Source organism: Triticum urartu, chromosome 6A (assembly GCF_056163025.1).
Source record: "Triticum urartu cultivar PI428250 chromosome 6A, HENAU_Tu73, whole genome shotgun sequence".
NCBI classification, from domain to species: Eukaryota; Viridiplantae; Streptophyta; class Magnoliopsida; order Poales; family Poaceae; genus Triticum; species Triticum urartu.
Genome location: NC_141878.1, coordinates 469,387,262 through 469,459,350, shown reverse-complemented (window position 1 = coordinate 469,459,350; position 72,089 = coordinate 469,387,262).

Here is a 72,089-nt window from a genome sequence, read left to right as displayed (position 1 = left end):
GGCCTCGTCGGGGACGACGCTACGGTGCGCGCGGGGGCAAAATAAATGGGTAGGCGTTGTCTACGCGGTGCGACGAGGCCAATGAGCAGCATCGCGTGTCCAAATGGTCGCCGGAACGACGCCGGCGACGTGCTATGCGACGGCGAGCTCGGGCAAGTCGAGGATGGCGGCTAGAGGGAGTAAACGGCAACGGAAGAGGGAGAGGAGGGAGAAGAGGCTCACATTGAGCATGCAGATGTGCGAGAGTGAGCTTGGGGGAGGCTCGAGACATCGCGGCCATGCGGGGAAGACGAGCTCGGGAAGGTCGTGGCAGTGGCTCCAAGCTTCAACGGAGAGGCGGAGGTGATGTAGTCAAGGGCGGCGACGGCGTACGACACGACATAGTGGTGATTGGGGAACGGTGGCCGCGGGATCGAGCGGAGGGCAGCGGTGAGCTCTCGGGCAAGGTGGGGAGAAGAGAGAGGCGAGGCGCGTGGGGCAAGTGGGGGTAGCTAGGGTTCGGGGAAGGGGAAGAGCGGCTCGGGGGGAGGACTTTGTAGGTAGGGGCAGGGGACGGATGGCCGCCACATGGCCATCGCCGGCGGATGTCCGCTGATACGTCCCCAACGTATCTATAATTTTTAATTGTTCCATGCTATTATATTATCAACCTTGGATGTTTTATATGCTTTTATATGATTTTTGGGACTAACCTATTAACCTAGCGCCCAGTGCCAGTTTCTATTTTTTTGTTGATTTTGAGTATCGCAGAAAAGGAAAACCAAACGGAGTCCAATTGACCTGAAACTTCACGGAGATAATTTTTGGACCAGAAGAAGCCCATGGAGTACCGGAGCTGGGCCAAAAGAGTCCCGAGGCCACCACGAGGGTGGGGGGCGCGCCCCCTACCTCGTGGGCCCCTCTTGGCTCCCCTGACCGACTTCTTTCGCCTATATATATATCCATATACCCTAGAAACATCGAGGAGCATAATAGATCAGGAGTTACGCCGCCAGAAGCCCCCGTAGCCACCGAAAACCAATCTAGACCTGTTCCGGCACCCTGCCGGAGGGGGGGAATCCCTCTCCGGTGGCCATCTTCATCATCCCGGTGCTCTCCATGACGAGGATAGAGTAGTTCTCCCTCGGGGTTGAGGGTATGTACCAGTAGCTATGTGTTTGATCTCTCTCTCTCTCTCTCTCTCGTGTTCTTGAGGTGGTATGATCTTGATGTATCGCGAGCTTTGCTATTATAGTTGGATCTTATGATGTTTCTCCCCCTGTAATCTCTTGTAATGGATTGAGTTTCCCCTTTGAAGTTATCTTATCGGATTGAGTCTTTAAGGATCTGAGAACACTTGATGTATGTCTTGCATGTGCTTATCTGTGGTGACAATGGGATATCACGTGATCCACTTGATGTATGTTTTGGTGATCAACTTGCGAGTTCCGTGACCTCGTGAACTTATGCATAGGGGTTGGCACACGTTTTCGTCTTGACTCCCCAGTAGAAACTTTGGGGCACTCTTTGAAGTTCTTTGTGTTGGTTGAATAGATGAATCTGAGATTGTGTGATGCATATCGTATAATCATACCCACGGATACTTGAGGTGACATTAGGGTTTTGGTTGATTTGTGTCTTAAGGTGTTATTCTAGTACGAACTCTATGATAGATCGAATGTAAAGAATAGCTTCATGTTATTTTACTACGGACTCTTGAATAGATCGATCAAAAAGGATAACTTTGAGGTGGTTTCGTACCCTACCATAATCTCTTCGTTTGTTCTATACTATTAGTGACTTTGGAGTGACTCTTTGTTGCATGTTGAGGGATAGTTATATGATCCAATTATGTTATTATTGTTGAGAGAACTTGCACTAGTGAAAGTATGAACCCTAGGCCTTGTTTCAACGCACTGCAATACCGTTTTAGCTCACTTTTACCACTTGCTACCTTGCTGTTTTTATATTTTCAGATTACAAAAACCATTATATACTATCCATATTGCACTTGTATCACCATCTCTTCGCCAAACTAGTGCACATATACACTTTACCATTGTATTGGGTGTGTTGGGGACACAAGAGACTCTTTGTTATTTGGTTGCAGGGTTGTTTCAGAGAGACCATCTTCATCCTACGCCTCCCACGGATTGATAAACCTTAGGTCATCCACTTGAGGGAAATTTGCTACTGTCCTACAAACCTCTGCACTTGGAGGCCCAAAAACGTCTACAAGAAGAAGGTTGTGTAGTAGACATCAGCCGCCACGCCCCCTGTCCCCTGTAGCGAGAGGAACAGGACCAGCGGGGGTGGGCTGGGCCTTTTTGTAGCTAGCTGGGCCAAAGTGCCCAGTAGAACCTCTCTCCCTTTTCTGTTTCTATTTTTGTTTATTATTCTTTTACTGTCTTTATTTTATTTCCCAATTTATTTTTTTTGTAAAATATATTGCTAACACCCAAATGTGCATTACTAAAAACACCTCTGCCACAATAACTTTGGCACCTAAATAAAACTGTTTCGTAATTATTTATTATTTAAAGGTATTTAAATAATAGTTTTTTCTATTGTTTTATTATCATTTGAATAATTAAACATTCTAGTAAAGTGTGGTTTCTCCACCATAATTACCTATGCATTATTTGGCTCACTCCGAACATTTTAGTTTTAATATTTGAAAACTTTTATTGTTTGCTTGATTTTGAATTTGAATTTGAATCGTTTTCGAACTAATGCGAGATTAGCAATAGTAATCGAGGTGACGTGGCATCATTAGTAGAGGGTTACTGTAGCTTAATTATCCGGGCGTGACAGGCACTTTGAGAAGTATGTGATAAGCAAGAGCTCCCCCTAAATTTGTGCATTATTTAAGATTTGCTTTTGAATGCAAATGCACAATTGATTAGGATCATGGGTCACTCTTCCATGTCACATACATCTTGGTGGAGCGCTCAAAATTATAGGAATTAAAACATGCACTCATCACCAAGCAAAGTGAATGATCATGTAGGGATATAAAAGATAATATCATCGATGAAAACATTAAAGTATAATATGATCAAACACATGATCATATAAGTATCTCACACACAGACATAAAAAGTATCAACCGAGCACACACAGAAGTTCAATCGAATAGCAAGAGAGACAAAGAAGGAAAACACACTCTCTCGAAGCCTATGATCTATACATTTCTCCCCCTTTGGCAACAAGTTACCAAAAAGTTTGAAAATGCATAGTGCTATGCGTCTCTCAGGCTTGATCTTCGGGAGGTGGTGTAGAGAGAACTCCAAGGATGAAGGCATCAGTGTCTGATGTTGGAGCTGGTGGAGTGGTTGCTGGAGGTAGCACTGAAGCTGTGGCTGCTGGTGCAGATGAAGTAGCTCTCGTATCTGGCACTAGCACTGCAGCCGACCTCTGACTTCTTCGCACTCGCTGAAAAGCATCCGTAGTTGCCTTCCCTCTCTTCTCCTCTGCTTCCTCCTGGAGCTTCTCGACTACAGTCTGTATCTCAGTCACTTTCAAATCAAGATCATAAAACTTGGTCTCAATGATCCTCTCCGAGCTCTCCTAATTTCGAGTCAGGGTGGCCAAGCCCTTCTCAATCCTCAAAGTTGACTGAATCAGATAAGCTAGCTAATCTTGCTTGCTCTGTAAGAACACATGAGATGCTTCCTCAACACTTGGCATCCTTGCAGCCTTTTCTACCTTTGCCTTTGCTCTCTTCTCTTGTGCTTGCACTGATGAAGGATCATTCTCATTCATCACAACTATGTTATCCTGAAATTCTGGGTGCAAAGGTAAATGCTCCTTGTCCAACAAGTAAGTGCATGTGACCATCTTGGAGTTGATGAGCACCTGAATGTGTGTAGCATACCCACAAGATCTTTTCTGATCAGTGGCAGTCCTCTTGATTGTCTCAACAATCAGACTCATGACCTTAAATTTTTGAGGAACATCAAATATCTGCAGCAAGTTGATTGAATGGCCTCTGATCATCTTGTGATCTCCAGATTTGGGTAACAGAGTATGGCTCAAGATTGTGTTGATTGTAGGCAGACCAGACAACAAATAATGCTCAGATCCAAGCTTGTGTGTGTCTCCAAAGCTTTGTCTGGGATCTCCTTGTACATGTTTGCCATGGAATTGTGGCCTTTCTTCTTCTTGGCATACACATCCAAATCATCCTCATGCTCTTCTGGGGCATTTAACAACTTGGCCCACTCATCAACAGTTAACTGGTATGTTCTACCCTCAGACATCCATATAATTTTACCATCTGGATAAAAATGAGTTGTAGAATAGAACTACATAATGAGTTCATCATTCCATTTGGTAAGCTTCTGTCCCACAAATTTGTCAATGCCACATGATTTGAAGCTCTCATGTACATCGGGAAAATAGTCTTCATTCTCATCAATGAATTCCTAATCAACCCATTTCATATCACAAACTATAGGCTTCTTGTCCAGCAGAATGGTCTCATAGAAATCATGGTGTTCCTTGGTGTGGAACCTATAGTCCACTGCAGTCTTCCTCCTCACAACATATGGATTAGACTGTCTCCAAAGTCTCAGTTCCGCATCCTTCCTGATGTTCATATCCTCAGCAATTGGATGAGTGTCATTGTGTTCTGGAATCTTTGGTTTCAGTTTCCTCATCACTTGGGCTTCTTCATCTTCTTATTCAACTTCAGGCACTAGGGCCTTGTTCTTCTCTTCACCTGGGATGATCTTGGTGCTTCTCTTGGGCTTAGAAGGCTTCTGAGCTTGGGCAGCAACCTTGGGGGCAGTCTTGGGCTTTGAAGTGGCAGCCCCTGACTTAATGGCATCCCCCATAAGATTCTGGGACTTGGGTGCTGGTGCAGCATCCTCTTCCTCTTCATCTTCTTCTAGATCTCTCATTATGGAGGATCTACCAATGACTCTAGTAGTGGTCTTCTTGACCCTCTCTTTCCTTTTCTTTCCCTCTCCAACAGCCTCTACAGTTGGCTTAGAGGTTTCAGCAGTTGAGGCCCTGGCCGTTAAGGTTGGCACCCTCTTGACAGGAGTCTTCTTATGCAGTTCATGATTTTTTGTTGCAGCAACACCATATTCTTTCTTCAGCACTTTCTTTTTGGAGCTAACTTCCTACTCTGTAGCCACATAGTCCTCATCCTTAGAATATGAGTTTTTCTTCTTCCTTGATCTGGTTGCTGCCTTGGGCAAATTTCTAGGAGTGCTCCCGCTGCCTTCATCATAGCTGCTTGAGGGACTAGTGCCCTCACTCATTTGCACTTGCTCTTCTGACTTGTTCTGACTATCACTCTGGTCAGACATTCTGGCAAGCAAACTAACAGCAAACCCTGTGAATAGATATAGATGAGGTAGAGTAGATGAGCATCACACAGTGCAGAGTTTTTGCAAAACAAATGAGTCAAAAACTTAATTTTAGTTCTCCACAGAAATCATTTCGGAGCTACCGATTTGTTAAAATCGGTGATACCGAAGCAACTGTTGGAGCCTAAACTAGTGAACTCAGTTAGACCGAGTCACAGTTCGGTGGCTCCGAGATTGCTAGGGTCTCACAGAGAGTCGAATTCGGTCGCACCGATTTGCAATTTTTGGTCAGACCGAAAAGCGCATGTGCAATGGCCTAAGCCAAATCGATGGGACCGATTTCTACAACTTGGTTTGTCGGATTTTGGGTTCCGGCAAAACCCTTGAGGTTCGAACACTAGGGTGCGCACAAAGATCTCTCCCCCTCTCTAGCTTGCTCACTCCGTATGATTTCGCGGCCTAGCTTGACGAACCCAAAGAACACGAGACACAAGATTTATACTGGTTCGGGCCACCGTTGTGGTGTAATACCCTACTCCAGTGTGGTGCAGTGGATTGCCTCTTGGTTTGAGGATGAACAGTTACAAGGGAAGAACAGCCTCCTGAGGAGAGGCGTTCTTGTGCTTGGTGAACTTGTGTGGTTCGGGATGATCCGGGTCCGATCCCATCCCTCTCTCCGCGCTATGGTGGTGGCTAGTCCTATTTATAGAGGCCCTGGTCCTCTTCCCAAATATTGAGCGAGAAGGGATCCCACAATGGCCAAATTCAAAGGGAGACAACTAGTACAAGTTATCCTGACAAAAGTAGTCTTCGCCTGCCAAAGGCTCTGGTGGTGACGCCGTCTTGGACTCCATGGTCACCTCCCTCCTACTGTCCTGCTGGTCTTGGTCTTCTTGCATCGATATGGAAACCTTTGCCTGATGCCTCGGGACTCCTTGCCTATGCTTGCCTCTTTAGCACCAAAGAGGAAACGAGGACACTGTGCACGCTGGCGCCCGCCTGGCTCCAGTCGTCATGGCTTGCATCACGCAAACCTCGCGAGGTGTCCCTTGCATTGATCTCTCCACCCCTCGTGAGCCAGCCTGGTGAGGCCGCCCCTGAGGAGGTCTTGCGGCGTCCGCCTCGCGAGGCTTGGACCATCGCGAGGGTCTTGAGTGTTTGCCGGTGAAGATGGGCCGTACAGGACCGCTGGTGGATCCTCGCCGTGGGCCGCAGGCAGGCAAGTCTGGGGAGCCCCATTCCTAGAACACCGACAGTAGCCCCCGGGCCCACGGCGCGCTCTGGATTGGCTTCGAGGCGAAGCCAAAGGGCAAGTGCGGCGCGCCGCGGGCCCCAATAGCCCGCGGCCATGGTTGGCGCATGGCGACTGATTGGACGTGGGTGTCTCCGCTTCCTCACGCTACCTCGGCAACTGCCCGACTTGACGAGTCCCTGCTGCATGCAGAAAAGATCATTATTACCTTATATCGTGGAAGCTGGCAGTTGGCCTCCCCTTGGCTATAAATGGGTAGTGGGGGGCGGAGGCCCCATAATCCATCCCCACCTTTGCTTCTCCCTCTCCTTCTTCTTCCTCGTTGCATTGCTTGCTGCACCGACCATGGCACCGATACGGAGGTTCTCGGCCGCGGAGAAGGGCAAGACTCACCTTAACGAGCCCGTGCCACTTCCGCCGAAGAAGAAGCTGTTCCATCGCCGTGACATCATCATGAGGCCAGAAGTGTCGTGGCCATGGTACGAGCGGCCACCTCCGGGGTATCCGTTCCCCTTGTACGCTCAAGCCGAGGGCTCCGGAGGGAGGAGCAACGAGCGCCGCCGCCCATGCCAGGGCTGTGGTCACCGCACCACGGTGACGCACGTCGTCGCCCCAGGGGTCCATGCCGCGGACTCCTCGCGCGAGTTCATGCTGTGGGCGGCGATGCCTCCACGCACTTGGATCCGCTTCCCGCAGTTCTTCTCCACCGAGATGCCACCGAGAGGTCCCCTTGAGTTTTGGCTACAGCACGCCGACTGCGACGCGCCGGCGACTGGAGCGGAGGTTCAAGCCATCTACTCCGGGAGGATCTTCATGACTCGTGACTGGGGCGAGGCCGCCTGAGTCTGTCGTGCGGATGGCGCCCTCGCCATCCACTTCAGGTTCGACGACGCCTCCATGCTGTTCTTCAAGGTCTTCGACGAGGTAGGCCGCCGCTTGGAGTGCAGCCCTGAAGGGGGTTGCCAGGACGACGCAGCGGCTGGCGCCGGGCCAACCGCTGGCCTCGCCCGCAGCTCCTCCAGCGACAGTGGTGACTCCTGGTGGTCCAGCGACTCTCCCGAGCTCGTCGAGTCTCCCGAGACTAGTGACGACAGCTACGTGCCCCCGAGCTCTCGCCGGGCCCGGAGCAAGGATGCAGCGTCCGGCCACTGCCGTCGCTGATCTGGATGGGGTTGGCGCCGGCCTCCGGAGGCCCACTATTGATGATGGCGTCGGCGATGTTCAACGCGTGTAGATAGGGCCCCTAGGGCTCCCTTCTTTTTGTTCCCTGCGAGGAATCAAGACAGATCCCGTGGGGGCGTGTAAAGGATCTGTAATGTCTTTTGTTGATATTATCCTTTTCATGATAATTTGCGAATGCATGTCCTGCTAAGGCTTGGTCTCCCCTTTCCAATCCCGCGGCAGTTTTGCTCTACGCTGACAGGTCCCGGTCCCCAGGTAGGTTGCAGCCGTCGTTGGTATGCCAGGTCACGATGCCGTGGTCAAGGCCAGGAGGTGAGCGGCCCGAGGTCCAGTAAGAGATCCTGAGGCGCGATGCTCAAGAGGTCCCCTTTAGTGTGCAAGCAGCTACCTGAGGATGAGAAAGGGAGGTGATGTTGCCACATCAGGGCAGCGAAGGGCGAGGGCCTTATGCCATAGTGCTGGGTTGATCTAGGCGCGAGACTTATCTTGGCACTCCGGAGCTGGTTCCCCGTGTTGCGCCAGACTTGCGTGTCGGCCGCTGTTGGGTAGCTAGGTTAGGCCCGTGCGAGCCTCCTCCTCTTCTCCATGCCCTTCTGGGTGCTCTACGTCCTTAGGTCCTAGCCCTCGAGCGAGCTCAGCTGCCGCTGGTATGCCTGGTTGCGATGCCATGGTCAAGGCCAGGGGGTGAGGGCTGGAGAGCCAGTAAGAGCTCCTGAGTCACGATGCTCAGGAGCCCCCTTTTAACGTGCAAGCGAATTGCATGGGAGAAGAGAGAGAGTTCATGGTACCACCCGTTGTAGTCCTCAGGAAGTTCCTGGAAGTTAGCGCGAGGAAGGGCACAATTCGCCAGGGTGATTGCTGGTCCGTCACTGGTACGTGGGAGGGGACTCCCTACTGCGTAGAGCCCCCGGGGTGTGTACACCCCCGCCCTGACGTGTGGCCTACATGGTAGGGCTTGACGAGGTGTCTATGGGCACTTGTGAGCCAGCGTCGGACTCACGAGGCCCTACCTCAAGGTGGGTTGCGCCTGGTCCTAGTTCTTGATGGTTGTGGCGTTCCTGCGAGATGGTTAGACAACCTGCGCCGAACGAATTTCCTCAGGTTCTCGCATGAGAAGGCCAAGCACCAATGACCCTAGGAGGTGACGTGAACGGGGCCGGCCTGCCAGACAGAGCTCAGCCGTTGGATTTATCGATGCTGCAGGGACGGGCCCGACCACAGACGCCGTGCCTAGCCTTCTTATGTGAAGGATCCTGAAGAAAGATAATCAGCGCACGGCTCCCATGGTGGGTGACAATCAAGCAGGTGATAATCATAGATAGATTATAATTGAGAAGCAAACTGGCTTTGGTAAATGCATGAAAGATACATGCCACCGGGTCGGACCCGAGCAGCTTGGGGATGATGCAGCCTGAGGGGCACCCCAGCAAGGTGAACTAAAGATGCAAGCGGATACATGCCACAGGGACTGACCCATGCGGCCTGGGAATGATGCAGCCCTGGGGGCGCTCCCAGCTGAATGAACTTGGAAAAATGTCACCTGGTTTGGTTGTCGAAGGAGTGTTGGGGTAGCTGAAGACGTGCGCTAAAGAAGTCACTCCTCACGAGACGTTGAGGCCCTGAGCCTCGGGAGGCTCGGGTGTCCTCCTGAGGACCGACTCCATCTCCGCCAGGACTGCATGATGCCTGGCCTCCTAACCTGCCAGGATGCTCCACAGATTGCGCTGGAAGGCGGCAACCATGCTTGGCAGGCCAAACGGCATGCGAACGTAGCTGTGAGGCGGACGCTCACACCGGCCAGCATGAGAAGGCCAGAAGCGCTCCTGAGATGCAGCCCTCTTGAGCCCTGGGATGTAGATGCAGACGCGCAGCTCACCACCCTCGCCTGGGAGGGGAGCAGTGCCAGGTGAGCGGCGGTCGCTGCGTATTGCTCTTGCTTCCTGAAGCTCCTGAGTGGTCTTGGTGATGAATTCCTGAGCGCCGGGCGCTCCTCGCCCAGTGTCCTCCTAAGGGAAACGTGCCGCGAAGCACGCCTCCACGTGGTGCCCGAGGGCCTCCCTCGTGATGTTGGCCAGCTCCGAGGCCCTCCAGAAGAGAGCCCCCGAGCCCTGCCCGAGGACAGCACCGGGTGCGCCTCCCTATGCGAGGGAGGGAGGCGCCCCAGGTGCGGGCGCAGGTCCTGAGGTGGCACCGCTGGAGGTGCCGCTCCCTTGAGGCCCAGTGCGGAGCAGGTGCTTCTTCTTCTTGAGGTTGGCCTCAAGAGGGTACTGCACATATCCGCTATCAGGGTCTTCGATTGATGCAGCTTGGAAGGCACGCTCGACGGAGCACACCGCGTCTCTTTCTTTGCAGGGGACTGTGATGATTCCGCCGCTTCCCGACATCTTGAGGACGTTGTAGCAAGGGTGGGTGACTGCAATGAATTTGGCTAGCGCCGGGTACCCGAGGATGGCATTGTACGACCGGCGGATGTGGGCGACGTCGAAGTCGACGAGCTCGGTGTGGTAGGTGTCGCGCTGACCGAAGGTGACAAGGAGACAAACCTGCCCTATCGCGGTGGTGGAGCTTTCAGTCACTCCTGAGAAAGGCCTGGTGGGCTGGAGCTGATCATATGGCACTTGAAGGCTGTCGAATGTCTCAACGGATAGGACACTAAGCCCTGCGCCGCCGTTGATGAGGGTCTTGGTGACTTGGACATTGCTGATGATGGATGAACAGAGCATCGGGAGGACGCCAGCGGTTGCCGCACACTTGAGCTGGTCTACCGAGCTAAAGGTGATGGCGTACTTGAACCATCTGAGCGGGCACGTGGCCTCGAGCTTGGGGAGGGCTGCATTCACATCGCGAGAGAACTGCTTGAAGATGCGCTGGGAGGCTGGGGCCTGAGCGCCACCCAAGATGCAGGCGATGGCGCGCGGCTCCTGGAAGCCCCCAGCCCCTTCGTCCTGTTGATGGTCGTCGTTCCTTCTTGGCGGCGGCAGCAGAGGGAGACCAGGGTTGCCCTGAGGACGGTCCTCGCGAGGCTGGTCCCTCTAGGTGCCCTCACGAGCCTGGTCGCACCACTCCCGGCGAGGGCCGCGGTCGTCCGAACGTCCTCCACCTCGTCCACCTCCTCGGCCGTAGCCCCAATCGTTGCGCTCGGGGAGTCGACCGAAGCATCCATCCTGAATGGACCTGAGCTCTTGACAATCATTGGTGTTGTGGGTGTGCACGTTGTGGAAGGCGCAGAACGTACGGTTGCCTTTGGACGACTCGGGAAGATCTCGGCCGCGCTTGGTGTCCGGTTCTACTGCGAGTACGGCCACCCCTTTGCGCTTCATGTCCTTGACCTTGGCCTTCTTCTCCTCTGGATCCGTAGCGGGGAGCTCGAGGAGGGAGAGACGCCCCTCCTCAGCTCTTACACACTTGGTTGCTATGTTGAACAGCTGCAAAGTCGTGCACAGCTCCTCATTGATGGCGAGCTCCTCCTTCATCTTGATGTCGCGGATGCTGTCAGAAAACACTAAGATGATGGCCTCTTCCATCACCTTGGGGATCTTGATACACGTGCTGTTGAAGCGCTGGATGTACTTCTACAGGGTTTCCCCCGGTTGTTGCTTGATGCGGCGTAAGTCACCCGCAACCGGGGGCGGTCGCGAGTGCCCTGCAAGTTGGCGATGAAGTGGTCGCACATCTCATCCCAGGAGGAGATCGAGCCTGGAGGCAGGTTCAGGAGCCATGAGCGAGCGTCATCCTTGAGAGCCATGGGAAACCAGTTCGCCATGACCTTTTCGTCGCCGTTGGCCGCATCGATGCTCAGATCGTAGAGCTACAAGAACTCCGCATGATCGGGGGTGCCATCGTAGCGAGGAGGCAGATCTGGCTTGAACTTGCCCGGCCAGGCGATGGTACACAGCTCGAGAGCGAAGGCGTGGCAGCCCGCCGTGGCCACCGGGGCCCGTCATGGAGGCGGAGCTTGACCTTGGTGTCCCTGCGCCGCCACGGCAAGTGGTGCATGGCCCTGCCGCAGCAAGCGATCCTGATGTGGTGGTGCTGGGAGTGGTGGTGCGCCTTCTTGCGTACAGGGGATCTCTTGGCAACTTCTCTCTTCGTGCGCGAGCACACGGCGCGGTGGATCACGCCGCTGGGTCACGCATCTTGGAGCGAGGACTACGTCTTGACGTAGAGGAGGCGGGGGCGCTCCATGAGCCACGCGTCTCGGCGCGAGGGTGCCATCTTGTTGCAGAGGAGGGGGAGGCGCTCCGTGAGCCACATCGTCTGCAGCCAGGGGTGGGCGAGGCAGCGAGAGGGATGGTGCAGGAGAGCCCCCCGCGGCGTGATACATCCATTTTGCATCATGCTTTTATATCGATATTTATTGCATTTTGGGCTGTTATTACACATTATGTCACAATACTTATGCCTATTCTCTCTTATTTTACAAGGTTTACATGAAGAGGGGGAATGCCGGCAGCTGGAATTCTGGGCTGGAAAAGGAGCAAATATTAGAGACCTATTCTGCACATCTCCAAAAGTCCTGAAACTCCATGGGAATTATTTTTAGAATATATAAAAAATATTGGGCGAAAGAAGTACCAGAGGGGGCCACCCACCGTCCACGAGGGTGGGGGGCGCGCCCCCTGCCTCGTGGACCCCTGGTGGCCCTCCGATGCCCATCTTTGGCTATATGGAGTCTTTCGTCGAGGAAAAAATCATAAGCAAGCTCACGAGAATAACTCCGCCGCCACGAGGCGGAACCTTGGCGGAACCAATCTAGGGCTCCGGCGGAGCTGTTCTGCCGGGGAAACTTCCCTCCGGGAGGGGGAATCATCACCATCGTCATGACCAACGATCCTCTCATCGGGAGGGGGTCAATCTCCATCAACATTGTAACGCCCCGAGACCGTTGCCCAGGTGTCTTCCAGTTATTCACTGTTGTTGCCTTGTCATTTGTTTGCATGTCATGCATTTCATATCATGTCATCATGTGCATCGCATTCGCATACGTGTTCGTCTCATGCATCCGAGCACTTTCCCCCTTGTCCGTTTTGCATTCAGGCACTCCTATGTCCTCCAGCGCCCTCCTTTTGCCTCTTTTTGTGTGCGGGTGTTAAACTTTCTCGGAATGGACTGAGATTTGCCAAGCGGCCTTGGTACACTACCGTTAGACCGCCTGTCAAGTTTCGTGCCATTTGGAGTCTGTTTGATACTCCAACGGTTAACCGGGGAACCGTATAGGCCTCGTGTGTGTTGCATCCCAACACCCCTTCCAATTGGCCCAAAACCCATCCAAACCCCCTCCATCCTCTTGGCCGTTCGATCACGATCACGTGGCCGAAAACCGCACCTCATTTGGACTCTCCTAGCTCCCTCTACCTATATAAACACCTTCCCCTCCATTTTTCGCGGATCAAACCCTAAAATTTCCCCGCTGCGTCGTGCCGGACATGTCCGTCCCTGCCGGACACGTCCGCGCCGCTCACTGCAGCGAATCCCGTGCTGACATGTGTCCACCCCCGCCGTTCCCGTGGCTCGGAGAGCCCGGATCGGGCCCTCCCGGCCTATCTCCCCGCGCCGCCGCCCGGATCCAGACCCGCCGCCAGTCTCCGCCGCCGTCCCTCGGACTTCGCCAGCCGGCGTCGCTGCCTCGGCGTCCGCGCCCGTGCACGGTGCTGCCGTGTGCCCCGTGCCCGCAGCCGGCCCTGCCGCGCTCGCCGTGCCCCGCGGAGCTACCTCCGTCGCCGCCGCGCCCGGATTCGGCGTCAGCCGGCCGGATCTAGACAGCCGCCGTCGCCCCTCGCTGGGATCGCCATCGGGCGTCGCCGCCCAGCCTCCCGGTCCTGATCGGGATCGAGGGAGACACCGCAGCACTCCGCTTGCCCGCTTGGGCCTCCCCCTGCGCTGGCCCACAAGGCTCAGCCCGCCTCTCCTTCCCCTCCGGCCCAGCGGCCCGCTGGTGAGCCTCCCCGCCTAAGCCTCGCCTAGGCGTGATTGAGTAAACTCGCACGCGTCTTTTTTTGTCTCTTCAAATCTGCTAAGTCCCGAAATAGTTACATTCTGGTGCTACCTCTGACCTGCTGTAACTTCATGTGTACTGCTCCGTTTTGCATGCATGCTATATCAAAATGTTCATCATGATGTGCTCTTCATTTTGTTCCATTGTGCCATGCTTGTTTGAGTCCATCTTGATGCCCAAATATTTGATGCAAGAGTGCTATAAAATGTTAGTTCCTGTTTCTTAACAGATCTTGAGCATTTGTCATTTTTGCCATGATTATTGTGTGCTGCATATGGGCATGAGCTCTACATATGTTTTGGTCTATGCCATGCCATCTTTACAGGGGTGTATCCATGTATTTTTGTGATCAATGTGCTGACTAGCACAAGCATGCAAAGTAGCTCTCGTGATATTGATGTTTTCAGGGACTTAGAATTTCACTAAGTCATTTCCCTGCTGATATTTTTATGCCATGTATTCATGTTGCTACAAAGAGATCGATGCTTCTTTTGAGTATGTTCAGTAAGGATGATTTTGACATATGGTTGTGCTCTATCCATCCATGCCCCTGTTTGCATTTATGGAGTGCCCTAGCATGACTCAATTTTGCTCTACTTTTGCTATAAAATGTTCGTGGTAGATTGTTTACATGTTAATCAATTTTGCCAAGGTTGTTGTAGTTGATCCATGCATGATATGAGATTGTTCTTGCCATGGTTAGCTTCTTGACCATGTCTTCTTGCTGGTAGTATGCTTAGTTTGTCATGCCATGCCTTGTGTTGAGTGCATCGAGCTCGCAAACGTGCCTTCATAACTCTGTTTCTGCCATGTCTAGTTTTCTGCTAAGTCTGAATCTGTTAACGAAAGTTGCTATGTTTACATGGGTGCCATCATATCTTATGATCCTTTTTGGCTTATGGTCAGTAAGGGACTTTTGTTATATGCTTTGAGTAGATTCATGCCATGCCTTTGTTTGCTATGATCTGATCCTGTAGGATGTTGTTATCTTGCTCTAAACATTGCTTCCTGATGTTAATTTCCGGCATGATAGTATTTTCACTAAGTCTGTGATGCTGATATCTTTTGCCCTTTTGCCATGCTTGTTTGATCGTGTTATAGTGTGATTTAGTCCGTAGCTCAGTGTTCATCTTTTGTCAAGCATCTTGAGTAGATCAGTGCCATATGCTTCGTTTCTATGTTTGAGTGGAGTAGCTTAGTTTCTTGTTGCATTCTAGATGGCATCGTGTTGTTAATCGCAGAATTGAGCCATTATTGTTTTGCTTGCCATTTGCAAACCGTGCATCTGATTCCGGTGATCTTTATATCGATTTTGACCGAAATCAACTCATCTTTCCAGCGGAACTCTTGGATTGCCAAGTTGAGGCATGATTCAATCTTTCCCTTCCGAAGCACGCATATGCATTGCATATCACATCCCGCATATCATGCCATGTTTTGCATCATGTTGCTTGCGCATTGCACCGTGGTTGATTGTTGTTTCCTTTGCTTGTGTTCTTGCCTTGGGTAGAACCGGGAGACGAGTTCGTGATCGAGGAACCCATTGAGTATGCTTACGACGATCAAGCTTTCGTCAACTCAGAGAACTTTGCAGGCAAGATGACCATACCCTCGAAATCACTTCTATCTTTGCTTGCTAGTTGCTCACTCTATTGCTATGCCGCGATACCTACCACTTGCTATATCATGCCTCCCATATTGCCATGCCAAGCCTCTAACCCACTTTTCCCTAGCAAACCGTTGTTTGGCTATGTTACCGCTTTGTTCAGCCCCTCTTATAGAGTTGCTAGTTGCAGGTGAAGATGGAATTTGTTCCATGTTGGAACATGATTTATTGTTGGGATATCACAATATATCTTATTTTAATCAATGCATCTATATACTTAGTAAAGGGTGGAAGGCTTGGCCTTATGCCTGGTGTGTTGTTCCACTCTTGCCGCCCTAATTTCCGTCATACCGGTGTTATGTTCCTTGATTTTGCGTTCCTTACACGGTTGGGTGTTATGGGAACCCATTGACAGTTTGCTTTGAATAAAACTCCTCCAGCAAGGCCCAACCTTGGTTTTACATTTGCACTAACAACCTACCACCTTCCCTTGGTTTCTGCTGACTCAAGGGTCATCTTTATTTTAACCCCCCGGGCCAGTGCTTCTCTAAGTGTTGGTCTGACCTGAGCGATGTCCGGCGCCCCCTGGGCAACCAGGGTCTATGCCAACCCGACATCTAGCTCATCCGGTGTGCCCTGAGAACGAGATATGTGCAGCGCCCATCAGGATTTGTCGGCACATACGGACGGCTTTGCTGGTCTTGTTTTACCATTGTCAAAATGTCTTGTAATCGGGATTCCAAGTCTGATCGGGTCGTCCTGGGAGAAGGAATATCCTTCGTTGACCGTGAGAGCTTGTGATGGGCTAAGTTGGGACACCCCTGCAGGGTTTTGAACTTTCGAAAGTCGTGCTCGCGGTTATGGGTATATGGGAATTTGTTAATATCCGGTTGTGGAGAACCTGACACTTAACTTAATTAAAATGCATCAACCACGTGTGTAGCCGTGATGGTCTCTTTTCGGCGGAGTCCGGGAATTGAACACGGTTTTGGTGTTATGCTTGAACGTAAGTAGCTTCAGGATCACTTCTTGATCACTTCTACTTCACGACCGTGCTTTGCTTCTCTTCTCACTCTCATTTGCGTAAGTTAGCCACCGTATATGCTAGTGCTTGCTGCAGCTCCACCTCGCTACCTTTTCCTACCCATAAGCTTAAATAGTCTTGATCGCGAGGGTGTGAGATTGCTGTGTCCCCGTGACTCACAGATTACTTCAAACCAGTTGCAAGTGCCGATGATACCGTGCAGGTGACGCAACCGAGCTCAAGGAGGAGCTCGATGAAGATCGTGTTCGTTGTGTTGTTTCGTTTCTAGTTGATCAGTAGTGGAGCCCAGTTGGGGCGATCGGGGATCTAGCATTAGGGGTTGTCTTTCTTTATTTGGTTCCGTAGTCGGACCTTGATTGTATTCTGGATGGTGAAATGCTATATTTATGTATTGTGTGAAGTGGCGATTGTAAGCCAACTCTTTATCCCTTTCTTATTCAGTACATGGGATGTGTATAGATTACCCCTCTTGTGACATGCCTACTATGCGGTTATGCCTCTAAGTCGTGCTCCGACACGTGGGAGATATAGCCGCATCATGGGTGTTTCAAGTTGGTAATCAGAGCCTTCCCCGACTTAGGAGCCCCCTGCTTGATCGAATCGCTAGCGTTGTTGAGCCCAGAAAAATGTTTTGAGTCTTATAGGATTATATATATCGGAGAGTAGGATTCTTTTTACTCCCCAGTCCCTTCGTCGCCCTGGTGAGGCCTCCTGACATAGAGTTTTGACTCTTCTCTCCTCAAATTTCACTAAAAAAATTTAGGATCACGCAAGTATCTTGGAATCGTTACGATGGTTTTGTGACAAGAACATTATTCTTGGTGCCTCCCGACATTTAGGGGTTGTGGCGGTGTCCCGGGGAGTTGAGCTCCGAGGTGTTGTCGTCACAATTTTATCGTAGCAGTTCTGGAATACCTGAGTTCACCGACATCAAAAATATCTTTTATGCAGTTGTTGGTGAGATAACCTCGACGCCACCCAGTACGGGGGGGGGCGGGTGTTCGGGAGTATTGCCATAACTCGTATAACGGATGCTTTTCGAAGGTTGAGGTAAATGATTTCCGAAGGTTTCTTGGTTATGTGTTGAAGGATGGATACAGCTGGATGTAGGATTTGCTAGTTTTGGGTGAGATATTATGCTTCCCCTGTATCCCCAACACCCGATTGCATAACCAGAATGTTTCGGGAGTTTATAAGTGGGAATTCAAGTAGCTCCTAGAATATCTTTACAACAGACACATGATACGATATGGGATCTGTCATGGAAACGTCACGGCAGATGTCCTAGTGTGAGGACTTAGTCGTAGGGCCAACGCATCTATGCGGTAGCTTGAAGGGGTTGATCGGAATCGAGAGACACAACACGCAAGACGAAGATTTATGCAGCTTCGGGCCCTGGGAAACATCATCCGGTAACAACCCTACATGCAGGTTTTGGCTAGGTCTCATTATCATCATGAGGGAGTCGCCGTAACTCCGGCTCTCCTAGTTATGTCTAGACTTAATGATTATTCAACTTGTCCCTCTCGGGGTGCCCTGCCCCTCCTTATATATGTTGAAGGGGCGGGTTACATGTAGAGTCCAACTCAGACTTAAGACATAACTATTCTGTTTTCCCTCCATGGGCTTTCTTTAACCTTTTGGTCTTCTTAACTGTTAACCTACAATCTGGCTTACCATCTGGCTAAACTGTCTGGCTTAACTGTCTGGCTTAACTGTCCAGCTTAACTGTCTGGCTTAACTGTCCGGCTTAACTGTCTGGCTTGACTGTCTGCTTAACCTTCTAGCTCATATGATTGTGTCTGCCTGGTTACATGACTGTGTCTGCTGGGTTACATGACTGTGTCTGCCGGGTTACATGACTGTGTCTGCCAGCTTATATATATCAGAGAGTAGGATTCTTTTTACTCCCCAGTCCCTTCGTCGCCCTGGTGAGGCCTCCTGACATAGAGTTTTGACTCTTCTCTCCTCAAATTTCACTAAAAAAATTTAGGATCACGCAAGTATCTTGGAATCGTTACGATGGTTTTGTGACGAGAACATTATTCTTGGTGCCTCCCGACATTTAGGGGTTGTGGCGGTGTCCCGGGGAGTTGAGCTCCGAGGTGTTGTCGTCACAATTTTATCGTAGCAGTTCTGGAATACCTGAGTTCACCGACATCAAAAATATCTTTTATGCAGTTGTTGGTGAGATAACCTCGACGCCACCCAGTACGGGGGGGCGGGTGTTCGGGAGTATTGCCATAACTCGTATAACGGATGCTTTTCGAAGGTTGAGGTAAATGATTTCCGAAGGTTTCTTGGTTATGTGTTGAAGGATGGATACAGCTGGATGTAGGATTTGCTAGTTTTGGGTGAGATATTATGCTTCCCCTGTATCCCCAACACCCGATTGCATAACCAGAAAGTTTCGGGAGTTTATAAGTGGGAATTCAAGTAGCTCCTAGAATATCTTTACAACAGACACATGATACGATATGGGATCTGTCATGGAAACGTCACGGCAGATGTCCTAGTGTGAGGACTTAGTCGTAGGGCCAACGCATCTATGCGGTAGCTTGAAGGGGTTGATCGGAATCGAGAGACGCAACATGCAAGACGAAGATTTAGGCAGCTTCGGGCCCTGGGAAACATCATCCGGTAACAACCCTACATGCAGTTTTTGGCTAGGTCTCATTATCATCATGAGGGAGTCGCCGTAACTCCGGCTCTCCTAGTTATGTCTAGACTTAATGATTATTCAACTTGTCCCTCTCGGGGTGCCCTGCCCCTCCTTATATATGTTGAAGGGGCGGGTTACATGTAGAGTCCAACTCAGACTTAAGACTTAACTATTCTGTTTTCCCTCCATGGGCTTTCTTTAACCTTTTGGTCTTCTTAACTGTTAACCTACAATCTGGCTTACCATCTGGCTTAACTGTCTGGCTTAACTGTCTGGCTTAACTGTCCAGCTTAACTGTCTGGCTTAACTGTCCGGCTTAACTGTCTGGCTTGACTGTCTGCTTAACCTTCTGGCTCATATGATTGTGTCTGCCTGGTTACATGACTGTGTCTGTTGGGTTACATGACTGTGTCTGCCGGGTTACATGACTGTGTCTGCCGGCTTATATATATCAGAGAGTAGGATTCTTTTTACTCCCCAGTCCCTTCGTCGCCCTGGTGAGGCCTCCTGACATAGAGTTTTGACTCTTCTCTCCTCAAATTTCACTAAAAAAATTTAGGATCACGCAAGTATCTTGGAATCGTTACGTTGGTTTTGTGACGAGAACATTATTCTTGGTTCCTCCCGACATTTAGGGGTTGTGGCAGTGTCCCGGGGAGTTGATCTCCGAGGTGTTGTCGTCACAATTTTATCGTAGCAGTTCTGGAATACCTGAGTTCACCGACATCGAAAATATCTTTTATGCAGTTGTTGGTGAGATAACCTCGACGCCACCCAGTACGGGGGGGGGGGGGTGTTCGGGAGTATTGCCATAACTCGTAGAATGGATGCTTTTCGAAGGTTGAGGTAAATGATTTCCGAAGGTTTCTTGGTTATGTGTTGAAGGATGGATACAGCTGGATGTAGGATTTGCTAGTTTTGGGTGAGATATCATGCTTCCCCTGTATCCCCAACACCCGATTGCATAACCAGAAAGTTTCGGGAGTTTATAAGTGGGAATTCAAGTAGCTCCTAGAATATCTTTACAACAGACACATGATACGATATGGGATCTGTCATGGAAACGTCACGGCAGATGTCCTAGTGTGAGGACTTAGTCGTAGGGCCAACGCATCTATGCGGTAGCTTGAAGGGGTTGATCGGAATCGAGAGACGCAACACGCAAGACGAAGATTTAGGCAGCTTCGGGCCCTGGGAAACATCATCCGGTAACAACCCTACATGCAATTTTTGGCTAGGTCTCATTATCATCATGAGGGAGTCGCCGTAACTCCGGCTCTCCTAGTTATGTCTAGACTTAATGATTATTCAACTTGTCCCTCTCGGGGTGCCCTGCCCCTCCTTATATATGTTGAAGGGGCGGGTTACATGTAGAGTCCAACTCAGACTTAAGACTTAACTATTCTGTTTTCCCTCCATGGGCTTTCTTTAACCTTTCGGGCTTCTTAACTGTTAACCTACAATCTGGCTTACCATCTGGCTTAACTGTCCGGCTTAACTGTCTGGCTTAACTGTCCAGCTTAACTGTCTGGCTTAACTGCCCGGCTTAACTGTCTGGCTTGACTGTCTGCTTAACCTTCTGGCTCATATGATTGTGTCTGCCTGGTTACATGACTGTGTCTGCCGGGTTACATGACTATGTCTGCCGGCTTACATGACTATGATCGCCGACTTACATGACTGTGTCCACCGGCTTAATCTGCTTAACTGTTCACGTTGGCTTAACCTCTGGTTTAAACAATCCGCCGGCTTACCAATGAAATACCAAGTCCTAGCCGGGTCATACCGCGGGGTATATCCCTGACATTAGCCCCCAATTTAATTTGGATTCATCCAGGTTAAACTGATCCTGTAAACAAAACATAATAACAATCCTAAGAGGTTATGCTCCGGGTTAAATATTCTTTTAAGCCGTCACATGAACATCCTTAAGTCCTTGTCATTTCCTATCTTCCAAAGAATCCGGGTCAATAAGCCAACTTCATAATCAATTTGCTAACATTGGTTTCTCACAAAGAGACTGAAAAATAATTCATTTGACTCAGGTCCCAATGCTTAAAAATATTGGTCTTTGAAATACTCATGTGACCTTCAACCATCTTAAAGATGAAAAACTTGCCGGGTTATAAATAGATTATGTCGAATTATAATCGTTGCAGACACCCAGTCATTCTGGTTTACTCAAAACTGAGAAATTTGAAGATTTTTTCTCCCTTGTATCCATATTACCTGTAGCCCCCAAGTCCTAAGAGGAGAACATAGTGATAGCTTAAGACTTATTTCAATACAAATGTTGCAACCTTGAAGAAATCCAGATTGTCCGTCTCAGCCACTAGTCAAAACTGAATATTCCACATATGTAGCCCCCAAGTGTCGGGTTGTCATGCTTGCAGCAACCTAGGACTTGTAATTGCCTTATGCTCGTAAAAACTTCAACCAGTGTAACCCCTGAGGGCCGGCTCAGTAAGATAATACTGAGCTGGGACTTTGAATATAATTCATTGATAATAACATCATATGATGTAATCTCCACCATGGGGCTTGAGCCCACGTCCATAAAGTTAATAGCTTTGTACTCTACCAACTGAATAGTAGATCTTTCAGTATAATGGATTAAGACTTATGTACCTTGAATTGTTGACAGGAGCAATTGGTAGCCCCAAGGGCCGGCTCATTACAATGGCATGAGTCAGGTCTTCAATAAGTTGATCAAAAATGACTTTACATTACCCCCAAGTGTCATGGTGCATGCTTGCAGCGACATGAGACTTGCATATTTTGATGTAATCTCAACTTGAATAATGTAGCCCCCAAGTGCCGGGTCGTAAGCCTGCAGTGACTCGAGACTATTCCTTCCATTGTAGAATAAATTATATCCATTGATAAAATAATATCCATTGCGCTGAAGCGACTTTTGAAAACCTCAATCATAATATTGGTTATTGATAACCATAATAAAATCCAGCCATGTTTGGCTATTAAAGATTTGAATAATATAATCCGGTTTGGAAAAACGGTTCCTGTGATATTGAATCGTACTGCCGGTTTAGGATACTTGTGCAGTAGGGTGATAACCCAATCCTTAGAAGCCACTCACTTCCAAATGTATGATGTTTTTCATATGTTGGCGACTTATCGTCCAAAACCAAGCCGGGTTAAATTTAAACCACACTTATACTTAGATCTGAACAAAAAAAATCTCAAGACAAAATCAAAGATTGTTTTCAAAAAACTTAAGCCAAATAGAAAGAAAAATTGAAGCTTCTGATTCAAATACGATCAGTAAGCCGTTCCAAAGGGGTTAAGCTAGGACTCGAATACGATCTTGTAGCCCCCAGTGGCTTTGGCGTTGCGCCGATCAAGAGGGTACCGATAGCTATGTTCTCTTTGGTTCGAATACGACCTAAGTTTGAACAGGAAGCCCCCAAATGACCTTGAGAGGTTTTTAACGACCCTGATTCGAATACGATCCAAGTCGGACCCAAAAGGGGTTAAGCTATGATTCGAATACGATCAAGAAGCCCCCTAGTGAGTTTGGCAGTGTGCCAATCAAGAGGGTACCGACAGCTATGTTCTCTTTGGTTCGAATATGACCTATGTTTGAACAGGAAGCCCCCAAGTGACCATATAAATTTTGGCATCACGCCGATAAAGAGGGTACCGACAGCTATGCTCAATAAGCAGGAAGCCCCCAAGTGATATATTTCTGAGATGTGCTCGCCGGGTGCCTATGTTTGAGTTGTGTTGTGCAACAAACTCTCTTTAGTTCCTGTAATTTTTCCTGAAAACTCGAACTTGCGAGAGATGAATTATTTTTAAGCAGGAATTTCAAACCAGATATTGAGAGCTTCAAAGCTTTGTGGGAGACAGGTTTACCTTGAGCCGGATTTTAAACCAGATATTGAGCTTCAATGCTTTGTGAGAGACAGATTTCTCTTGAACCAGATTTTAAATCGGATTTTTTCTTTATTTTGGGCTGGAAATTTTCTGACAGCCTTTAAACTAGCAATGTTTACTGAGCCATGTCATCATAGCCCCCGGGTCTCAAGGCGACTTGAGGAGTTGGCTTGAGATTCTTCATAATTAACCGTGATATAAACCGGTTCAAATCCTGCATGGAACAACTTGCAAAATCGAAGTAATTGTTCTTTTAAAGAAAGTAATATATAATATAAAAATATGCTGGATGGATTTCACCTGATGCGTCAGGTCAGTAATTATCACCGCGGAGTTGATGATCACCATGATGAAGCTGAAATCAAGCACGGCCGACTCGGCCGCGGGAGCAGACAGATGAGCCGGCCATAGCGTTGTAAGCCAGTGCGGACGGGCGAATCCATCGCAGGTGCGGTAAGCCGCGCGGATGGGCGAGTCAGTCGCGTCATATTGATGTAAATTGGGCCGTAAAAACGGCGGTTTGCACATATATTCGTCGAGCATCATGGCACGGTCAGATGCTAGCGCATGATAATAATGACGCGAGCTATACATCCATGACACGACCATCACTCTTGCAGTGAACATTTGTCCTGCATCAAAAAATATCACAAACCAGAGTACTCGATCTTTTGATGAAAAACAATATGTATTGAAAAAAACTTAAACTTAGATGGATATCACCTAGTGTTTTTCGTCCGATGACCGTGGATACTGCAGATCAAAACCATATCCAATGTCTGACGTGTCCCTAGCGTGTCACATCCTTGCCAAATCACCGTCGCTGGTCGTAGCTTTATTTCGTAGGTCAAAAATGTCTCCGTTCACTTGTACCCGTGAGTGACTGTTGCTTCAGGATTTGTCCTTTAGTAACACAATCACGTGAAGAGCTGATGAAAAGCATTGTTGTTCCTTTGTTTACTAGGCTCCCAGAACTAATCACGTTGGAGGTGGAGGCTTTTTGGCGGCTCATAGCGAACCCACGGCAGCAACTTTGGTGGCAACAAAAACATCTTGCCAACGCAGACAAGGCCGCGGCAATGGCAGGTCAGGGCGCAACATGGCGGGTTAAAAGGGCGGCGCAACAGGCGGTTTCAGGGCCAGTCCAGCCCGCAAGAGGCGAAGCGGCATCTTGGCGCGGAGGTGGTCGGCGACGCGCAGTCGACTCGGCGTGTGGCAGCTGAGGTAGCCGGGGCAGCAAGACCCGGCGGGGGCACCGCAACATGATGAAGCCAGCGGGCGGCTCAGCGTAAGAGCAATGTGAGGCTATGGCGGCTCAACAACAGCGGCCAAGGAGGCCGTCGGCAAAGCAGCTCCGCGGCAGAGGCTGCGGCAAGGGGAGCCACGACAGGGACCGACGGCTCAGGACGTGCACGAGGGGCGCTGGCGGCCCGAGTTACGACGATAGCAGGCCACTTGACGCGGGGCGGAGACGGCGCCGTGGCGCAGGAAGATCTTCGACCCGGCACTGCTACAGGAGAAAACGCAGCTGCACGGGACCAACAGCCGCAGCAGGCGAAGGCAAGGCAGGCCGGGTCGCGTGCGGCGACTCACCACAGAGATGAGAGAGCAGCAGAGGCGGGAAAATGCCGGGCATCACAGGCGCGTGGAGGCGGCACGCAGAGGTGTGAACACCGCCGGAGGCCGGCCGCGGGACAAGACCGTAGCTCAGGTAGTGGCAAGGTGGTTCATTGGTGACACAGAAGAGGCCGGACCGCTCAAGCAGATGGCTCAAGACGGCGGGTTGAAGCAGCGGTAACCGTGGCGGCTCGGACAAGAGGTGTGGCGGCGCGGTCCAAAGTGAGGCTAAGGCGGGGCCGGTTTGAGATGCGGCGGCGCAGGCGGTCGGCTGTGGAGGCGCGGGCTACGATGGCGGCTCAGAGCGAGGCCGAGCCGTCGTCACTCGAAACGGCGCAAGGCGAGCCATGGCGCAGAGGCATGGCAATTCCAGCGAGGCCCGAGTCCGAGCCCACGTCCTCCTCCGGGTCATTGTTTTTTCTTTTTGAATGGATGGCAAATATCAAGGTGTAACATCCCAAATTTTCAATTTGGAATGTTATACATTAGATCATCACTGCATATCATATTTTATTTGCTTTTGGCCTGATTCAGAAATTCTACGCAACTCAAAGACCCACGGAGAGAGTTGGGGGTTTCGTTATTTTCATATTTGAGTTTTCTCAAATTTTGAAGATAGGATCATTTGATTTTATTTATTTTATCTTCAATTATTTCCATTAATAGAAATATGAGCGAGGGAATAAAATGACTTTCCCAAAATAAAAAAATATTGAGGATTTAATAAAAAAATCAAATAAGATTTTATTTCGGAGTTTTGGCTAGTTTTATTTGAATTTAGGAAAAGTTGCACGTTTTTCAAAACTGCATTTCACGGCCAAGAAAATGTTCATCTCGTTCTAAATATTTTATTTAGGCGGTGAAAATTTATTTTGGCATTTCTAGAATTTTATTTTTATTTTCCAGAATTTTTCTTAGTTTCGGCGGAATTGTTTAAAAAAACTGTTCGCGCGCCCGACTGGGCCGAAGGCCCAGCTGAGCCGGGCCAAGCCCGCGCCGCCGCCGTCTCCCGCACCGGAGTCCCGAGGGAAGCCGCCGCCGCCCGAGTCCGGGAGGAGCACGCCTCCCGAGATGGCCCCTTTCCCAAGCCGCGCCGACCCCCTCTCATAAATACCCGCCGCCGCCACCTCGCCCCGTCTCCCGCAGCCGCCGCTCGCCGCCGCTCGCTGCCGCTTGCCGCCGACGCCGACCCGCCCCGCCGGAGCCCCGAGCCGCCGGAGTTCGACGAGGTAGCCACGCTGTTCGCCGCCAGTTTTCCGGAGAAACCCGATCCGGTTTTTCCTTGAAAACCCTAGGTTTTTTATTTTTATTAGATCGATTTTATCGGTTCTTTTATCTAGCGAGCGTTCGCTCGTTCATTCGTTTTAACGAACGAGTTCACCGTTTAGTTTCAGATAACGAACGTATGTTCGTTAATCTGTTCATCAGTTTTTCTTTTTCTCGGATTTTCTGCGATTATGTCTGATCGCGATTTCTGATCCGATTTTCATTTTAGTTTAACTTTTCGCTCATTTATCGGAATCAGGCGATTCAAGCGCCTAGAGTTTCGTCTCGAAATCCTCTTTCCGTTTAACCAACTCAAACAAGTTTTTGCTTTTGTAAAATTTGACTTAGGTCCAGATTAGTAATCGAAGCTTGTTTTTTTTCGCCGTTTGACTTTCGTTGTTTCGTTCGATTTATTTCTTTTGCAAACCAGAGTTCTTAAGTTAAACCTCCTGGTTAGATATCTTATTTGAGTTTTACCTGTGCATTAGATGAGTACTTATAGTATGCTTGTTTGTTTGTTTGCGATAGAGTACCCGGAGTGTGCCGCTTGCTACTTCGAATCTCTAGGTTTCGCGGATCATCAGCAAGGCAAGTAACACTTTGATCATACCTTTTACTATCCAGTTTTATTGCATTAGATCAACCCTCAATCCATTGCATGAATAGGATCTGATTAATATGTGGGTTTTTGGAAGTAGATGAGGTAGTACCTATTACCTGTTTTATTATCAAACCCCGGGAGTTACTTCTACGTTTTCTTATGCCATGCTATGCTTGTAGACGTGGATTGGGTTTGATTGTATCCATGACAGATGTGAGAATGTTAATTAATGGTTCAACTTAAGGTGTCAACTTTAATACACATCTGGGTGGATTGAGGCACCTGGGTATTCCAGCGATTGCCTGTTGTTTTTCTTTATGGACCGCCACCCAGGCTCCAAGGGATCATGAGATTATTCATACTACAAACTTCCGTGTGCAGCCACAAGCTACTATGGGCTCTAGCATAGTTGATTAAGTCATGCGAACTCTTATAGTGGTAGACTAGCAGATGTAGTGGACAGTAGGTGTAACGGTCTACCCGGTCGTAAGGTGCTAGCGCTTCTGAAAGACTTTGTCTCGGTCATCCGTTTCTCAAACACCATGTAGTGCTAGAATCCCAATGGAGGAGATCGAGTCTTGTGGGGAAAAGTGCACAAACATCTGCAGAGTGTATAAACTAATCATGGTTAGCCGTGTCCCCGGTTATGGACGTCTTGAGTATCTAGTACTTGGATTATCATGTGAATCTCATCATGTGACTTTAATTAATTTTGTTGGGTTTTAATGATGATGTTTCATTGGGATTGAGAGGGTGTCTACGCTCTCAATGTTTAACAACCATCATGATAGTTAAATAAAATTTATTCCTTTGTAGTAGGGAAAAACTGGCTTTACGCAAAACTATAACCATAGAGCTTTCCACCAGCCATATATGCATGTAGTATAGCCTATTTCTGTTCACTACTCTCTATGTGTTACATTGCCAGCATATTCTATGTGCTGACCCATTTTTGGGCTGCAACGTTCATGTTGCAGACTTTTCAGACGACGAGTAAGGAGCCTTAGGTCGTGGTTCTATACTCAGTGATGCCGTTGGAGTTGATGGACTCACTTATCTTCCAAGCCTTCCGCTGTTATCGTTATTAGATGGCCTTAAGCCATATTATTTTGTAATAAGTTCTCTTTTGAGACATTCGATGTAATAAGTGTGTGATTGCTACTCTGTTATAAATCCTTCAAGTACTGTGCGTGTCAGCATTACTGATCCAGGGATGACACTGATGCACAGAGATCAGACCGTTTGAGGTCTGGTCGCTACACATGGTGGATGTGCGTAGCTCTAGGTGTAAGCGGCTTAGCGCAGGTGAAGCAAGGCGGAGGTGGTCAATCGAGGCCATGGCAGAAGCGGCGGGTTGCAACAGCGGCTGATGCCCCAGGCGGTTTTGAAGCGAATCAAGGCGGGCGCAAGCCGGTGGAAACATCTGCGACAAGGCAGGCACTCGGACCAGAGAGACGCCGGTGAGTCAGCTCGGTAGGAGGAGCGAGGCCGCGCAGAGGAGAGCCGGCACGACGGCTCACTGAGGAGGTGGAAAACCGACCACGGAGGCAACGGCGAATTGGAGGCGAGTTGATACGGAATCATAGTTTGATGAGACCACGGCAGAAGTACCGGCGATGGCATCTCAAGTCGCGGCGAGCCTCGGCGGAGGTGGCGGCTCAAAGCGGCAGTGATGGCAGAGGGGGTGGTGCGATGAGGCCGGGTCACAGTCAACGGGCGGCTCAACGGCGGCCGCATCGGTGGCTTGAAGGCAGCGCGCGGTGAGGTATGCATAGGTGGCCAGTCAGCTCGAGGCAAGGCGAGGTAAGGTGAGGCCGCGAGGGCGGTTTGACTCGGAACAGGCGAACTGGCTGGCGGCCAAGCCATGCGCGGTTGGAGGCAGCGATTCGAGGTGGTGGAAGTGGCGACTCGTCCATAGTGGAGACCCGGTGACTCGGTTGAGGAGGCAAAACAACAGCGATCGCAGGCTCACGGCGGCCGAGGCGAGTAAAAGGAGCAGGGCCGGCTCTCAGGGTGACTTAACGGAGACGGGCAAAAGGGTCGTTCGGTGGCCGGCTTGGAGTAGAACGGCAGAGGCTCCCGGCGAAGCGAATTAAGGTCGAGTGGCCCAAGGAGGCGCCGCGGTAGGGCTGAGATGGGTCATTACGTAGCTCAGCAACCCAGAGGTATGGCTTGTGGCGCGGCCGGAGGAAAAAGGGCAAGTGACGCAAGGTGGTTCCGGCGGCTCAGGGGATAGAATCGAGGACGGACTTTGTCGGGGATATAACAATTTGTGTAAGCCGCCCTGGAGGGGCCGGGTTATGAAAAGAGGATTATCGTGTAAAGCCCAGGATCAATCATGAAGATGGCGGTTCAGTAAAGGGTCTAAAGCCCACGGGCGACTTATGGCCCGTAGTGATAAACTGCCGTAGTGGCGTGACTTGTATCATAAGGTAGAGTTGACTAGTCGCCGAGCCGGACACTGTTTATGAGCCGGCCGGGACTCTGTAGGCCACCAGGCATCAACTCATGTATATAAGGGATGACCCGGTGGCGGCTTAGGTAAAAAAGCAACCAAATCAATAACCAAGCCGGTGAGTTGATCCCCTTGGAGATCGAAACTTCAGCAATACCAATCCCAACTAGACGTAGGCTTTTACCTTCATCATAAGGGGCCGAACTAGTATAAAAACTCTCTCGTGTGTCCCTTGTCCCGATTAACCCCTTTAAGCTTCCTAGTGCGATGGCCCTACGACTAAGTCCTTGCTCTAGGACATCTGCCGTGTCAACTCCACGACAGTTGGCGCCCACCGTGGGGCCAGCGCACGGTGGATTTGAGTTCTTGAAGGGAAACTTCGAAGGGCTCAAGGGATACGATGTGGGCCGGATGACCAAGACTCGTCGCGGCAAGCTCTACATCGACGATGAAGGCTGGGGCCCCTGAGGCCGGCTCAATCGAGTACGGGTACTGGGTCCCCTTCGGTGGAATTCACGTCTTCATCGGTCGGATCGGTGAGTCAGGCCCTGAGCCGGACATCCACACCAACCTCATCGAAACGGCTCAGCGCGCCGGGACCGCCCGTGTTCAATCTGTCGTGAAACATGCCTTTGTAGGTTGCATCCATGGCGGTGAATACTCCGAAGGATCGATGGAAGGCGGGGAGACGACCATCTGCTCTGATACTGCATCATCAACAGGTGAGACGGACTCATTGTACCAGCTGCAAGACGGCATGCTCGGGGGCTGTTCTGATGGCAGCAGTATTCCGGACCCCCTTGAGCCACCGAATCGGGCCAGATTCTTCATGGCGGGGACGCAGCTCGGGCAGAACTCCATCGCAGCGGCAGCAGCAGCTACCGGGTCGGCAGCAGCCAGGTCAGGAGACCCCGCGCGCCCCCCGGCTCAGATTCTAATGGACCTCATGGATAGGCTGACGACTCTGTTAACCGCTGTGGTAGAACCGGCGGATAAAGCCCAGCGCGACGCAGAAGTGGCACGCGTGCGGAGATGGTGCAAGCTAAGGAAAATCTAGCCACGGAGGAAACCCGGATGGCAGCAGAACGAGCAGCTCTGGATGCTCATGCTCAGCAACTTCAAGCAGAAACTTTCCGGCTCTCGGTAGATCTTAATGCATCAAACAAGGTCATGAGGAGGAGGCATCCGAAAACTCAGTCGCGTCTGCCTCTAACGCTGGATCCGAGGAACCTGTTCCATACACCCGGGGCTGGGGGGAGGAACCCACCGGAGGCAAACCGGGTCACGACACCCGGTGCACCAGTTCAGCCACGCGCCATGGAGCCACCTCGCATAAATACAGCTCCCCCTCGTTATGTATCAACACCTACGGGTCACTTCTCCAACCCTATGGAAAACCTCATCGCAGCATCGGCTCGTTTGGCGGCTCTCCCAATGGAAGGTGACTCGCCAACAGCAATTGAAACCAGAGGATAAGAGAACTACTTCAGACAGCTTTGGCCCAGCAGGATGCATACTCCTACAGTCGAGACAGGATTCATTCAACCCCTCGCCCAAGCCAGAGCCCAAATTACAGTAGGCACATGGAGTCCGCAGAGATGTCAAGTAATGCCCAACGCCACAACCGGCCATATAGGCATGAGCCGGTGCGGGCTGGAGCCCTTATTTTGGCGGATCAAGAGAGGATTCGTCAAGAGGCTGAACGGGCGGCTCAGATAGCGGCAGAGCAGGCGGCTCACCAAACCTTTTCGGCTTATCCAGCAACCTCGGTTGAGGCAGGAGTGGCCACAAGAACCGGAGGCGTGCCTTGCCTGGTACCAGGCATACGCAATGAGCGGTTGTCCAAGGATTTCAAGGGGCCTTGTAAATTGCCTAATTACACGGCTGACCTACAACCGAGGGCTTGGATTGAAAGTTATGAGATGGCTATGGGGCTGTTGGAGGTTAGGGATGCTGCAATGGCGAAGTATTTTACCATGATGTTGGATGGAACGGCTCGGACCTGGTTGAAGGGATTGCCACTCAATTCCATCAGCTCATGGGCAGAGTTGAAAGCGCGGTTCATCCAGAACTTTAAGGACACGTGTAAGCAGCCAATGTCGATTGTGGACCTGACCAATTGCAAGCAAGAGGATGGTGAATCTACAACCCATTGGGTGCGCCGGGTCAAGGAGATAATACATTCATCTGATAAGATGGATGCCGGCTCAGCAGTTTTGATGTTGGAGAAAAATTGTCGTTTTGAACCTCTGAAGCAGAAGCTGTGGCGGCTTAAACGTGACTGTAATGACATGGGAACGTTGATGGAGACTCTTGTCAAGTATGCCGATTCTGATACCACCAAGGACCCGGTGTCTGACAAAGAAAATGCAATGAAGGGAAAGAAGAACGGCAATGGCAATGGTCACCAGCATAACCCGGCGAATCAGGGAGGTAATAAACATAAGGCTAATGAGTTTGTTGCTAATACTAATGTGCAGGGTGGTAATCAGCGGCGCAAGGGCAGACAACCCCCTCGATCGGGCGGGTCAGGCCCCACCCTTGAGCAGTTGTTGAATGTACCTTGTCCAAAACACGGCACCCGGGAGAAACCAGCCACCCACTTGTGGAAGGATTGCACGATCATGAAGGCATTTAAAATTTCAAATGCATTTGATGGGGGTCACGGCCCAGGTGGCGGTTCAGGTGGAGGCGACTTTCAGGGCCCGGGCGCCGGTTCAGGCGGAGGAGGTTTTCACGGTCAGGGTTATCCTGGTCACCAAGGAGGATATAGTCAGCAACATGGCCAAGGGAATCAGCAGCAGCAGCAATCCGGTTATCAGAGCAACCCGAAGCAGTTGAGTAGCGGACAATATCATGTCTTTACTACCAGTTTATGTAAGAGGGACCAGAAACTCCACAAGAGGGTCGTTAATGCCGTTGAACCGACAATTCCATGTTATATACGATGGTCGGAGCAGCCTATTGTGTGGAGCAGAGAGGATCACCCGCCCCGGGTTGATAATCTGGGTCACTTGGCTTTGGTAGTGGCACCTCAGGTTGGTGGGTACAAGTTTACTAAGGTGCTCATGGACGGAGGCAGCAGCATCAACATCCTCTACTATGAGACGTTCCGCCGGATGGGATTGACGGATAAAAATCTTAAACAATCCAACACTGTTTTTCACGGTGTGGTACCTGGTAAATCGGCATACCTAGTTGGTAAAATTGAACTGGAAGTAGCCTTTGGGGATGAGTATGACTCCAGAGCGGAAATTAACCTTTGAGGTGGTTAAGATCAAAAGCCCATATCATGCTCTGTTTGGGCGGCCGGCTTATGCCAAGTTCATGGCTCGGCTGTGTTACATATATTTGCAGCTCAAGATGCCGGGTCATAAAGGCACCATTGCAGTACATGGGAGACGGAAGATAGCCTTGGAATGTGAAGAAGGTGATGCTGCCTATGCTGAATCTGTTTGCGCAACAGAGGAGTTAAAATTTTACAAGGATCATGTTGACCCCGCAGACATGACGTCATTAAAGAAACCAACGACAAAGCATGAGCCGGAGTTGAAATTCAAATCAGCTGATGACACTAAGATGGTTGACTTTGTACCTGGCGACTCATCCAAACAGTTCATCATCAGCGCAAACTTGGATCCAAAATAGGGAAGTGCGCTGATCGAGTTCATCCGTGAGAACCGGGACATCTTTGCATGGAAACCTTCAGAGTTGCCGGGTGTCCCGAGGGAACTCGCTGAGCACACTCTTAATATCGATCCAAAGTTCAAACATGTCAGACAGTTTCTCCGATGGTTCAATGAAGAAAGGCGCAAGGCCATTGGGGAAGAGGTGGCCCGGCTCTTGGCAGCCGGGTTCATTGTGGAGGTCTTTCACCCCGAATGGTTAGCTAACCCGGTGCTTGTACTCAAGAAGAATGGCACCTGGCGTATGTGTGTGGATTACACAGATCTGAACAAGGCTTGTCCGGCTGATCCTTTTGCTCTCCCCCGTATTGATCAGATCATTGATGCTACGCCGGGTAGCGCACGGTTGAGTTTCTTAGATGTGTATTCCGGTTATCATCAGATTAAGATGGTAGTCAAGGATCAAGAGAAGACAGCTTTTATAACTCCTTTTGGAGCTTTCTGCTATGTGTCTATGCCTTTTGGGCTTAAGAGTGCCCAGGCGACTTACCAGCGGTGTGTGCAGAATTGTCTTCACAATCAAATTGGGTGCAATGTTCATGCTTATGTGGATGATATAGTAGTGAAATCCAGGGAAGAGGAAACCTTGGTCACGGACCTGAAAGAGACTTTTGATAATCTCCGGGTTTACAAGATGATGCTTAACCCGGCCAAGTGTGTTTTTGGAGTGCCAACCGGCAAGCTCTTGGGTTTTTTGGTGCATAACCGAGGTATTGAAGCTAACTCGGAGAAAATCAATGCAATTACATCCCTGGCCAAACCAACCTGCGTCAATGATGTTCAGCGGCTGGCGGGTCGTGTGGCTGCTTTGAGCCGATTCATAAGCCGGTTAGGGGAAAAGGCTATGCCTCTGTATCAGTTGATGAAGAAAACGGATGTTTTTGTTTGGAGTGATGCAGCGAACGCTGCTTTTGAGGATCTGAAGGCACAGCTGGCTGAGCCGCCGGTCCTGGCTGCTCCAATTGAGAAAGAGCCGCTATTGTTATACGTGGCTGCCAACTCACGGGCTGTTAGTGTGGCTATTGTGGTAGAGCGCAAGGAGGCTGGCAAAGAGCATCCGGTTCAGCAGCCGGTTTATTATGTCAGTGAAGTGCTAATTGAGTCTAAGCAACGATATCCACATTGGCAGAAGCTTCTTTATGGGGTGTTCATGGCGAGCCGGAAGCTTAAACATTACTTTCAGGGACATCCAATCACTATGGTTAGCTCTGCTCCTTTAGGAGATATTATTCAAAACAGAGAAGCCACGGGGCGAGTCGCCAAGTGGGCAATTGAGCTTGGGTCTCATGGGTTGAAGTATGTTCCACGTACTGCAATTAAATCTCAAGCCCTGGTCGACTTCATCAATGACTGGACAGAGATGCAGATGCCAGAAGAGAAGCCAGACAACACGTATTGGACTATTCATTTTGATGGATCCAGGCAATTGGAAGGCTCGGGGGCTGGAGTCGTGCTAACTTCCCCACGAGGTGACAAATTTTGTTATGTGTTACGGTTGATGTTTCCTTGCACTAACAACGCAGCAGAGTATGAAGCCTTGCTCCATGGTCTTCGAGTGGCAAAAGAGATGAGCTTGAGCCGGGTCAGATGTCTTGGTGACTTGGATCTAGTGGCTCAACAGGTATCTGGCAAGTGGGATTCCAAAGACCCTCTCATGGCGGCTTATCGCCAAGAGGTTGATGCTGTTGCAGGATATTTTAGAGGTTATCAGGTGGAACACATTGACCGTCAAAAGAACGAAGCAGCTGATGCTTTAAGCCGGCTGGGGTCTCAGCGTAAGCCAGTGCCACCTAACACCTTTTTGGATGTTTTGCATAACCCTTCTGTCAAGTTGCCCACAGAAGAAGATTTAGCTGTTCCTGACCCGGAGGCTCAGTTGGTGGCGGCTCTTCATGTCATCCCAGATTGGACGGTGCCTTTCTTGGCTTATATGACCCGGGGAGAGTTGCTAGCGAATGAGACCCTGGCTCGACAGATAACCCGGCGATCTAAGTCCATGACGATTTCAGATGGAGAGTTATTTCATCGCAGTGTTTCCAGAGCTTTTCAATGGTGTGTTTCTCCTGAAGAAGGTCAAGAAATCCTTCATGAGATCCATGAAGGCGATTGTGGTCATCACGCTGGGTCAAAATCTTTAGTAGCCAAGGCATTTCGTCACGGTTTTTACTGGTTGACGGCTCACGCTGATGCGGAAGATCTGGTCAGTAGATGTGATGGATGTCCGAAATTTGCACGACGAGCACATGTGCCGGCTCAAGAACTCTGGATGATTCCAATCACTTGGTCATTTGAGGTTTGGGGACTTGACATGGTGGGACCTTTCAAGAGGTCTAAGGATAAAAAGACGCATCTCCTCATGGCAGTTGATAAATTCACCAAGTGGGTTGAGGCAGAGCCTGTGAGCAAGTGTGACGCAGCCACGGCGGTTCAGTTCATGAAAAAAGTGATCTTCCGTTTCGGTTTTCCAAACAGTATTATCACAGACAATGGCACCAATCTATCTCAAGGGGCTATGGAAGGGTTCTGTCAACGAGAACACATTCGGCTTGATGTTTCTTCTGTAGCTCACCCTCAATGGTCAAGCTAGAGAGCCAATCAGGAAATTTTGAAAGGGCTCAAACCCCGGGTCATGGTTCCTTTACAACGAACGCCAGGTTGTTGGGTAGAGGAATTACCCTCGGTATTATGGAGTATCAAGACTACGCCCAATAGGTCTACGGGTTACACACCTTTCTTCATGGTTTATGGAGCAGAAGCAATATTGCCTAGTAACCTCCATCATGACTCGCCCCGTGTGACGGCTTATGTTGAAGCTAATAATGAACAAGCCAGACATGATGCACTTGACTTGTTGGATGAAGAGAGAGACTTAGCAGCAGCCCGGTCAGCGATTTATCAACAAGACCTGTGCCGATACCACAGCCGTCGGGTTAAGTCCAGGACTTTTCAGGAAGGCGACTTGGTGCTCCGGCTCATCCAGGATCTTTCAGATGCATACAAGTTATCCCCACCTTGGGAAGGACCCTTTGTGGTCAGTAAGAATTTAAACAATGGGTCATATTACCTCATTGACGTTCGAGAGCATGCAGACTCACGTAAGTCGGAGGAGGAGACCCACCGGCCGTGGAACATTGCTCAACTTCGGCCGTACTACACCTGAGCCACCGGCTCTCCTCATGTACATACGTTCACATTGTATATACCATGATAAGCAATAAAGTAAGACCATCGGTCTCTTTTCTTTTCAAAGATTATGCATCTTTGTTAAATCTTATTTTTCAAATGACTATTAAGGAGCTGATCATATTTGAATCAAGTTTACCCTTTTTGTACGGCTTATGATCGTATCTGAATCTAAGCTGTAATATCATGGTCACTTGGGGGCTTCCTGTTCAAACATAGGTCGTATTTGAACCAAAGAGAACATAGCTGTCGTATCCCTCTTGAACGGCTCAAGGCCAAACTCACTTGGGGGCTTCTTGATCGTATCTGAATCATAGCTTAACCCCTCTTGAGTCCAACTTGGATCGTATTCGAATCAGGGTCGTTAAAAACCTCTCAAGGTCATTTGGGGGCTTCCTGTTCAAACGTAGGTCGTATTCGAACCAAAGAGAACATAGCTATCGGTACCCTCTTGATCGACGCAACGCCAAAGCCACTGGGGGCTACAAGATCGTATTCGAGTCCTAGCTTAACCCCTTTGGAACGGTTTACTGATCGTATTCGAATCAGAAACCCCCAACCTTTTTGAATACAAGATTAAAATTATGCTTGTTATTTATTGCTTGCCTTTTAGTTTGTTGTTGTCTCAATATTACAAATAAATTAGCCTGGTCTTCTTCACCGGCTCACTTATTGGACAACACAGCCGCCCGGGTCATTCAAGCCGGTGGTTCAAGGATCAAAACGTATGAGCTACTAAGGTATAATGATCATTGCATTAACTTTTCATAAATATTGAGTTATCAAATTCAATCACCCGGATTATTTAAACCGGCGATCTAAGGATCAACAGGGATAAGGTATGGTCATTACTTATACATACTTACCCGCTGTGTTAGCCAAAAGGAACAGAGTTCAAACATTGCAGAGACAAGTGTTAAGCGATGCATAAGCAAGCATTAAACATTGGCATCTGGAAATACAGATTCATGAATAAGTATTTTATGCGTGATGGCACAAGCAAACTTGCAGTGTTTTAACAGCTAAGCTATTACAAGGCTTTATAAAGCCCATGAAGATGTTCATTGTCCCTCCCTAGCCGGTTCACCATCTTGAGTCTGCTGGAAGTTGGGTTTTGACCAATCGAAGCCATTCATGGCGACAAATTCAGCTCCGTCGTCAATCAGGCTGACCGGGTCAACCTTCGGGGCAAATGTATCTTCTCTCACTGGTGGGATCAAGTCTGTTACTTTATATGAGCGAGGGGCCATCTTCTTATTCTCACTATCAAAACCCGGCCGTCACTTGTCCGCATTGGTGTCATCTCCAAGACTAGTCGCCTGAGGCCGGACTTCACGGATGCAGGCTATAAAGTCATCTTGATCAAAAGGAGACCCGTCCTCCTTCACGGTAGGATAACCCCTTGCCACGTCTGCCGGGTCTAGGTCTGGCACCCAAGCATTGGAGCGGCTTAGGGCAGTCAAAGCTCCGGCTAGCGCGCATGAGTGTTTTACTTCTTGGAACCTGGCAGGAAGGATGGACAGCTTCTTCAGGACGTCACGCAGCCGGTTAGGTCCTTGATTAGCAGGAGAGATGGCAGCCAGAGCCCGTTGTGCGCCGATATACAATTGTTCAACTAAAGTGTATACTGCCTTCAGCTTAATCAACGGGTCTTGGCTCAGATTCTTACTTCGCAGACCTACATATATTTTTAACAGAGTCAATTGGCGGATTATACTCCGGTTTGGCAAAATATATACGAAAGGTCAAATCAGGCAGCTTACCAAAGATAGCAGCGACCATCTGAGACACCCGGCCCTTTAAACCGTACAGCTCTGTTGAAATTTCTTTCAGAGCTATTTCGGCTGTCTCAGCTCGTCGGGTCAGAAGTGTTTTCTCATTTTCCCAAGTCTTCTCCTTGGCAGCAAAGCTGGTCTTCAAATTTTCCGTTGCAGAAAGGCTTATTTGCAGTTTGGAGGTGGAACATTTGATTTCTGACTCCTGACTCGCCAGCCGGGTCTTTGCGTCAGTCAATTGAGAGTTCAATTCAGATAAGGCATTCTGTGAAACGTTTAGATAAGTCAAGACTTGGTTTCAAATTCAAATATCCAAATTCATGATTCAAGTCTCATGTACTTTACGAATAAACCACTTGACACTTGGGGGCTAATGTATGCCAAATCAATTTTTTATGACTCTACAAACATATTTAAAGTCCCAAGTCCTTTACAAAGTAACATCACTTGGCACTTGGGGGGCTAATGTATGCAGTTCAGCAAGTTTATCAAGGTTAAACTAGAGCGTTAAGTACTTTGAAAATAGTTTTCAATTCTAAAGTACCGATTCATTAATGATGAAAATAAGCCGGTCCTTGGGGACTATAGGTGAAGTTTTTGTTCTATCAATATCAGGCAAAGATTCAGAGGTAAAAGTCTCGGCCTATATTTTAAGTCTACAGGATATTCCGTTTTCTCTCATAATCTGAAGACTTGGGGGCTGAGGGAATGTTAGTAAACCTGAAACAACGTACCTCATACTTCAACTGAAGCTGCTTGACCATCTCGATCTCACACTCATGACTGGAGTGTACATGACTGAGATAGCCGGATAAGATATCACTGGCATTGAGACGGTCATAGTTGGCAACATCAAAGTGAACCTTTTGCCTCTCCAATGCCTCTTGCTTTGTTGTACACCGAGCCAGCACCGTTGGGTTCCCCGGCTCAACAAAGCGGCTCCCAGTAATTTGAACATCTTGAGCACGTGGAGACGGCAGGTCGGTTGAGCTTGACGGTCCAGCTGTGGAAGGATTCATAGTGGCTTTGTCAAGAGACGGCTCCGGAGGATTTGCTTCATTGACAATAGGCGGGTCTTCTGGGGTGTCAGTTAATGGAGAAGGCGGCCTAGCCGGATAAGTTGCCAGCACTGGCGGGTGTTCTGCCGGTTTTGCTGCCTTCGCCTTGTTGGATTTAGCCTGGCCGCTAAGGAAAAAATATTGCAGGATTGTTAGCATCAAGATACAATTGAGAAACCCGAAGAAAAGAGGATTTCTGATTACCCAGGAGCAGTCTTGAAAGCCGGAAACTGTGTTTGTGATGAGTCACCTGAGGAACGAGACACCTCCTAAAAAGATAAAAGAAAGGAGTTAAAAGGAAATACAAGGAGCAGGATTCATTAAAATGGGTTAAAAAGAGCAATAAGTAAACCTCGTTCGGGCGTTTCCGAGGGGTCTGTTGAAGGACGACAGCCGGTTCATCTTCAATCCCAACTTCACGGCGGCTTTCATGTTGCTGCCTTTTCAAATGAAAGTTGGGATCCAAGTGAGCTAAGGGGTTAGAAAACCTTACTTTACAGATCACTCGTCGAACTTTGTGTCTTGGTAAGGGCTCTGAGTTGGAGGAAATGATAGTTACCTCTGCTTCCCCGGCCTGACTGGACCCAGTGTCATCCTGGTAAGGATCAGTGTCAATAAGATTGTTAAAAAATTGGCCAAGGGAATCAAGGGCTACCTCCGAGTCAGACGTGTCATCAAGTTTCATTAAATCTTCAGCAGTGGTCTTATTTTTCTTCTTTGATCTCCGGGTCGATTTCTTGGCGTTCATGGCAGCGAGTTTCGCCTTCTTGGCAGCTTCGTGATCATATTTCACTTTCCAAAAGTCAGAGTTGGCCTACAAAGACAGGAGGAAGGATCAGTGATAAACAATATGGCTGGACAAAATACAAAGGAAAAAAGATTAGAATATCCTTACTTATGGTACCGTGTTAAGTTTACAGAAGTGATTTAACCCAACAACACTGCAATCTTCATACTTCGCATTCACCAGAAGGTTTGACATTGCGACAATGTCCTCCTCGGTTAGTTGAACCGGGGTATGACGAAGAGAGTCGTCCGGGTCTCCACCATACTCATACATCAATTTTGAACGACGGCTTAATGGAATAATCCGCCATGAGATCCAGCAGCGGGTTAGGTCGACTCTGGTTAAACCGTTCCCCAAGAAACCGTTGATTCTTTTGATAGATGGAAGCAGCTTCTTGCGTTCAGGAACGGTAAGTTTGTCTGGCAGTGCGAACTTGGAGTCAAGACGATCTGGGCGGTAACCCGGTAGTGACTTCTCATTGGTGGGTGAGATGTCCTGACAGTAAAACCAAGTTTGGTTCCAATCCTTTGGGTGACTTGGCAAAACTATGAGAGGGAAGACAACACCCTGCCGGCGCTAAATTGAGATGCCTCCATGCTCTAAGCTAAGGCCGTTGGTGCACTCGTTCTGCCGGTTCAGATAGAAGTATTCTCTAAATAGTTCCACAGTCGGCTCTTGCTGAACATATACCTCACAGAGCACTTGGAAGTTACAAATATTGGATATGGAATTGGGCCCAGTGTCCTGAGGATGGAGTTTGAAAAAGTGAAGAACTTCTCTGAAAAACTTTGAACCGGGCGGTGAGAAGCCACGGTTCATGTGGTCAGTAAAGACGATCACTTCGCCGTCTTTTGGATTGGGCCGTTCTTCTTTCGGGTCAGGAGCACGATAAGACATGATGCTTTTTGAGGGAAGAAACCCGATGAGGAAGAACTCTTTTAAACGATCCTCAGTTATGGTTGAGGGGACCCAATTGCAGATGGTGGGTGTCTTTGACGGCATGATGTGCAAGGGGCTGAAAAAGAAAAAATAACATGCTGTTCAGTTTATGGCAAAATTAATAGTTAAAGGTTGAAGATGTAAAACAAGTAATGGTGGCTTAATTAAGGGCTAATGACATATAAGGAAAAGAAAGCCGGGGTGGTAAGCCGCCATGACTACAAATTTTCTCAGAAAGCAGATTCAGCTAAGTGTTGGCATAAACAAGTTTCACCAGGCTATCATTATTATTTTGGATCAAATGGCTGTCCCAAAAAGAAAATATTCTAAACCTAAAATCCAGTACAGATGAGTTCGTCAGCTATAACGAAGCATCTATACAGGAAAAAGGGATCTATTTGCATTTAAAATGGGTGCGAAACAGCTACCGCGGCAGTTCTACACGATCTGACGATCAGGAAAGGGCATCGGAGGTGAAATCTGTCAAGGGTCTGTAACGGGCGGCGATGAACACCGACGAACTCGAGAAGCCGTAATGCAGATCTAAGGAAGAGAAGGAAAGGGACTTACGGATGCAGAGCTGCTGCGGAGGTTCGTCGCGTTTCTCTGGTCAAATCAGGTCGATGCAGTGGCCTGAGGTGGAGAAGACAAGGAGATCTGCGGCGGCGGTGGCAGAGCTCGAGCGGCAGTGAAACAGTGAGAGGAGGAAGACGACCGAAGGGGGAGAATGAAAAAGACCTAGGTCATGCTTATTTATAAGGAATGGCTGACTGAGATGACGCGAGAAACGAGGAGACCGAACATCATTATCCATCAACTCCAACGCCTCAGTTTTCGGGATGGTTAGTAAAGGCAAAAATCCGTTGAGGATATGATGGAGTAAAAGAAAAATGAATTTAATGGAAGATGATGGCACGGTGGGTTACCGCGGATCCAGAAGATGATGTCACGGCGGGTTATAACTTATGCACGCACAGAAGACAGAAGACTTGTTTCTTAAGGTATTTTAAGATTGACATGAACCAGTTCAAATCAATCTGGGGCCTAATATAGGGGATATAACAATTTGTGTAAGCCGCCCTAGAGGGGCCGGTTTATGAAAAGAGGATTATCATGCAAAGCCCAGGATCAATCATGAAGATGGCGGTTCAGTAAAGGGTCTAAAGCCCACGGGCGACTTATGGCCCGTAGTAATAAACCGCCATAGTGGCGTGACATGTATCATAAGGTAGAATTGACTAGTCATCGAGCCAGACACTGTTTATGAGCTGGCCGGGACTCTTTAGGCCACCAGGCGTCAACCCATGTATATAAGGGACGACCCGGTGGCGTCTTCAGTCAAGAAACAACCAAATCGATAACCAAGCCGGCGAGTTGAGCCCCTTGGAGATAGAAACTTCAGCAATACCAATCCCAACTAGACGTAGGCTTTTACCTTCATCGTAAGGGGTCGAACTAGTATAAAAACTCTCTCGTGTGTCCCTTGTCCCGATTAACCCCTTTAAGCTTCCTAGTGGGATGGCCCTACAACTAGGTCCTTGCTCTAGGACATCTGCCGTGTCAACTCCACGACAGAGTTCGAGTTCGGGTTGTAGTTGATCCGGTGGCTTTAACCCTATGCGTCCACCCTGTAGTATTCTGTTATTTTCACCAGTAGTAGTCAGACAGATCTCTCTATTGAACAAACATGTCATCTAATTGATGTTACGTTTGTTGACTAGTATTGAACGACTTTCGTCTCCGGATTGGTATGGTAAAACGCCGTTGTTTGACCCTTTTTTGGGTTTTGAGGCTGGTAGGTGCGATGAAGCTCACCTGATATACTCAACTGTCAATGGAATTACTTTTTTGAATCTGATTTGATCACAATAATTTTCTTAATCCTGACCGAGTAACTCGGGGTTTGACGTAGGTCCTTCCGAATAGGTGTTCCTTCATCCAGAAAAACTGCAGACCGTAGTGGCGGCTCAGTGCTCCGGTGGGGGCGACTCTCAGGGCGGCGGCTCTTGGTAGAGGGCCGTGGCAGGAACAGCAGACCGAAGCGGCGACAGAGTGACTCAGAGGTAGCTGTCGGCGACTCACCAACTGCAGTGGAGCTCGAGCAAGAACGGCTTGGAGCAGATAAACAGATCACTTCAACTCTCATTTGGAGGCTGGTGCAAACAGAGCACTTTTCAACTAGCACATCATGATGACCAGATTTGTTTGAGCAAATAAATTGTCTATTATCTCCTCGGGACTTGAAGTAAACAGCTGCAGTTTGACAGATGTGAGCATATCTCTTCCTTTGATCCAACATGGAGGCGACTCACAATTGACAACGTGAACTCGGCGGCTGACTCCATCCTGGGCGACTCACAATTGACTTGTGTGTGCATGTAGAAACATCCCTTTGAATCAGTCTCGTGCAACTATCCCTGTCTCGGACTCGGTGTTGCATAGATGATGGAAATCCTACCGACGGCCTCGGCTATTTTTTAGCAGCGGCGGCAGAACATACCGTAACCCTAATTTCTCTTTTTTTTACTTGAATCACGTGGATTGTAAAATCTGAACCAATGACCTCGAGGCTGATTTGTCTTCTTCATCTGAACAATTATGAGCTTCACGAAACCCTGGGAAAGGTCCCTCCAAGAACTCAACACCATCGTGCGCGAGCCCCACGGTGGGCGCCAGCTGTCGTGGAAACGTCACGGCAGATGTCCTAGTGTGAGGACTTAGTCGTGGGGCCAACGCATCTATGCGGTAACTTGAAGGGGTTGATCAGAATCGAGAGACGCAACACGCAAGACAAAGATTTAGACAGCTTCGGGCCCCGGGAAACATCATCCGGTAACAACCCTACATGTTGTTTGTTGCTAGGTCTCATTATCATCATGAGGGAGTCGCCGTAACTCCGGCTCTCCTAATTGTGTCTAGACTTAATGATTATTCAACTTGTCCCTCTCGGGGTGCCCTGCCCCTCCTTATATATGTTGAAGGGGCGGGTTACATGTAGAGTCCAACTCGGACTTAAGACTTAACTATTATGTTTTCCCTCCATGGGCTTTCTTTATCGTTTTGTGCTTCTTAACTGTTAACCTACAATCTGGCTTATCATCTGGCTTAACTGTCTGGCTTAACTGTCTGGCTTAACTGTCCGGCTTAACTGTCTGACTTGACTGTCTGCTTAACCTTCTGGCTCATATGATTGTGTCTGCCGGGTTACATGACTGTGTCTGCCGGGTTACATGACTGTGTCTACCGGGTTACATGACTGTGTCTGCCGGCTTACATGACAGTGACCGCCGGCATACATGACTGTGTCCGCCGGCTTAATCTGCTTAACTGTTCCCATTGGCTTAACCTCTGGTTTAAACAATCTGCCGGCTTACCAATGAAATAGCAAGTCCCAGCCGGGTCATATCTCCGGCCGGGTCATACCGCGGGGTATATCCCCGACAGGATCTATCATATGTTTTTTCCGGCTTATCTCCTAAGTCAATCCTTTGTTTTGTTTTCAGTTGTGGTATTCGAGTTGCTTCGAAGTCAAATGTTGATTCCATACCTTTCCTAAGTGGTGTTCTCATATTTCTATGTGAATACTAATCCTTCATGATAATCAAGATTGCCATGTCAATCCTTTTCAACCGGCGTGTTTCTCTTCAAGTGGATTCAATCATTTCTACATTCGCAAGATCAATTCTAAGTCTTCTCAACGGTGTTTGTTTCATCCGTGCAAAGTTGCCTTTGTTTTCCCGCCCACCCACCCATTTTTTCTTCAAGGACTCAGATTTCTTAATCAAGTATCCATTTTATTGATGGGAAGCCTCTCCATTCTTTTCCATCAATATTCTTATCCGGTGATTCTCATGAAGATGCTCTACAAGTTATCATTCCTTGTTCTCTTATCTTCCCCAGTGTTTTCAATGCAATCTTTCGGTGTTGATCATATCCTTTTCCTTGTTTCAAATGTTTTCTCATGTGGTGCACCTCTTAATCATTCACCTATCTCTATTCAATTATTTTGGAGTGCTGAAGATATCTCAGAAGACTTGTCTTTTCATTCAAGATCCGTTCAACCTATTTTGAGGTTGTTACCTCATTCAAGTCATTTTAATTCAACCGGTGCGATCTATCTTTTAAATCGTTCAACGGTGTATTTTTTGAGTGGGCCCTAACCCACAGGTCTTTTCCCAGGATCTTACCTGACTCTTCTAATCTTCCCGGAGTTACTCCCAAATTCTTCTCCAAGTTTGACGTAAGAATGAATTATCATCAGTCATATGTATTTCTCCAAGATCGGTTAAATTCTTTTCATCGTTGGTTCAACCTTTCTAATTTTCATCCCGGAGTACCTCAACAATTCATGGTGGTGTTTCTCATCGGCATTCTCAACATTTGAAGAACGAAGAAGAGTCTTCCTCCAAATCTTATCTGTTCTCGTGAAGATTCATGGTTCTAGCTTGATGCCACCTCTCATAATTGTTTTCGATTGTGACAATTCTTTTCACCCATCCGGAGCAGTTCAGGAGTCTTTTCAGTTTGATTCTCCGGAGCCCATCATTTCAGAAGATTTATTCATTCTCAGCTTTCAGCTCTCATTCTCCAAATCTTACCGGTGCATCATTCAAGCATTCTTTAATCAGTCTGCGATCTCTTCATTCCCTTGCATCTTGATTGTCTTAAGTACCTTCGTTCATTTTCTAATCCTTACTGGTTATTCGTTCCCCTTGCTTCGTTCGTTTTCAATTCTTACGATGGTTTGCTCAAGATTCTCTTCCATGGTTATCATATTAATTCATTCGTTGTTTCAATCCTACCGTGTTCCATTGAAGACCTTATCAAGTTATCGATTTCTCTCTTAATCCTTTCTACCGGAATAAGTTGTATGCAATCTGTTGATTGTCTTCAATTTAAATTGGTGAAGGATACGATAATGAAATTCTTATTCTTGTTTCACCCAAATGATTAATTCCTTATTCCGGAGGTTCATCAAAGTCTCGGTTTCAATTATTTCATCTTTTCTTTCCCGGAGTTCCAAGTTCTCTCAATTATATCATTTCAAAGCTTCTTCTAATCATTGCAAGGCTGCACCTTGTGTTTTTCAACTCCTCTTTCTTTCGTCATCCTTTTACTACCAGAGTTTTTCATGGAGGTTCTACATGATGGTTCAGCAAGGACTTAAATCCTTCTTGAAGTGTTCATCGAGATTCTTTTCAAATGAGCTCAAGTATTCTTCATCTTGCAATCCAGAGTGCAATTCTTTATACCTTATCTTTTGAGGTGGTGTTATGTCATTCCTGACAATTTTCCCGTCGTGTTTTTCATGATTCACATGTTGGCAAGAATGAGATATTTTAAATCCATCAATCTCTTCATTGGAGTTATCTTGGGTTATATTTCACCTAAAGTTTTCCCTAAGGATTGTGCTTTATGGTGCTTATAAATGACCCAAGTTCTTCATTTATCCTCTCGGTGAAATAAGTTTCTTGTCTCCTTGTTCATATCAATCCAATCTTTTGTATCCTTTAGTGGCAGAATTTCACCTCAGTTTTGAGATGTTTTCCATAAGCCCACTTAAAGCTTATACTTTCATTGTTGGTGTTCCAACAACTCCGTTCGACCCTTCTCCTAAAGATGCTTTTCAAGCTCATTTGAGGTAGAAGATCTTGTTTTCCTCCGTTCATTCCATTCCATTCTTGCATTTCTTCCGGAGGCATTGTGTTGTTGCTCTCTTCTCTCATCATCTCGAATGGTGAGGATCGTGCTCCTTTCATGCTTATCCATTTAACCGGAGTGTTGTGCCCTTTGCTCAAGTTCTTTCATCTTATCAAGTCTTGCATCTCTTTTCAGCCGGAGTGCTGTAACACCCCGGGTGTCATGCTACAGTAAACTCCTATTAATGGTGCCACATCATCATTATTAAATTTTGCTAATCATCACCTTGTCCAAAACCGGCCTCAAATTCAAATTTAAAAGACAAGTCAAAATTATTTCTCCTCAAGCTATAAAACTAAAATGTTCGAATAGTTCTATACAATTTCCTTGTTCAATGTCATGTGAAACCAACTTGGTTTGACTCACAAATAAATTCCTAGGAAATTAATAAGTGGTCCAAACTCATTTAAATTGGCCTTTTCAAAATAAGCAAATATTTATAATTTTCCAAATGATGTGAAACATTGTGTGTGGTCTCAAAATATTGCCTACTAATTATGTGCCAAATTTCAAGTTGAACTAAATTTAATTACTTTGGCAATTAAGTAGAAAACAGTACGAAATTAATATAGCAGAAAACTTAAAAAAGAAAATGGGCCAAGTGCACACTGTGCACTAGAAGCCTAGTGCTACAGTAGGGCGGCCCAAGCCCACCAGGGCCTTCTCCATCTTTTCTGTACAGGAGGCAGAGACCTGTGGGTGGCGCACATCCACGCCTCCATGACCACCGTGTCGACCATCCGGCGAGTGCCCGCGGTGTACAAGACCATCCCCAAGCCCCAGGACAAACCCTAGACGCCCAATTCCCTCGTTTTCCCCCTCGCACTCGATCTGGAAGAGGAGCCGAAGCTTCCGGCGCCACGCCATAGTCGTCATCGCGGCCGCCGGCCTCCCCTTACTGCACCAAGGTTTCCAGAAGCCTCCCCGCGCTCGTCTCATTCGTCCCCACCGAAGAACCCGAGCCAAGCCGCATCGTACGCTGGGGATCGAGCCAGTTTCTCCGCCATGGCCGCGGCATCTCGCCGTCGATCTACACCACCGCACCACCCCGGCCGTCACAAGCATGTCCCCGACCTCCCTATCCGTGAGTTGCGCCGATTCCCCCTGTTCCCCGCTCAATCCACCGTCGTAGCCGCCGTAGCCAAACGCCCCTTCTCACTGCATGGACGCACTCACCGTGACTTTGCCGCGCCCGCACCGCTCTGGCCCCGCGCCCCGGCCGCTCCATGCGCGCTCTGGGTTCCCCTGCCATGTCGTGGCCGTGCCTCCCCAAGCGCCGCCCATGCCCGTTCGCGCCTCTACGCGTGGAGGCCACACCCTTGCTGTTGCCTGCTTGCTGCTTAGCTGCTGCTTTGCTGGCTCCTGCTACTGCTTTGCTTGCTGTTGCCTGCTTGCTGCTTAGCTGCTGCTTTGCTGGCTCCTGCTAAACTACTGTTGGCTGCTTGCTACAATTGCTGCTCATAGTTGATGCCGCCGCCGCCGCTTTGCTCCGGTCGCTGCTTGCTCCCGCTCCTGTTTTCTGCCCTGTGATCGACTACGTCGACGACACTTCTTTCTTTTCAACAGAGCTTCCAGGCAAGCAACCCCCCCCTTGAGCATTCCAATATCGCCTATTTCTTTCCCTCTCATGCTTGCATTAGAACTGCTACTGCTTTCTGTATGATCCTACTCTGATGCATAGCATGTTGTTGTTACCTGCTTTCATACCTTACCTGCTTATCCTAAACTGCTTAGTATAGGTTGGTTAGAGATCCATCAGTGACCCCACCTTGTCCCAGTTGCCTCGCTTTATGTTCGTTGACTCGATCAACGTGATCGACGTCCAGGCCCCGGCACCGCACATCACCCCCCTAGTTGTACGACTCTGCAGAGTTACCATCGAGTGCTGAGGGTGGAACCTCTTACATCACTCCTGATGAGATCTCTATAGTGTAGCTATCCGGTCATGGTCATCGAAGGTGATTTCCTCCTTAACTACTTCCGATATGGCTCTGTCGTGCAACCCCTCAAGTGTGAACCTCGAGGGTGAATCCTCTTACGTTCACCTTGATGATTACATCGAGTGGAATTCACCGGGGGTGATTCCTCGGGTTTTCCCCTTGGTGTTAGACACACAGTTACTATGGTTACTATGACTTTGCACTGAGCCATGTTACTAAAGACGGGTCAGCCCTGAGGGGTACCCGCGCGAGCTTAATAGCGAGTGATGTGGAGTCGGGTTGACCTGGAAGGTGCCCGCGAGATACTTATGGGGTGTGGCCGGGCATTCTTAGCCCTTGCCGCAAGTACTCGAGACGGGGCGACGGGGTCACATCGATCGTGAGTCTCTGCTTGTTACCGCGTGCTCCTAATCCACTACGGTTTGGATATTTGATCCGAGGGGCCTCTGGCCTGATAGCACTAACCATCACGTGGGCATAGTATGGGCGTTCTGCGTCGTATACATCAGCCGAAGCTTAATAGACGCCAGCGACTGAGCGGCGCGCGCCGGGTTGGACTACGTAAGCTCCTGCCTTGTTGAAGGAGGTAGTTAGGTCTGCTCACCGGCCGCGTACGCAACGTGCAGGAGTTCCCGGGGAGATGGCCCATGACCCCTGGGGGGCATAAGCTTAGTCCGGCGTGCTGACCTCTCTATTAAGACTAGGTCGGGTTGCGGCGTATTGTTTGGCCGAGGCCGGGCATGACCCAGGAAAGTGTGTCCGGCCAGAGTTAATCGAGCGTGGTGGGTAAGTTGGTGCACCCTTGCAGGGAAGAAAACATCTATTGATAGTCTGTCCTACGGTAACGGACACTTGGAGTTGTATCCCGATCGATACAACTAGAACTGGATACTTGTGATGAGAACTGGATGGTGATGAGAATTGGATTGTGATGACACTTGGATAGTATGGCTCTGGGATTGCTTTCTCGCTGGGAGTCGAGAAAGGATCTCTGGCCGAGGTTGATAATAGTACTACTTTACATTATGGTGATCTGTACTCTTCTATATGCTGTAAGATGCTTGAAGATGCTTGAAGACGCTAGTCTTTGATAGGCTAGGCTTTCCCCTTCTCTTCTGGCATTCTGTAGTTTAGTCCACAGATACATCCCATTTCCTTTGATACAGATGCATACTTAGTTTAGATCTGATGTAAGTCTTGCGAGTACTTTGGATGAGTACTCACGGTTGGTTTGCTACTTATTTTTCCCCCATACCAGATTGTTGCTACCAGATGACGGATCCCAGGAGCCAGACGACGCCACTGATGACTACTACTACCCGGAGGATGCCTACTACTACGTGAAGACCGCAGACGACTAGGAGTAGTTAGGAGGCTCGCAGGCAGGAGGCCTTGCCTTTTCAATCGTTGTTGATTTTCTGCTACCCTTCTTAAGGCAAACTTGTCTAACTTATGTCTGTACTCAGATATTGTTGCTTCCGCTGACTCTTGTGTATTCGAGCTTATGTATTCGAGCCCTCGAGGCCCCTGGCTTGTAATATAAAGCTTGTATTATTTTAATTTGTGTCTAGAGTTGTGTTGTGATATCTTCCCGTGAGTCCTTGATCTTGATCGTACACATTTGCGTGTATGATTAGTGTACGATTGAATCGAGGGCGTCACAAGTGCTGTCCGAATTTGTTCTTCCTTGTTTCTCTTTTCTGAAGGAGATTGTCAACTTCGTTCATCTTCGTTGTAATCTTTTCTCGAAATGGTTTAACCTTCCAAGGTTCTTTGGTTTCACTCGTTTGTCAAAGAAGCAACTTAGGTTTACCTCTCTTCTTCCTCTTTGTTTTCCCTCCGGTGCCATTCTAGATCTTGGGACGAGATCCTCTCGTAGTGGTGGAGTGTTGTAACGCCCCGAGACCGTTGCGCCAGGTGTCTTCCAGTTATTCGCTATTGTTTCCTTATCATTTGTTTGCGTGTCATGCATTTCATATCATATCATCATGTGCATCGCATTCGCATACGTGTTTGTCTCATGCATCCGAGCACTTTCCCCGTTGTCCATTTTGCAATTCGGCACTCCTATGTCCTCCGGCGCCCTCCTTTTGCCTCTTTTTGTGTGCGGGTGTTAAACTTTCTCGGAATGGACCGAGATTTACCAAGCGGCCTTGGTACACTACTGTTAGACCGCCTGTCAAGTTTCGTGCCATTTGGAGTCTGTTTGATACTCCAACGGTTAACCGGAGAACCATATAGGCCTCGTGTGTGTTGCAACCCAACACCCCTCCAAAGTGGCCCAAAACCCATCCAAACCCCCTCCATCCTCTCGGTCGTTCGATCACGATCGCGTGGCCGAAAACCGCACCTCATTTGGACTCTCATAGCTCCCTCTACCTATATAAACACCTTCCCCTCCATTTTTCGCGGATCAAACCCTAAAATTTCCCTACCGCGTCGTGCCGGACATGTCCGTCCCTGCCGGACATGTCCGCGCCGTTGTCCATTTTGCAATCCAGCACTCCATGTCCTCCAGCGCCCTCCTTTTGCCTCTTTTTGTGTGCGGGTGTTAAACTTTCTCGGAATGGACCGAGATTTGCCAAGCGGCCTTGGTACACTAAGTCATTTCCCTGCTGATATTTTTATGCCATGTATTCATGTTGCTATAGAGAGATCCATGCTTCTTTTGAGTATGTTCAGTAAGGATGATTTTGACATATGGTTGTGCTCTATCCATCCATGCCCCTGTTTGCATTTATGGAGTGCCCTAGCATGACTCAATCTTGCTCTACTTTTGCTATAAAATATTCCTGGCAGATTGTTTACATGTTAATCAATTTTGCCAAGGTTGTTGTAGTTGATCCATGCATGCTATGAGATTGTTCTTGCCATGGTTAGCTTCTTGATCATGTCTTCTTGCTGGTAGTATGCTTAGTTTGTCATGCCATGCCTTGTGTTGAGTGCATCGAGCTTGCAAATGTGCCTTCATAACTCTGTTTCTGCCATGTCTAGTTTTCTGGTAAGTCTGAATCTGTTGACGGAACTTGCTATGTTTACATGGGTGCCATCATATCTTCTGATCCTTTTTGGATTATGGCCAGTAAGGGACTTTTGTTATATGCTTTGAGTAGATTCATGCCATACCTTTGTTTGCTATGATCTGATCCTGTAGCATGTTGTTATCTTGCTCTAAACATTGCTTCCTGATGTTAATTTCTGGCATGATAGTATTTTCATTAAGTCTGTGATGCTGATATCTTTTGCCCTTTTGCCATGCTTGTTTGATCCTGTTATAGTGTGATTTAGCCGTAGCTCAGTGTTCATCTTTTGTCAAGCATCTTGAGTGGATCACTGCCATGTGCTTTGTTGCTATGTTGGAGTGCAGTAGCTTAGTTTCTTGTTGCATTCTAGATGGCATCATGCTGTTAATCGTAGAATTGAGCCATTATTGTTTTGCTTGCCATTTGCAAATCGTGCATCCGATTCCGGTGATCTTTATATCGATTTCGACCGAAATCAACTCACCTTTCCAGCAGCACTCTTGGTTTGCCAATTTGAGGCCTGATTCAATCTTTCCCTTCTGAAGCACGCATATGCATTGCATATCACATCCCGCATATCATGCCATGTTTTGCATCATGTTCCTTGCGCATTGCACCATCGTTGATTGTTATTTCCTTTGCTTGTGTTCTTGCCTTGGGTAGAGCCGGGAGATGAGTTCATGATCGAGGAACCCATTGAGTACGCTTACGAGGATCAAGCTTTCGTCAACTCGGAGAACCTTGCAGGCAAGATGACCATACCCTCGAAATCACTTCTATCTTTGCTTGCTAGTTGCTCACTCTATTGCTATGCCGTGATACCTACCACTTGCTATATCATGCCTCCCATATTGCCATGCCAAGCCTCTAACCCACTTTTCCCGAGCAAACCGTTGTTTGGCTATGTTACCGCTTTGCTCAGCCCCTCTTATAGCGTTGCTAGTTGCAGGTGAAGATGGAGTTTGTTCCATGTTGGAACATGATTTATTGCTGGGATATCACAATATCTCTTATTTTAATCAATGCATCTATATACTTGGTAAAGGGTGGAAGGCTCGGCCTTATGCCTTGTGTTTTGTTCCACTCTTGCCGCCCTAGTTTCCGTCATACCGGTGTTATGTTCCTTGATTTTGTATTCCTTACGCGGTTGGGTGTTATGCGAACACCTTGACAGTTCGCTTTGAATAAAACTCCTCCAGCAAAGCCCAACCTTGGTTTTACATTTGCACTAACAACCAACCACCTTCTCTTGGGTTCTGCAGACTCAAGGGTCATCTTTATTTTAACCCCCCGGGCCAGTGCTTCTCTAAGTTTTGGTACGACCTGAGCGATGTCCGGCGCCCCCTAGGCAATCAGGGTCTATGGCAACCCGATGTCTGGCTCATCCGGTGTGCCCTGAGAACGAGATATGTGCAGCTCCTATCGGGATTTGTCGGCACATACGGACGGCTTTGTTGGTCTTGTTTTACCATTGTTGAAATGTCTTGTAATCGGGATTCCGAGTCTGATCGGGTCGTCCTGGGAGAAGGAATATCCTTCATTGACCGTGAGAGCTTATGATGGGCTAAGTTGGGACACCCCTGTAGGGTTTTGAACTTTCGAAAGCCATGCCCGCGGTTATGGGCAAATGGGAATTTGTTAATATCCGGTTGTATAGAACCAGACACTTAACTTTATTAAAATGCATCAACCGCGTGTGTAGCCGTGATGGTCTCTTTCCGGCGGAGTCCGGGAAGTGAACACGGTTTTGGTGTTATGCTTGAACGTAAGTAGCTTCAGTATCACTTCTTGATCACTTCTAGTTAACGGCCGTGCTTTGCTTCTCTTCTCGCTCTCATTTGCGTAAGTTAGCCACCATATATGCTAGTGCTTGCTGCAGCTCCACCTCACTACCTTTTCCTACCCATAAACTTAAATAGTCTTGATCACGAGGGTGTGAGATTGTTGAGTCCCCGTGACTCACAGATTACTTCAAACCAGTTGCAGGTGCCGATGATACCGTGCAGGTAACGCAACCGAGCTCAAGGAGGAGTTCGATGAAGATCATGTTCGTTGTGTTGTTTCGTTTCCAGTTGATCAGTAGTGGAGCCCAGTCGGGGCGATCGGGGATCTAGCATTAGGGGTTGTCTTTCTTTATTTGGTTCCGTAGTCGTACCTTGATTGTATTCTGGATGATGTAATGCTATATTTATGTATTATGTGAAGTGGCGATTGTAAGCCAACTCTTTATCCCTTTCTTATTCAGTACATGGGATGTGTAAAGATTACCCCTCTTGCGACATGCCTACTATGAGGTTATGCCTCTAAGTCGTGCTCCGACACGTGGGAGATATAGCCGCATCGTGGGTGTTTCAAGTTGGCAATCAGAGCCTTCCCCGACTTAGGAGCCCCCTGCTTGATCGAATCGCTGGTGTTGTTGAGTCTAGAAAAATGTTTTGAGTCTTATAGGATTATATATATCGGAGAGTAGGTTTCTTTTTACTCCCCATTCCCTTCGTCGCTCTGGTGAGGCCTCCTGACGTAGAGTCTTGACTCTTCTCTCCTCAAATTTCACTAAAATAATTTAGGATCACGCGTGTATCTTGGAATCATTACGATGGTTTTGTGACGAGAACATTATTCATGGTTCCTCCTGACATTTAGGGGTTGTGGCAGTCTCCTGGGGAGTTGAGCTCCGAGGTGTTGTCGTCACAATTTTATCGTTGCAGTTCTGGAATACCTGAGTTTGCCAACATCGAAAATCTCTTTTATGCAGTTGTTGGTGAGATAACCTTGATGCCACCCAGTACTGGGGCGGGAGTTCGGGAGTATTGCCATAACTCGTATAACGGATGCTTTTCGAAGGTTGAGGTAAATGATTTCAGAAGGTTTCTTGGTTGTGTGTTGAAGGATGGATATAGCTAGATGTAGGATTTGCTAGTTTTGGGTGAGATATTATGCTTCCCCTGTATCCCCAAAACCTGATTGCATAACCAGAAAGTTTCGGGAGTTTATAAGTGGGAATTCAAGTAGCTCCTAGAATATCTTTCCAACAGACACATGATACGATATGGGATCTATCGTGGAAACGTCACGGTAGATGTCCTAGTGTGAGGACTTAGTCGTGGGGCCAACGGATCTATGCGGTAGCTTGAAGGGGTTGATCGGAATCGAGAGACGCAACACGCAAGACGAAGATTTAGACAGCTTCGGGCCCCGGGAAACATCATCCGGTAACAACCCTACATGTTGTTTGCAGCTAGGTCTCATTATCATCATGAGGGAGTCGCCGTAACTCCGGCTCTCCTAGTTGTGTCTAGACTTAATGATTATTCAACTTGTCCCTCTCGAGGTGCCCTGCCCCTCCTTATATATGTTGAAGGGGCGGGTTACATGTAGAGTCCAACTCGGACTTAAGACTTAACTATTCTGTTTTCCCTCCATGGGATTTCTTTAACATTTTGGGCTTCTTAACTGTTAACGTACAATCTGGCTTACCATCTGGCTTAACTGTCCGGCTTAACTGTCTGGCCTAACTGTTCGGCTTTACTGTCTGACTTGACTGTCTGCTTAACCTTCCGGCTCATATGATTGTGTCTGCCGGGTTACATGACTGTGTCTGCCGGCTTACATGACTGTGACCTCCGGCTTACATGACTGTGTCCTCCGGCTTAATCTGCTTAACTGTTACTGTTGGCTTAACCTCTGGTTTAAACAATATGCCGACTTACCAATGAAATACCAAGTCCCAGCCGGGTCATATCTCCGGCCCGGTCATACCGCGGGGTATATCCCTGACATTAGCCCCTAGTTTAATTTGGATTCATCCAGGTTAAACTGATCCTGTAAACAAAACATAATAACAATTTTAACATGTTATGCTCTGGGTTAAATATTCTTTTAAGCCGTCACATTAACATCCTTAAGTCCTTGTCATTTCCTTTCTTCTAGAGAATCCGGGTCAATAAGCCAACTTCATAATCAATTTGCTGACATTGGTTTCTCACAGAGAGACTGGAAAATAATTCATTTGACTCAGGTCCCAATGCTTAAAAATATTGGTCTTTGAAATACTCATGTGACCTTCAACCGGCTTAAAGATGAAAAACTTATCGGGTTATAAATAGATAATGTCGAATTATAATCGTTGCAGACACCCAGTCAATCTGGTTTACTCAAAACTGAGAAATTTGAAGATTTTTTCTTCCTTGTATCCATATTACCTGTAGCCCCCAAGTCTTAAGAGGAGAACATAGTGATAGCTTAAGACTTATTTGAATATAAATGTTGCAACCTTGAAGAAATCCAAATTGTCCGTTCAGCCACTAGTCAAAACTGAATATTCCACATATGTAGCCCCCAAGTGCTGGGTTGTCATGCTTGCAGCAACCTGGGACTTGTAATTGCCTTATGCTCATAAAAACTTCAACCAAAGTAACACCCGAGGGCCGGCTCAGTAAGATAATACTGAGCTGGGACTTTGTATATAATTCATTGATAATAACATCATATGATGTAATCTCCACCATGAGGCTTGAACCCACATCCATAAAGTTAAGAGCTTTGTACTCTACCAACTGAATAGTAGATCTTTCAGTATAATGGATTAAGACTTGTGTACCTTGAATTGTTGACAGGAGCAATTGGTAGCCCCCAAGGGCCGACTCATTACAATGGGATGAGTCGGGTCTTCAATAAGTTGATCAAAAAATGACTTTACATTAGCCCCCAAGTGTCATGGTGCATGCTTGCAGCGACATGAGACTTGCATATTTTGATGTAATCTCAACTTGAATAATGTAGCCCCCAAGTGCCGGGTCGTAAGCCTGCAGCGACTCGGGACTATCCCTTCCATTGTGGAATAAATTATATCCATTGATAAAATAATATCCATTGCGCTGAAACGACTTTTGAAAACCTCAATCATAATATTGGTTATTGATAACCATAATAAAATCCAGCCATGTTTGGCTATTAAAGATTTGAATAATATAATCCGGTTTGGAAAACCGGTTCCTGTGATATTGAATCGTACTGCCGGTTTAGGATACCTGTGCGGTAGGGTGATAACCCAATCCTTAGAAGCCACTCACTTCCAAATGTATGATGTTTGTCATATGTTGGCGACTTATCGTCCAAAACCAAGCCGGGTTAAATTTAAACCACACTTATACTTAGATCTGAACAAAAAAATCTCAAGAAAAAACCAAAGATTGTTTTCAAAAAACTTAAGCCAAATAGAAAGAAAAATCGAAGCTTCTAATTCGAATACGATCAGTAAACCGTTCCGAAGGGGTTAAGCTACGGTTCAAATACGATCATGTAGCCCCCAGTGGCTTTGGCGTTGCGCCGATCAAGAGGGTACCGACAACTATGTTCTCTTTGGTTCGAATACGACCTACGTTTGAACAGGAAGCCCCCAAATGACCTTGAGAGGTTTTTAACGACCCCGATTCGAATATGATCCAAGTCGGACCCAAAAGGGGTTAAGCTATGATTCGAATACGATCAAGAAGCCCCCTAGTGAGTTTGGAAGTGTGCCGATCAAGAGGGTACCGACAGCTATGTTCTCTTTGGTTCGAATACGACCTATGTTTGAACAGGAAGCCCCCAAGTGACCATATAAATTTTGGCATCATGCCGATCAAGAGGGTACCGACAGCTATGCTCGATGAGCAGGAAGCCCCCAAGTGATATATTTCTGAGCTGTGCTCGCCGGGTGCCTATGTTTGAGTTGTGATGTGCAAAAAACTCTCTTTAGTCCTTGTAATTTTTCCTAAAAACTCGAACTTGTGAGAGATTAATTCTTTTTAAGCCGGAATTTCAAACCGGATATTGAGAGCTTCAAAGCTTTGTGGGAAACAGGTTTACCTTGAGCCAGATTTTAAACCAGATATTGAGCTTCAATGCTTTGTGAGAGATAGATTTCTCTTGAACCGGATTTTAAACCGGATATTTCTTTATTTTGGGCTAGAAATTTTCTGACGGCCTTTAAACTAGCAATATTTACTGAGCCATGTCATCATAGCCCCCGAGTCTCAAGGTGACTTGAGGAGTTGGCTTGAGATTCTTCATAATTAACCGTGATATAAACCGGTTTAAATCCTGCATGGGACAACTTGCAAATCAAAGTAATTTCTCTTTTGAAGAAAGCAATATATAATATAAAAATATACTGGATGGATTTCACCTGATGCGTCAGGTCAGTAATTATCACCGCGGAGTTGATGATCAAAATGGTGAAGCTGAAATCAATCATGGCCGAGTCGGCCGCGGGAGCAGACAGATGAACAGGCCACAGCGTTGTAAGCCAGTGCGGACGGGCGAATCCATCGCAGGTGCGGTAAGCCGCGCGGACGGACGAGTCACTCGCGTCATATTGATGTAAATTGGGTCATAAAAACGGCGGTTTGCACATATATTCGTCGAGCATCATGGCACGGTCAGATGCTAGCGCATGATAACAATGACACGAGCTATAAATCCATGACACGACCATCACTCTTGCAGTGAACATTTGTCCTGCGTCAAAAAATATCACAAGCCAGAGTACTCGATCTTTTGATAAAAAACAGTATGTACTGAAAAAAACATAAACTTAGATGGATATCACCTGGTGTTTTTCAAAAACATAAACTTAGATGGATATCACCTGGTGTTTTTCGTCCGATGACCGTGGATACCGGGGATCAAAACCATATCCAATGTCTGACGTGTCCCTAGCATGTCACATCCTTGCCAAATCACCGTCGCTGGTCGCAGCTTTATTTCGCAGGTCAAAAATGTCTCCGTTCACTTGTACCCGTGAGTGACTGTTGCTTCAGGATTTGTCCTTTAGTAACACAATCACGTGAAGAGCTGATGAAAAGCATTGTTGTTCCTTTGTTTACTAGGCTCCCAGAACTAATCACGTTGGAGGTGGAGGCTTTTTGGCGGCTCATAGCGAACCCGCGGCAGCAACTTTGGTGGCAACAAAAACATCTTGCCAACACAGACAAGGCCGCGGCAATGGCAGGTCAGGGCGCAGCATGGCGGGTTAAAAGGGCGGTGCAACAGGCGGTTTCAGGGCCAGTCCAGCCCGCATGAGGCGAAGCGGCATCTTGGCGCGGAGGCGGTCGGCGGCGCGCAGTCGACTCGGCGTGTGGCAGCTGAGGCAGCCGGGGCAGCAAGACCCGGCGGGGGCACCACAACGTGATGAAGCCAGCGGGCGGCTCAGCATAAGAGCGATGTGAGGCTATGGAGGCTCAACAGCAGTGGTCAAGGAGGCCGTCGGCAAAGCAGCTCCGCGGCAGAGGCTGCGGCAAGGGGAGCCACGACGGGGACCGACGGATCAGGACATGCACGAGGGGCGCTGGCGGCCCGAGGTACGACGACAGCAGGCCACTTGACGCGGGGCGGAGACGGCGCCGTGGCGCAGGAAGATCTTCAACCCGGCACTGCTACAGGAGAAAACGCAGCTGCACGGGACCAACAGCAGCAGCAGGCGAAGGCAAGGCAGGCTGGGTCGCGTGCGGCGACTCACCGCTGAGATGAGAGAGCAGCAGAGGCGGGAAAACGCCAGGCATCACAGGCGCGTGGAGGCGGCACGCAAAGGTGTGAACACCGCCGGAGGCCGGCCGCGGGACAAGACCGTAGCTCAGGTAGTGGCAAGGTGGTTCCTTGCTGACACAGAAGAGGCCGGACCGCTCAAGCAGACGGCTCAAGACAGCGGGTTGAAGCAGCGGTAACCGCGGCGGCTCGGACAAGAGGTGTGGCGGCATGGTCCAAAGCGAGGCTAAGGCAGGGCCGGTTTTAGATGCGGTGGCGCAGGCGGTCCGCTGTGGAGGCACGGGCTGTGATGGCGGCTCAGAGCGAGGCCGAGCCGTCGTCACTCGAAACGGCGCGAGGCGAGCCATGGCGCAGAGGCACAGCAATTCCAGCGAGGCCCGAGTCCATGCCCACGTTCTCCTCGGGGTCATTGTTTTTTCTTTTTGAATGGATGGCAAATACCATGGTGGATGTGCGTAGCTCTGGGTGTAAGCGGCTTAGCGCAGGTGAAGCAAGGCGGAGGTGGTCAATCGAGGCCATGGCGGAAGCGGCGGGTTGCAACAGCGGCTGATGCCCCAGGCGGTTTTGAAGCGAATCAAGGCGGGCGCAAGCCAGCGGAAACATCTGTGACAAGGCGGGCACTCGGACCAGAGAGACGCCGGTGAGTCAGCTCGGTAGGAGGAGCGAGGCCGCGCAGAGGAGAGCCGACACGGCGACTCTCCGAGGAGGTGGAAAACCGACCACAGAGGCAACGGCGAATTGGAGGCGAGTTGATACGGAATCACAGTTTGACGAGACCGCAACAGAAGTACCGGCGATGGCATCTCATGTCGTGGCGAGCCTCAGCGGAGGTGGCGGCTCAAAGCGGCAGTGATGGCAGAGGGGGTGGTGCGATGAGGCCGGGTCACAGTCAACGGGCGGCTCAACGGCGGCAGCAGCAGCGGCTTGAAGGCAGTGCACGGTGAGGTATGCATAGGTGGCCAGGCAGCTCCAGGCAAGGCGAGGTAAGGCGAGGGCGGTTTGACTCGGAACAGGCGAACTGGCTGGTGGCCAAGCCATACGCGGATGGAGGCGGCGATTCGAGGTGGTGGAAGTGGCGACTCGTCCATAGTGGAGACCCGGCGACTGGGTAGCGCTGGCCTGACGCCACTGCGGCTGAGGAGGCGAAACAACAGCGATCGCAGGCTCACGGCGGCCGAGGCGAGTAAAAGGAGCAGGGCCAGCTCTCAGGGTGACTTAACGGAGACGAGCAAAAGGGTCGTTCGGTGGCTGGCTTGGAGTAGAATGGCAGAGGCCCCCGGCGAAGCAGATTAAGGTCGAGTGGCCTAAGGAGGCACCGCGGTAGGGCCGAGACGGATCTTTACATAGCTCAGCAACCCAGAGGTACGGCTTGTGGCGCGGATAGGTCTCATTATCATCATGAGGGAGTCGTCGTAACTCCGGCTCTCCTAGTTATGTCTAGACTTAATGATTATTCAACTTGTCCCTCTCGGGGTGCCCTGCCCCTCCTTATATATGTTGAAGGGGCGGGTTACATGTAGAGTCCAACTCAGACTTAAGACTTAACTATTCTGTTTTCCCTCCATGGGCTTTCTTTAACCTTTTGGTCTTCTTAACTGTTAACCTACAATCTGGCTTACCATCTGGCTTAACTGTCTGGCTTAACTGTCTGGCTTAACTGTCCAGCTTAACTGTCTGGCTTAACTGTCCGGCTTAACTGTCTGGCTTGACTGTCTGCTTAACCTTCTGGCTCATATGATTAAGTCTGCCTGGTTACATGACTGTGTCTGCTGGGTTACATGACTGTGTCTGCCGGGTTACATGACTGTGTCTGCCGGCTTATATATATCAGAGAGTAAGATTCTTTTTACTCCCCAGTCCCTTCGTCGCCCTGGTGAGGCCTCCTGACATAGAGTTTTGACTCTTCTCTCCTCAAATTTCACTAAAAAAATTTAGGATCACGCAAGTATCTGGGAATCGTTACGTTGGTTTTGTGACGAGAACATTATTCTTGGTGCCTCCCGACATTTAGGGGTTGTGGCAGTGTCCCGGGGAGTTGAGCTCCGAGGTGTTGTCGTCACAATTTTATCGTAGCAGTTCTGGAATACCTGAGTTCACCGACATCGAAAATATCTTTTATGCAGTTGTTGGTGAGATAACCTCGACGCCACCCAGTACGGGGGGGGGGGGGGGGGGGCGGGTGTTCGGGAGTATTGCCATAACTCGTAGAACGGATGCTTTTCGAAGGTTGAGGTAAATGATTTCCGAAGGTTTCTTGGTTATGTGTTGAAGGATGGATACAGCTGGATGTAGGATTTGCTAGTTTTGGGTGAGATATTATGCTTCCCCTGTATCCCCAACACCCGATTGCATAACCAGAAAGTTTCGGGAGTTTATAAGTGGGAATTCAAGTAGCTCCTAGAATATCTTTACAACAGACACATGATACGATATGGGATCTGTCATGGAAACGTCACGGCAGATGTCCTAGTGTGAGGACTTAGTCGTAGGGCCAACGCATCTATGCGGTAGCTTGAAGGGGTTGATCGGAATCGAGAGACGCAACACGCAAGACGAAGATTTAGGCAGCTTCGGGCCCTGGGAAACATCATCCGGTAACAACCCTACATGCAGTTTTTGGCTAGGTCTCATTATCATCATGAGGGAGTCGCCGTAACTCCGGCTCTCCTAGTTATGTCTAGACTTAATGATTATTCAACTTGTCCCTCTCGGGGTGCCCTGCCCCTCCTTTTATATGTTGAAGGGGCGGGTTACATGTAGAGTCCAACTCAGACTTAAGACTGAACTATTCTGTTTTCCCTCCATGGGCTTTCTTTAACCTTTCGGGCTTCTTAACTGTTAACCTACAATCTGGCTTACCATCTGGCTTAACTGTCCGGCTTAACTGTCTGGCTTAACTGTCCAGCTTAACTGTCTGGCTTAACTGCCCGGCTTAACTATCTGGCTTGACTGTCTGCTTAACCTTCTGGCTCATATGATTGTGTCTGCCTGGTTACATGACTGTGTCTGCCGGGTTACATGACTATGTCTGCCGGCTTACATGACTATGATCGCCGGCTTACATGACTGTGTCCACCGGCTTAATCTGCTTAACTGTTCACGTTGGCTTAACCTCTGGTTTAAACAATCCGCCGGCTTACCAATGAAATACCAAGTCCTAGCCGGGTCATACCGCGGGGTATATCCCTGACATTAGCCCCCAGTTTAATTTGGATTCATCCAGGTTAAACTGATCCTGTAAACAAAACATAATAACAATCCTAAGAGGTTATGCTCCGGGTTAAATATTCTTTTAAGCCGTCACATGAACATCCTTAAGTCCTTGTCATTTCCTATCTTCCAAAGAATCCGGGTCAATAAGCCAACTTCATAATCAATTTGCTGACATTGGTTTCTCACAAAGAGACTGAAAAATAATTCATTTGACTCAGGTCCCAATGCTTAAAAATATTGGTCTTTGAAATACTCATGTGACCTTCAACCGTCTTAAAGATGAAAAACTTGCCGGGTTATAAATAGATTATGTCGAATTATAATCGTTGCAGACACCCAGTCATTCTGGTTTACTCAAAACTGAGAAATTTGAAGATTTTTTCTCCCTTGTATCCATATTACCTGTAGCCCCCAAGTCCTAAGAGGAGAACATAGTGATAGCTTAAGACTTATTTCAATACAAATGTTGCAACCTTGAAGAAATCCAGATTGTCCGTCTCAGCCACTAGTCAAAACTGAATATTCCACATATGTAGCCCCCAAGTGTCGGGTTGTCATGCTTGCAGCAACCTAGGACTTGTAATTGCCTTATGCTCGTAAAAACTTCAACCAGTGTAACCCCTGAGGGCCGGCTCAGTAAGATAATACTGAGCTGGGACTTTGAATATAATTCATTGATAATAACATCATATGATGTAATCTCCACCATGGGGCTTGAGCCCACGTCCATAAAGTTAATAGCTTTGTACTCTACCAACTGAATAGTAGATCTTTCAGTATAATGGATTAAGACTTATGTACCTTGAATTGTTGACAGGAGCAATTGGTAGCCCCAAGGGCCGTCTCATTACAATGGCATGAGTCGGGTCTTCAATAAGTTGATCAAAAATGACTTTACATTACCCCCAAGTGTCATGGTGCATGCTTGCAGCGACATGAGACTTGCATATTTTGATGTAATCTCAACTTGAATAATGTAGCCCCCAAGTGCCGGGTCGTAAGCCTGCAGTGACTCAAGACTATTCCTTCCATTGTAGAATAAATTATATCCATTGATAAAATAATATCCATTGCGCTGAAGCGACTTTTGAAAACCACAATCATAATATTGGTTATTGATAACCATAATAAAATCCAGCCATGTTTGGCTATTAAAGATTTGAATAATATAATCCGGTTTGGAAAAACGGTTCCTGTGATATTGAATCGTACTGCCGGTTTAGGATACTTGTGCAGTAGGGTGATAACCCAATCCTTAGAAGCCACTCACTTCCAAATGTATGATGTTTTTCATATGTTGGCGACTTATCGTCCAAAACCAAGCCGGGTTAAATTTAAACCACACTTATACTTAGATCTGAACAAAAAAAATCTCAAGACAAAATCAAAGATTGTTTTCAAAAAACTTAAGCCAAATAGAAAGAAAAATTGAAGCTTCTGATTCGAATACGATCAGTAAACCGTTCCAAAGGGGTTAAGCTAGGACTCGAATACGATCTTGTAGCCCCCAGTGGCTTTGGCGTTGCGCCGATCAAGAGGGTACCGATAGCTATGTTCTCTTTGGTTCGAATACGACCTACGTTTGAACAGGAAGCCCCCAAATGACCTTGAGAGGTTTTTAACGACCCTGATTCGAATACGATCCAAGTCGGACCCAAAAGGGGTTAAGCTATGATTCGAATACGATCAAGAAGCCCCCTAGTGAGTTTGGCAGTGTGCCAATCAAGAGGGTACCGACAGCTATGTTCTCTTTGGTTCGAATATGACCTATGTTTGAACAGGAAGCCCCCAAGTGACCATATAAATTTTGGCATCACGCCGATAAAGAGGGTACCGACAGCTATGCTCAATAAGCAGGAAGCCCCAAGATATATATTTCTGAGATGTGCTCGCCGGGTGCCTATGTTTGAGTTGTGTTGTGCAACAAACTCTCTTTAGTTCCTGTAATTTTTCCTGAAAACTCGAACTTGCGAGAGATGAATTATTTTTAAGCCGGAATTTCAAACCGGATATTGAGAGCTTCAAAGCTTTGTGGGAGACAGGTTTACCTTGAGCCGAATTTTAAACCAGATATTGAGCTTCAATGCTTTGTGAGAGACAGATTTCTCTTGAACCAGATTTTAAATCAGATTTTTTCTTTATTTTGGGCTGGAAATTTTCTGACAGCCTTTAAACTACCAATATTTACTGAGCCATGTCATCATAGCCCCCGGGTCTCAAGGCGACTTGAGGAGTTGGCTTGAGATTCTTCATAATTAACCGTGATATAAACCGGTTTAAATCCTGCATGGAACAACTTGCAAAATCGAAGTAATTGTTCTTTTAAAGAAAGTAATATATAATATAAAAATATGCTGGATGGATTTCACCTGATGCGTCAGGTCAGTAATTATCACCGCGGAGTTGATGATCACCATGATGAAGCTGAAATCAAGCACGGCCGACTCGGCCGCGGGAGCAGACAGATGAGCCGGCCATAGCGTTGTAAGCCAGTGCGGACGGGCGAATCCATCGCAGGTGCGGTAAGCCGCGCGGATGGGCGAGTCAGTCGCGTCATATTGATGTAAATTGGGCCGTAAAAACGGCGGTTTGCACATATATTAGTCGAGCATCATGGCACGGTCAGATGCTAGCGGATGATAATAATGACGCGAGCTATACATCCATGACACGACCATCACTCTTGCAGTGAACATTTGTCCTGCATCAAAAAATATCACAAACCAGAGTACTCGATCTTTTGATGAAAAACAATATGTATTGAAAAAAACTTAAACTTAGATGGATATCACCTAGTGTTTTTCGTCCGATGACCGTGGATACTGCGGATCAAAACCATATCCAATGTCTGACGTGTCCCTAGCGTGTCACATCCTTGCCAAATCACCGTCGCTGGTCGTAGCTTTATTTCGTAGGTCAAAAATGTCTCCGTTCACTTGTACCCGTGAGTGACTGTTGCTTCAGGATTTGTCCTTTAGTAACACAATCACGTGAAGAGCTGATGAAAAGCATTGTTGTTCCTTTGTTTACTAGGCTCCCAGAACTAATCACGTTGGAGGTGGAGGCTTTTTGGCGGCTCATAGCGAACCCACGGCAGCAACTTTGGTGGCAACAAAAACATCTTGCCAACGCAGACAAGGCCGCGACAATGGCGGGTCAGGGCGCAACATGGCGGGTTAAAAGGGCGGCGCAACAGGCGGTTTCAGGGCCAGTCCAGCCCGCAAGAGGCGAAGCGGCATCTTGGCGCGGAGGTGGTCGGTGGCGCGCAGTCGACTCGGCGTGTGGCAGCTGAGGTAGCCGGGGCAGCAAGACCCGGCGGGGGCACCGCAACATGATGAAGCCAGCGGGCGGCTCAGCGTAAGAGCAATGTGAGGCTATGGCGGCTCAACAACAGCGGTCAAGGAGGCCGTCGGCAAAGCAGCTCCGTGGCAGAGGCTGCGGCAAGGGGAGCCACGACAGGGACCGACGGCTCAGGACGTGCACGAGGGGCGCTGGTGGCCCGAGTTACGACGATAGCAGGCCACTTGACGCGGGGCGGAGACGGCGCCGTGGCGCAGGAAGATCTTCGACCCGGCACTGCTACAGGAGAAAACGCAGCTGCACGGGACCAACAGCCGCAGCAGGCGAAGGCAAGGCAGGCCGGGTCACGTGCGGCGACTCACCACAGAGATGAGAGAGCAGCAGAGGCGGGAAAACGCCGGGCATCACAGGCGCGTGGAGGCGGCACGCAGAGGTGTGAACACCGCCGGAGGCCGGCCGCGGGACAAGACCGTAGCTCAGGTAGTGGCAAGGTGGTTCATTGGTGACACAGAAGAGGCCGGACCGCTCAAGCAGACGGCTCAAGATGGCGGGTTGAAGCAGCGGTAACCGTGGCGGCTCGGACAAGAGGTGTGGCGGCGCGGTCCAAAGTGAGGCTAAGGCGGGGCCGGTTTGAGATGCGGCGGCGCAGGCGGTCGGCTGTGGAGGCGCGGGCTACGATGGCGGCTCAGAGCGAGGCCGAGCCGTCGTCACTCGAAACGGCGCAAGGCGAGCCATGGCGCAGAGGCATGGCAATTCCAGCGAGGCCCGAGTCCGAGCCCACGTCCTCCTCCGGGTCATTGTTTTTTCTTTTTGAATGGATGGCAAATATCAAGGTGTAACATCCCAAATTTTCAATTTGGAATGTTATACATTAGATCATCACTGCATATCATATTTTATTTGCTTTTGGCCTGATTCAGAAATTCTACGCAACTCAAAGACCCACGGAGAGAGTTGGGGGTTTCGTTATTTTCATATTTGAGTTTTCTCAAATTTTGAAGATAGGATCATTTGATTTTATTTATTTTATCTTCAATTATTTCCATTAATAGAAATATGAGCGAGGGAATAAAATGACTTTCCCAAAATAAAAAAATATTGAGGATTTAATAAAAAAATCAAATAAGATTTTATTTCGGAGTTTTGGCTAGTTTTATTTGAATTTAGGAAAAGTTGCACGTTCTTCAAAACTGCATTTCACGGCCAAGAAAATGTTCATCTCGTTCTAAATATTTTATTTAGGCGGTGAAAATTTATTTTGGCATTTCTAGAATTTTATTTTTATTTTCTAGAATTTTTCTTAGTTTCGGCGGAATTGTTTAAAAAAACTGTTCGCGCGCCCGACTGGGCCGAAGGCCCAGCTGAGCCGGGCCAAGCCCGCGCCGCCGCCGTCTCCCGCACCGGAGTCTCGAGGGAAGCCGCCGCCGCCCGAGTCCGGGAGGAGCACGCCTCCCGAGATGGCCCCTTTCCCAAGCCGCGCCGACCCCCTCTCATAAATACCCGCCGCCGCCACCTCGCCCCGTCTCCCGCAGCCGCCGCTCGCTGCCGCTTGCCGCCGACGCCGACCCGCCCCGCCGGAGCCCCGAGCCGCCGGAGTTCGACGAGGTAGCCACGCCGTTCGCCGCCAGTTTTCCGGAGAAACCCGATCCGGTTTTTCCTTGAAAACCCTAGGTTTTTTATTTTTATTAGATCGATTTTATCGGTTCTTTTATCTAGCGAGCGTTCGCTCGTTCGTTCGTTTTAACGAACGAGTTCACCGTTTAGTTTCAGATAACGAACGTATGTTCGTTAATCTGTTCATCAGTTTTTCTTTTTCTCGGATTTTCTGCGATTATGTCTGATCGCGATTTTTGATCCGATTTTCATTTTAGTTTAACTTTTCGCTCATTTATCGGAATCAGGCGATTCAAGCGCCTAGAGTTTCGTCTCGAAATCCTCTTTCCGTTTAACCAACTCAAACAAGTTTTTGCTTCTGTAAAATTTGACTTAGGTCCAGATTAGTAATCGAAGCTTGTTTTTTTTCGCCGTTTGACTTTCGTTGTTTCGTTCGATTTATTTCTTTTGCAAACCAGAGTTCTTAAGTTAAACCTCCTGGTTAGATATCTTATTTGAGTTTTACCTGTGCATTAGATGAGTACTTATAGTATGCTTGTTTGTTTGTTTGCGATAGAGTACCCGGAGCGTGCCGCTTGCTACTTCGAATCTCTAGGTTTCGCGGATCATCAGCAAGGCAAGTAACACTTTGATCATACCTTTTACTATCCAGTTTTATTGCATTAGATCAACCCTCAATCCATTGCATGAATAGGATCTGATTAATATGTGGGTTTTGGGAAGTAGATGAGGTAGTACCTATTACCTGTTTTATTATCAAACCCCGGGAGTTACTTCTACGTTTTCTTATGCCATGCTATGCTTGTAGACGTGGATTGGGTTTGATTGTATCCATGACAGATGTGAGAATGTTAATTAATGGTTCAACTTAAGGTGGCAACTTTAATACACATCTGGGTGGATTGAGGCACCTGGGTATTCCAGCGATTGCCTGTTGTTTTTCTTTATGGACCGCCACCCAGGCTCCAAGGGATCATGAGATTATTCATACTACAAACTTCCGTGTGCAGCCACAAGCTACTATGGGCTCTAGCATAGTTGATTAAGTCATGCGAACTCTTATAGTGGTAGACTAGCAGATGTAGTGGACAGTAGGTGTAACGGTCTACCCGGTCGTAAGGTGCTAGCGCTTCTGAAAGACTTTGTCTCGGTCATCCGTTTCTCAAACACCATGTAGTGCTAGAATCCCAATGGAGGAGATCGAGTCTTGTGGGGAAAAGTGCACAAACATCTGCAGAGTGTATAAACTAATCATGGTTAGCCGTGTCCCCGGTTATGGACGTCTTGAGTATCTAGTACTTGGATTATCATGTGAATCTCATCATGTGACTTTAATTAATTTTGTTGGGTTTTAATGATGATGTTTCATTGGGATTGAGAGGGTGTCTACGCTCTCAATGTTTAACAACCATCATGATAGTTAAATAAAATTTATTCCTTTGTAGTAGGGAAAAACTGGCTTTACGCAAAACTATAACCATAGAGCTTTCCACCAGCCATATATGCATGTAGTATAGCCTATTTCTGTTCACTACTCTCTATGTGTTACATTGCCAGCATATTCTATGTGCTGACCCATTTTTGGGCTGCAACGTTCATGTTGCAGACTTTTCAGACGACGAGTAAGGAGCCTTAGGTCGTGGTTCTATACTCAGTGATGCCGTTGGAGTTGATGGACTCACTTATCTTCCAAGCCTTCCGCTGTTATCATTATTAGATGGCCTTAAGCCATATTATTTTGTAATAAGTTCTCTTTTGAGACATTCGATGTAATAAGTGTGTGATTGCTACTCTGTTATAAATCCTTCAAGTACTGTGCGTGTCAGCATTGCTGATCCAGGGATGACACTGATGCACAGAGATCAGACCGTTTGAGGTCTGGTCGCTACACATGGTGGATGTGCGTAGCTCTAGGTGTAAGCGGCTTAGCGCAGGTGAAGCAAGGCGGAGGTGGTCAATCGAGGCCATGGCAGAAGCGGCGGGTTGCAACAGCGGCTGATGCCCCAGGCGGTTTTGAAGCGAATCAAGGCGGGCGCAAGCCGGTGGAAACATCTGCGACAAGGCAGGCACTCGGACCAGAGAGACGCCGGTGAGTCAGCTCGGTAGGAGGAGCGAGGCCGCGCAGAGGAGAGCCGGCACGGCGGCTCACTGAGGAGGTGGAAAACCGACCACGGAGGCAACGGCGAATTGGAGGCGAGTTGATACGGAATCACAGTTTGATGAGACCACGGCAGAAGTACCGGCGATGGCATCTCAAGTCGCGGCGAGCCTCGGCGGAGGTGGCGGCTCAAAGCGGCAGTGATGGCAGAGGGGATGGTGCGATGAGGCCGGGTCACAGTCAACGGGCGGCTCAACGGCGGCCGCATCGGTGGCTTGAAGGCAGCGCGCGGTGAGGTATGCATAGGTGGCCAGTCAGCTCGAGGCAAGGCGAGGTAAGGTGAGGCCGCGAGGGCGGTTTGACTCGGAACAGGCGAACTGGCTGGCGGCCAAGCCATGCGCGGTTGGAGGCAGCGATTCGAGGTGGTGGAAGTGGCGACTCGTCCATAGTGGAGACCCGGCGACTCGGTTGAGGAGGCAAAAAAACAGCGATCGCAGGCTCACGGCGGCCGAGGCGAGTAAAAGGAGCAGGGCCGGCTCTCAGGGTGACTTAACGGAGACGAGCAAAAGGGTCGTTCGGTGGCCGGCTTGGAGTAGAACGGCAGAGGCTCCCGGCGAAGCGAATTAAGGTCGAGTGGCCCAAGGAGGCGCCACGATAGGGCTGAGATGGGTCATTACGTAGCTCAGCAACCCAGATGTATGGCTTGTGGCGCGGCCGGAGGAAAAAGGGCAAGTGACGCAAGGTGGTTCCGGCGGCTCAGGGGATAGAATCGAGGACGGACTTTGTCGGGGATATAACAATTTGTGTAAGCCGCCCTGGAGGGGCCGGGTTATGAAAAGAGGATTATCGTGTAAAGCCCAGGATCAATCATGAAGATGGCGGTTCAGTAAAGGGTCTAAAGCCCACGGGCGACTTATGGCCCGTAGTGATAAACTGCCGTAGTGGCGTGACTTGTATCATAAGGTAGAGTTGACTAGTCGCCAAGCCGGACACTGTTTATGAGCCGGCCGGGACTCTGTAGGCCACCAGGCATCAACTCATGTATATAAGGGATGACCCGGTGGCGGCTTAGGTAAAAAAGCAACCAAATCAATAACCAAGCCGGTGACTTGATCCCCTTGGAGATCGAAACTTCAGCAATACCAATCCCAACTAGACGTAGGCTTTTACCTTCATCATAAGGGGCCGAACTAGTATAAAAACTCTCTCGTGTGTCCCTTGTCCCGATTAACCCCTTTAAGCTTCCTAGTGCGATGGCCCTACGACTAAGTCCTTGCTCTAGGACATCTGCCGTGTCAACTCCACGACAGTTGGCGCCCACCGTGGGGCCAGCGCACGGTGGATTTGAGTTCTTGAAGGGCAACTTCGAAGGGCTCAAGGGATACGATGTGGGCCGGATGACCAAGACTCGTCGCGGCAAGCTCTACATCGACGATGAAGGCTGGGGCCCCTGAGGCCGGCTCAATCGAGTACGGGTACTGGGTCCCCTTCGGTGGAATTCACGTCTTCATCGGTCGGATCGGTGAGTCAGGCCCTGAGCCGGACATCCACACCAACCTCATCGAAACGGCTCAGCGCGCCGGGACCGCCCGTGTTCAATCTGTCGTGAAACATGCCTTTGTAGGTTGCATCCATGGCGGTGAATACTCCGAAGGATCGATGGAAGGCGGGGAGACGACCATCTGCTCTGATACTGCATCATCAATAGGTGAGACGGACTCATTGTACCAGCTGCAAGACGGCATGCTCGGGGGCTGTTCTGATGGCAGCAGTATTCCGGACCCCCTTGAGCCACCGAATCGGGCCGGATTCTTCATGGCGGGGACGCAGCTCGGGCAGAACTCCATCGCAGCGGCAGCAGCAGCTACCGGGTCGGCAGCAGCCAGGTCAGGAGACCCCGCGCGCCCCCCGGCTCAGATTCTAATGGACCTCATGGATAGGCTGACGACTCTGTTAATCGCTATGGTAGAACCGGCGGATAAAGCCCAGCACGACGCAGAAGTGGCACACGTGCGGAGATGGTGCAAGCTAAGGAAAATCTAGCCACGGAGGAAACCCGGATGGCAGCAGAACGAGCAGCTCTGGATGCTCATGCTCAGCAACTTCAAGCAGAAACTTTCCGGCTCTCAGTAGATCTTAATGCATCAAACAAGGTCATGAGGAGGAGGCATCAGAAAACTCAGTCGCGTCTGCCTCTAACGCTGGATCCGAGGAACCTGTTCCATACACCCGGGGCTGGGGGGAGGAACCCACTGGAGGCAAACCGGGTCACGACACCCGATGCACCAGTTCAGCCACGTGCCATGGAGCCACCTCGCATAAATACAGCTCCCCCTCGTTATGTATCAACACCTACGGGTCACTTCTCCAACCCTATGGAAAACCTCATCGCAGCATCGGCTCGTTTGGCGGCTCTCCCAATGGAAGGTGACTCGCCAACAGCAATTGAAACCAGAGGATAAGAGAACTACTTCAGACAACTTTGGCCCAACAGGATGCATACTCCTACAGTCGAGACAGGATTCATTCAACCCCTCGCCCAAGCCAGAGCCCGAATTACAGTAGGCACATGGAGTCCGCAGAGATGTCAAGTAATGCCCAACGCCACAACCGGCCATATAGGCATGAGCCGGTGCGGGCTGGAGCCCTTATTTTGGCGGATCAAGAGAGGATTCGTCAAGAGGCTGAACGGGCGGCTCAGATAGCGGCAGAGCAGGCGGCTCACCAAACCTTTTCGGCTTATCCAGCAACCTCGGTTGAGGCAGGAGTGGCCACAAGAACCGGAGGCGTGCCTTGCCTGGTACCATGCATACGCAATGAGCGGTTGTCCAAGGATTTCAAGTGGCCTTGTAAATTGCCTAATTACACGGCTGACCTACAACCGAGGGCTTGGATTGAAAGTTATGAGATGGCTATGGGGCTGTTGGAGGTTAGGGATGCTGCAATGGCCAAGTATTTTACCATGATGTTGGATGGAACGGCTCGGACCTGGTTGAAGGGATTGCCACTCAATTCCATCAGCTCATGGGCAGAGTTGAAAGCGCGGTTCATCCAGAACTTTAAGGACACGTGTAAGCAGCCAATGTCGATTGTGGACCTGACCAATTGCAAGCAAGAGGATGGTGAATCTACAACCCATTGGGTGCGCCGGGTCAAGGAGATAATACATTCATCTGATAAGATGGATGCCGGCTCAGCAGTTTTGATGTTGGAGAAAAATTGTCGTTTTGAACCTCTGAAGCAGAAGCTGGGGCGGCTTAAACGTGACTGTAATGACATGGGAACGTTGATGGAGACTCTTTTCAAGTATGCCGATTCTGATACCACCAAGGACCCGGTGTCTGACAAAGAAAATGCAACGAAGGGAAAGA